Here is a 71,903-nt window from a genome sequence, read left to right as displayed (position 1 = left end):
CACGGGGATGGAGCCCTCGCGCGCCGCCGCGCCTCCATCCCCCCCGCCCCAAGAGGGACACGGGGATGGAGCCCTCGCGCGCCGCCACGCCTTCAAACCCCCCCACACCGCCCCAAGAGGGACACGGGGATGGAGCCCTCGCGCGCCACCGCGCCTCCACCCGCCTCCCCGGCCCCAAGCAGGACACGGAGCCCGCACGCGCCGCCTTCCCTCCCCACTGCCCCAAGCGGGACACGGGCACGGAGCCCTCGCCCCCCCCCCAGCAGGACACAGGGCTCTGCCACCGCCCCCGTCCTGAGCGCTTTTTGGCCCACCCCCCCCGGGACTCCTGCCCCATCCAATCCCCCGCGTTCCTTGATGCCCCCCCGGGACTCCTCCCCATCCACCCCCTTCCCTGTCCCCTGACTGCCCTCTGCTTCCCCATCCAACTCCTCTCCTGATTCCGCATCCAACCACCCCTTCTCCCTGTCCCCTGACCACCCTTGGAACCCCTGCCCCTAACTGCCTCCCACCGCCCCATCCAACCCCTGCTCCTTCCTGACTGCCCCCCGGGACCCTTGCCCCCATTCAATCCCCCTGTTCCCTGCCATCTGACCGCCCCGACCTCTATCCAGCCCCCCCCACCCCCCTGAACTCCCCTGCCCTCTATCCAGCACCCCGTTCCTGCTCCCTTACCGCGCTGCCTGGAGGTGGCTGGCGGCGCTACAGCCACGCCGCTCGGCTGGAGCTGGGCCACGCTGCCACCGCGCAGTGCTTGGAGCACTAGGTCAGTCTGAGCTTGCAGCCCCCCCGCTTCTCGCCAGTCAGCTGTTCGCGCAGGAAGCCTGGGAGGGCTGAGAAGCAAGTGGCAGCTTTGCGCTCAGGCCCAGGGAGGCAGAGCGGAGGTGAGTTGGGGCCGGGGAGCGGGGCGGAGAGCTGGAGCACCCATGGGGTCGGCTCCTAAGGCGCCACTTTTGGATAATGTGCTCAGGGGGAGCAGCCGCTCCCTCTGCTGCCCCCCAGCTACGGTCCTGGTCACTTCAACTTACCGGTTGTTAAATTTAGAAGCCCTTTTAGAACCGGTCCCGCGCAGGACAACTGGTTCTAAAAGGGCTTCTAAATTTAACAACCGGTTCCCGCGAACCGGCTCCCGCTCACCACTGGAGACTCCCCTTGCCGCTCTCCCCCTAGGAGCCAGAGACCTCCCAGAAGGGCTGGTGAGTGCGGCCAGGGAAGGGGGAAGGGTGTGGTGGAGTGAGTGTCTGGGAGGTGTGCGGGGGGTGCTGGGCTGTGAGGGTGTGGAGGGCGCTGGGCAGTTGGGGAGGTTTGTGTGTTTTGGGGTGCTAGGCAGTGGGGGCCTGTTGGGGGGTGCTGGGCAGTGAGGGAGATCTGTGTGTGTCAGGGCACTGGGGGTCTGTGTGGGACATTGTTTAGTTGTGATGGTGGGGCTGTGGGGAAGGGCACTGGGAGGGAGGGAGGGAGGGAGGGAGGGAGGGAGGAGAAATCTGTGTGTATTGGGAAACTAGCGAGTGGGGTGCTGATGTGTATTAAGATGTGCTGATGTGATGTGGGGTGCTGATGTGTATTAAGAGTTACCAGCTGGATTGAGGACTGATAGATTTGGACAGAGTTTATATTGAATGGGCAAATGAAAAAGATCGCAGGGGAAAACAGTAAGGTTAGTTTAGCAGTCTTTGACATTTCGACCAATAAAGAAATTAAAATGCATTTGTAATTACATATCTTATTCTTGGCTGATAATCATTTATTGATATTTTTTAGGAAAATTTTCCATTTAAAACACAAACTTTTGTTTTTCGTTTTTTACTTATGATGTCTCTATCTGAAAACCCATATAAATTGACACAAATTGCAAATTAAAACTTTTTAAATGTATAAGCGTTTTATTCACTTGGGCGCATTTGCCTCATGGCACACAAATTTGAACTCTGCTTCAAAAATTTGCACAGAAGAAATTTTTCTTTTCGTTTAATTATACTATCTTAGGAGCCCGCTATAACATAGTACCAAGGTTCAATACAAAGTCATATAAAAGTTATACAAAAATGCATAATGCAGAGATTTATCTACAACTGCATTGATTGACTGCTGCGTGCAGTAATATAGTGACCCCTGGACCTACAGGCTTCCACACACCGTCAGTGCCTTGCTAGTGTGCCATGCGCCGTGAGATCTCTCTTCTCTTTGTGTGTGACTGTGAGTGTTTCCCTTGTGTGTGAATTTATTCAACAAAATCTTGAGCTTCATAATGGATACCATGAGTAAAAGAAAAAGAGAAAAAGAGAATCAGAGCACAGAGTTTTCAACACTGAATGGACGAATAAATACTTAAGTACTATTTCCAAAGACAAAATACTGTGCCTCGTGTGTCGCGAAACATTAGCCGTTCCGAAAGAATACAACCTTCGGTGGCACTTTGAAACTAAGCATCCCAATCTCGCCAAATTGAGCCCAAATGAAAAAATAATTAAAGCAGCCAGTTTAGCGAAAAACCTTAGGAGAGAACAGCACATTTTCAAGGCACTGACGGTGTGTGGAAGCCTGTAGGTCCAGGGGTCACTATATTACTGCACGCAGCAGTCAATCAATGCAGTTGTAGATAAATCTCTGCATTATGCATTTTTGTATAACTTTTATATGACTTTGTATTGAACCTTGGTACTATGTTATAGTTTGCAATCTTTTTCATTTGCCCATTCAATATAAACTCTGTCCAAATCTATCAGTCCTCAATCCAGCTGGTAACTCTTAATACACATCAGCACCCCACATAGAACCCCCCACTCGCTAGTTTCCCAATACACACAGATTTCTCTTCCCTCCCTCCCTCCCAGTGCCCTTCCCCACAGCCCCACCACCACAACTAAACAATGCCCCACACAGACCCCCAGTGTCCTGACACACACAGATCTTTGAGTGGGAGTTCCATTGGAGGAGAAGGTACCTGTATTTGCGTCTGTCTTTGTATTGCTTGTATGTGTAGAGGCCTGTAGGGGCAGCGTGCTGGGCGGGCAGCTGAGCCCTGATTGGGGGCGGAGCTTGGCTGAGGAGAGGGCCTATAAAAGCGGTCTATAGCACACCCCAAGGCTGGATATGGACAGAGAACTCATTAACGTTTTTAGAGAAGTAAATACTAATAGGAACTGTGTAATCATGGGAGACTTTAACTTCCCAGATATAGATTGGGGAACAAATGCTAGTAACAATAATAGGGCTCAGATTTTCCTAGACGTAATAGTTGATGAATTCCTTCATCAAGTACTTGCTGAACCGATGAGGGGGGATGCCATTTTAGATTTGGTGCTGGTGAGTAGTGAGGACCTCGTTGAGGAAATGGTTGTAGGGGACAACCTTGGCTCAAGTGATCATGAGCTAATTCCATTTAAACAAAATGGAAAGATTAACAAAATTAAATCGGAGACTAAGGTTTACGATTTCAAAAGGGCTAACTTTAATAAATTAAAGAGACTGGTTAGGGAAGTGGATTGGACTAACATATTTAGGGATCTAAAGGCGGAAGGCGCCTGGGATTATTTCAAGTTGAAGTTGCAGGAGCTGTCAGAGGGTTGTATCCCAAGAAAGGGAAAACGGTTCGTAGGCAGGAGATTTAGACCGAGCTGGATGAGCAAGCATCTCAGAGGGGTCATTAAGAAAAAACAGAAAGCGTACAGGGAGTGGAGGGGGGGGGGGGTCAGCAAAGAAACCTACCTTATTGAGGTCAGAGCATGTAGAGATGGAGTGAGAAAAGCCAAAAGCCGAGTAGAGTTGGACCTTGTGAGGGGAATTAAAACCAATAGTAAGAACTTTTATAGCCATATAAATAGGAAGAAAACAAAGAAAGAAGAAGTGGGACCGCTTAAGACTGTAGATGGAGTGGAGATTAAGGATAATCTAGGCATGGCACAATATCTAAATGAATATTTTGCATCGGTATTTAATGAGGCTAATGAAAGGCTGAGGAATAGTAGAAGTGAGACGGATGGGAATAAAGGAGTGGGGATTGACATTACCGTATCCGAGGTAGAAGCCAAACTCGAACAGCTTAACGGGACTAAATCGGGCGGACCGGATGATCTTCATCCGAGAACATTAAAAGAACTGGCGCGGGAAATTGCAAGCCCGTTAACGATAATTTTTAATGAATCCATAAACTCGGGGGTGGTACCGTTTGACTGGAGAATAGCTAATGTGGTTCCTATTTTCAAGAAGGGGAAAAAAAAGTAACCCGGGTAACTACAGGCCTGTTAGTCTAACATCTGTAATATGCAAGGTCTTGGAAAAAATTTTGAAGGAGAAAGTAGTTAAGGACCTTGAGGTCAATGGCAATTGGGACAAATTACAACGCGGTTTTAAGAAAGGTAGATCATGCCAAACCAACCTGATCTCCTTCTTTGAGGAAGTAACAGATTTTTTAGATAAAGGAAATGCGGTGGATCTAATATACCTCGATTTCAGTAAATCATTTGATACGGTACCGCATGAGGAATTATTGGCTAAATTGGAAAAGATGGGGATCGATATGAAAATCCATAGGTGGGTAAGGAACTGGTTAAAGGGGAGACTGCAGCGGGTCGTACTAAAAGGTGAACTGTCAGGTTGGAGAGAGGTTACCAGTGGAGTTCCTCAAGGTTCGGTTTTCGGTCCGATTTTATCTAATCTATTCATTACTGACCTCGGAACCAAATGTAGGAGTGGGCTGATAAAGTTTGCGGATGACACAAAGTTGGGAGGTATTGCCAATTTGGAGAAGGATCGGGATATCCTGCAGGGAGATTTGGATGACCTTGTAAACTGGAGTAATAGTAATAAGATGAAATTTAATAGTGAGAAGTGTAAGGTTATGCATTTAGGGATAACTAACAAGAATTTTAGTTATAAACTGGGGACGCATCAGTTGGATGTAACGGAAGAGGAGAAGGACCTGGGAGTCGTGGTTGATCGCAGGATGACTATGAGTCGGCAATGTGACGTGGCCGTGAAAAAAGCGAATGCGGTCTTGGGATGCATTAGGCGAGGTATTTCTAGTAGGGATAAGGAGGTGCTGGTTCCATTATACAAGGCACTGGTGAGACCTCATTTGGAGTACTGTGTGCAGTTGTGGTCTCCCATGTTTAAAAAGGATGAAATCAAACTGGAACGGGTACAGAGAAGGGCCACTAGGATGATCCGAGGAATGGAAAATCTGCCGTATGAAAGGAGACTCGAGGAGCTCGGTTTGTTTACCTTAACCAAAAGAAGGCTGAGGGGGGATATGATTGCTCTCTTTAAATATATCAGAGGGATAAATACCAGGGAGGGAGAGGAATTATTTCAGCTCAGTACTAATGTGGACACTAGAACGAATGGATATAAACTGGCCGTCGGGAAGTTTAGGCTTGAAATTAGACGAAGGTTTCTAACCATCAGAGGGGTGAAGTTTTGGAACAGCCTTCCAAGGGAAACAGAGGGGGCGAAAGACCTCTCTGGCTTTAAGATTAAGCTTGATAAGTTTATGGAGGGGATGGTTTGATGGGATACAGTGATTTTAGTCAATAGGTCAATAACAATGGTCAATGATGGGATATTAAAAGTTACTACAGAGAACTTTTCCAGGCGGTCTGGCTAGAGAATCTTGCCCGCATGCTCGGGGTTCAGCTGATGGCCATATTTGGGGTCGGGAAGGAATTTTCCTCCAGGGTAGATTGGCAGAGGCCCTGGAGGTTTTTCGCCTTCCTCCGCAGCATGGGGCAGGGTCGCTTGCTGGAGGATTCTCAGCGACTTGAAGTCTTTAAATAATGATTTGGGGAGTTCAACAGCTAAGTCAAGGGAGAGAATTCTTCCAGGAGTGGGTGGGTCAGGTTTTGTGGCCCGCATCATGCGGGAGGTCAGACTAGATGATCATAATGGTCCCTTCTGACCTTAGAGTCTATGAGATCTCCCTCACTGCCCAGCACCCCCCAACTGGCCCCACTGCCTAGCACCCCACAACACACAAACCTCCCCCACTGCCCAGCGCCCTCCACACCCTCACAGCCCAGCACCCCCCGCACACCTCCCAGACACTCACTCCACCACACCCTTCCCCCTTCCCTGGCCGCACTCACCAGCCCTGCTGGGAGGTCTCTGGCTCCTAGGGTGAGAGCGGCAAGGGGAGTCTCCAGTGGTGAGCGGGAGCCGGTTCGTGGGAACCGGTTGTTAAATTTAGAAGCCCTTTTAGAACCAGTTGTCCTGCGCGGGACCGGTTCTAAAAGGGCTTCTAAATTTAACAACCGGTAAGTTGAAGTGACCAGGACCGTAGCTGGGGGGGAGCAGAGGGAGCGGCTGCTCCCCCTGAGCACATTATCCAAAAGTGGTGCCTTAAGAGCCGACCCCATGGGTGCTCCAGCTCTCCGCCCCGCTCCCCGGCCCCAGCTCACCTCCGCTCCGCCTCCGCCTCTGATAGGGTTACCATACATCCTCTTTTTCCCGGACATGTCCGGCTTTTCGGCAGTCAAACCCCCGTCCAGGGGGAATTGCCAAAAAGCCGAACATGTCTGGGAAAATGGCAGCTCTGCTCCTCCCCGACTCTTCGGCTCTGTTTAAGAGCCGGGCTGCCCGAGTGCTACCGGCTTCGGGCAGCCCCCGTGCCTCCAGACCCTGCGCCCCCAGCCGGGCACTTCCCCTCCCGGGCTTCGGCGGCGCAGGGTCCGGAGGCACGGGGGCTGCCCGAAGCCGGTAGCGCTCGGGCAGCCCAGCTCTTAAACAGAGCCGAAGAGGAGCAGAGCCTCCAGCCCCGGCGGCTCTGCGTAACTTACACTGTGTCAGTTACACAGAGCCGAAGAGGAGCAGAGCCGCGCGGCTGGAGGCTCTGCTCCTCTTCGGCTCTGTTTAAGAGCCGGGCTGCCCGAGCGCTACCGGCTTCGGGCAGCCCCCGTGCCTCCGGACCCTGCGCCGCTGGAGCCCGGGAGGGGAAGTGCCCAGCTGGGGGTGCAGGGTCCGGAGGCATAGGGGCTGCCCAAAGCGCGAGCGCTACCGGCTTCACGGTTTGCCGGGCAGCCTCCAGACTCTGTGCCCCCGGCTGGGCACTTCCCCTCCCGGGCTCCAGCTGCGCTGGGGAAGCGCCAGCTGGGGACGCAGGGTCTGGGGGCTGCCCGGCAAACCCTGAAGTCGGTAGCGCTGGGGCAGCCCTTTCCCCCTGGCTGGGAGTCGGAGGGAGGAGGGGGCGGAGTTAGGGTGGGGAAGGGGCGGAGTTGGGGCGGGGCTAGGGGTGGGGAAATGGGCGGGGCCAGGGCCCATGGAGGGTCCTCTTTTTTTATTTATGAGATATGGTAACCCTAGCCTCTGAACACTCCTCCCCGCTTCTCCCCCTCTCCCCCGCTTCCCGCGAATCAGCTGTTCGTGCGGGAAGCCTGAGAGGGCAGAGAAGCAAGCGGTGGCTTCGCGCTCAAGCCCAGGGAGGCGGAGACGGAGCGGAGGTGAGCTGGGGTGGGAGGAGCCGTCCGCGCCACAGCAGGTAACCCGGGGGGAGGGGCGCGCAGGGGAACCACTCCCCGCCCCAGCTCACCTCCGCTCCGCCTCCGCCTCCGAACACTCCTCCCCGCTTCTCCCCCTCCCCCCCTGCTTCCCGCGAACAGCTGATTGGCGGGAAGCGGGGGGGCTGCAAGCTCAGACTGACTCGGTGCTCCAGGCACTGCGCTGTGGCAGCGTGGCCCGGCTCCAGCCGAGCAGCGCAGCTGTAGTGCCGCCAGCCACCTCCAGGTAGCGCGGTAAGGGAGCAGGCAGGGGGTGCTGGATAGAGGGCAGGGGAGTTCAGGGGGGTGGTGGGGGGCTGGATAGGGGTCGGGGCAGTCAGATGGCAGGGAACAGGGGGATTGAATGCAGGCAAGGGTCCCGGGGGGCAGTCAGGAAGGAGCAGGGGTTGGATGGGGCGGTGGGAGGCAGTCAGGGGCAGGGGTTCCAAGGGTGGTCAGGGGACAGGGAGAAGGGGTGGTTGGATGGGGAATCAGGAGAGGAGTTGGATGGGGCGGCGGAGGGCAGTCAGGGGACAGGGAAGGGGGTGGATGGGGCAGGGGTCCCGGGGGGGGCATCAAGGAACGCGGGGGGTTGGATGGGGCAGGAGTCCCGGGGGCGGGAGGTGGGCCAAAAAGTGCTCAGGACGGGGGCGGTGGCTGAGCCCTGTGTCCCGCTGGGGGGGGGGAGGCGGGCAAGGGATCCGTGCCCGTGTCCCGCTTGGGGCAGTGGGGAGGGGCAGCGGCGCGCGTGGGCTCCGTGTCCCCCTTGGGGCCGGGGGGGGGCGTGGAGGCGCGGCGCCGCGCTTGTGCTCCGTGTCCCGCTTGGGGCGGGGGTCGTGGAGGCGCGGCGGCACGCGAGGGCTCCATCCCCATGTCCTGCATTGCTGGCTCCTATCGGCGGGCAGGCACGCCACCAGGAGCTGCCCCAGGAAGCGCCGCCACGCCAGCCTCGGGACTTTGTGTGCGTGGGGTTTAGAATCCCCCCACGGGCCGCACAGTGAGCCCACACGGGCCGCATGCGGCCCACGGGCCGTATGTTGTGCAGGCCTGGTCGTGTGGCATACTCTCCACATGTCTGAAAAGCATAAGACGCCATCTGCGGACAATGGCCCCAGTAGTCTGTAGACCGGAGCGACCATAAACATCTGCTTTACAAATGAAGTCGTTCCACTCTATGCCCAATATACAACGTTGGCATTTTATGTGGAAAGCCTCCAGCTTTGCCCACTCTGAGTGGCGCAGTCCCAATGTTTCGCAGCCGTACAGCAGTACAGAGAGGATACAGCTCGATTAGATCCTGAACTTGGTTGTCGTGCCGAGATGATGTTGATTCCGTCTTCATTGTAAACGACCCATGACACAGGCTGCAATGCCACACTCAGGCACCTAAATAAATGGCCTGACCTTTCTCAAATGCTGAATACCAAGAACTCCTCACTCGAATCTGCCGAAGCCGTGGCTGTTCAGCTCCTCTGAAAATCAATCCACTCGTTGAGATGCCTGAATATGAATGTTAGTGCCAGACTTTGGACAGTGACATAGGAAGACATTGGCCTGAGCCTATGCATGGACTCTCATCCTACAATCCAGCCCCTCAACAGATACATCCCAGCTTCTGACTGTGAGCCATTCAGCTACAATGGGGAGGCCTAGATGCTGTAAGTGAATTAACATGTAATGATAGATAGATAGATAGATAGTAGAAGCTATTCTTTCTACCATCTGCCGTACGGATTTGCTCTGTAGAGCTTGCTGTCCCTGTTACTCATGGGTATTTATGTTCCAGAGCCCCACAAGAGAGGGAAGGATTTCAGGCCCAAGGCCCAAGTGGGGAAGGAAGAAGCACACGCTCACCTCAGTTGCCTTCTTTGCTGAGGTAAGTTTTGTTGACTTGTTGAACTGAGATTGCAGAGCGTTGCTCAGTCCCATATTCTCACAACTGGCAGTGCCCCATATGTATGTCTGGGGCACCTTGCATCCTCATTTCTTGACCTGTAGGTGGGGTGGCCTGGGGTTTATGTAAAAGGCAGGGATTGTGTTGAAACCATAATCATCCAGATACTTCTGAGGAAATCCCTCTGGAACACTGGAAATAGCGTAGCATTCGGCCATCAGTCCCTCGGTAATTTCCCAGATTGTGACTGCGTTTGATTTCCCGTGAGACGTCTTGAAAACTGCTCTCTTTGTTGAGAGGCTGAACCTCTGAAAGTTCACCCTGGAGAATGTAAGCATTGACAGGAGAGCCGTTGTGTTGATTCCCTAGGGCGCACTGTCCAGCATGCCGGCAGACAGACCCAGATCAGGAGGCCTGGACTTGGTACGTGAACGTAAGTAATATCCTTAGGTTAGTGCAGTGAGGAAGCAGAGGTCCCAGGGTGTGGGTCAAGGAGATGGCAATGGGGACGCAGAGGCCCTGTCATGGCACCAATGGGGTCTAATTTGTACTGTGTGCTTTGGTCATCCACTGTGTGATGATCCTCTTCTGTAATGGGCGCCATCGGCCTGTTGTAATGGCTCCAACACCACCCTCCTCCCAGCCTCAGGAGAGGGAGGTGTTCCCAAGGGAGAGGGGGCATGGCTGCGGCATCCCCGAGGCTTCTCTGCTTTATGCTGGGGGCTGGCCCAGTGGCCAGATGGCCTCCAAGTTGGTGGGGGTGGCGCACAAAAGCGGCTTTCAGGCACATTCCCACGCAGCTGCCAGGATCTGCACTGAGCCTAGGATCTGCAGAACCATATCACAGGCTGGGCCTCAAGGCTGGCAGGTTGGCAGATGCTGCACTGAGCAGCAGAGTTACTCTGTGTCCTGAGTCAGGAAGCTTTTCTGCTGCTTCGCTGATCAGCGGAGCCTGGTAGTTAAATGAGGCAGGAAGATACACCTGGTTAATGCAAAGACACAGATGGAGCCCTGGAAGCCCGTATTTCCTGGGGTTTAGTCAAAGAAGATCAGGCCTGGGCAATATGACTTGACAGTCCTCAGCAAGGACTCATCAGAGAGACCCTCAGATGTAAAGAGGGAGGAGGTGGGGGATATTGGGTACAAACTCCCCAGATCCAGTTCCTTAGTCCGGGATCTGAGTGAGGGTGAGACCAGCCCGTCAGTCAAAGGAAATAGTGGACAGTGAGATGGTTATAGGCTAAGCCTAGTGATGCAGGAATGAGTCCAACCCCTCTTTGTTCAAGGTGGCCTGATCCAAACAAAGCTCACAGAAGTCAGTCTCTCTGTTGTCTTTAATGGGCTTTGGCCAAGGCCCATGGAGACGGGAATGTGTTCTTTGAGCCCTACAAAGGACAGAGCAGAGACCATTTCCATCATTAATAGTGTGATGATTGAGCTGGAATAAAGCTAATCCAGGGTTCCCCTTTCTCTGCTGTTGCTAAACTTCTTCTTTCCTTGTTGAGCCCCCAACACACGAACTGCTGGGCACCGCCAAAGTCCACAAAGAGGAGAAAAGAGGGAGGAGCAGCATCCGCCTGCTAAAATTCATGGCTGAGGACGGACCAAGTAACCTTTGACCCTGGCTAGCTCATTCTGCGTTCCACAGGGGACCCTTATTACATAACAGTACAGTGATTGGCCAGCCCCAGGCTGGCAGGATAAACCCAGAGCACAGCAACCTCTGTCCTCATGACTGAAATGGGCTAGTGCCACTAGACTGGGCCATGCCTCCTTCACCTCTATTACGCAGCAGTAAGGGTGTGAATCGCAGCAAGGATATCAAAGCTCTGTAGAGCTAGAGACAAGCTCTCTCCTCGCCACCTTTCATATGGCAATTCTCACCCCTCCCCCCCCCACCCTCCCCCCCACACACACATTTACAGAGGAGACTCTAGACAAAATACAGCAAAGGGCAAAATAACTGGTCCCTGGACTGTGGGAGGAGAGTTATGGGCAGGGAGTGAGGGAGCTGATGGCAAGGGGAAGGCTCCGGGCGAGTGTGGTCCCGGTGATCAGTGAGCCTATGGGAGTTATTCACATTCTCAGGAGGCCGGGACAATTGCTTAAAACTAAGACAGGAAAGCTGGAGGCAAGACCACGTTAACCATGAAAGCAGCCTGTCGGTTTGCCTGGGACGGGGACAGTCCAGCTCGCAGCGTAGTTCTCCTACAGTCGCTCTGGACTGACTCTGGCTCTTGTCCCCACTGAGTCTCCCACTCCAGCCACCATGCGCACATGAGCCCAGGGCGATTCTCAGGAGACCCCTATTTTCTGAACAACGGCTTCAGGAAGGACCTGGCTGGCTGGGAAAGCGCAGAGCACTACAGAGCCGGCTGGGCCCTTCATGTTTTTCAGCCTGTCGGCATATTGGATTCAGACTAATTCTCAGGCTGAACTCTATTTAGAACAGGTACCTTTGTTCCTTCCTGTGCTAACGTCACTCCGCTTTGGGGGAGAATAAGGACAAAGGCCTATTAGAGATCTGTAGAAAGCCCATCTGGGAGACAGATTCTTCCACAGCTGCTACTGTGAGATTCTGACAGCTTCCTCTGAACCATCGGGTGCTGGCTGCTGTCAGAGAAGGGGTCCTGGACTGGATGGGACTCAAGTTTTGATTCAGGCTGCTAATGCCTATAGCGAGTCCTTCACTAGTCAGTACCAGACGCCAAGAACCAGCTCCTCGGATGGTGCAAATTGGCTTAGCGCTATGGACGGCAATGGAGCTCTGCAAATTCCCACCAGCTGAGGGTCTCTAGCCCTGCAGCATCAGTGACTCAGGACACTGAGTGTGGTGGCCGAGGCTTTGAAATGATCATGGCAGTGAGAGATGGGCTCAGACTGGAAACCCCAAACCCAGCACTGGTGGACTTGGGGACGCTGAGATCTGGATCCGGAGCCAGAGCTGAACGATGTGGCTTGGGGCAGTCGCTGATTACAATAACCCCTGGTGTGTAGCTGGGCTGTGTGCACTGCACGCTGGGCTCCCAACTGCAGGATTTGACTAGTAGCCTTTTAAAAAAAAAGGTTTTGAGGTGCAGAAGGACAAGGAAAAATGTGACACCCTGTCCCAGACCCTGAGCTATTTCTGTGGTACAGGGGTCCCTTTACGAACACAGCAGCCATCTCCATACAGCAGCTAACAACAAAAAAAAAGCTTCCATGATCCTTAAATCCTGACCCTGTCCCTCTTCCATCCTGCGCTGTCCTTTATTACACAAAGGCCTTGTCTACACTGACGTCAGCACGTAGGGTGCGTGTAGCTCCACGTGAAAGGCTGTGGTAGGGAGGGCAGCCAGGCTCAGCTCGGGGAGCTGCCGGTGCCATTCCGCACTGCCTCCCCCCACCAGAGCCTTTCCCCACTGGAATCTTTCACTGCCGTGGGGAAAGGCTCTGGCAGCGGGGAAGGGGCAGGACTCTACCCTACTAAATATAGCAGCGTAGACACGGGAGGCCCTGCATGGGCATGTAGGGTGCATAGCCATAGGGTTCAAGCGGCCCTTTACTTGCCTTAGCCAGGCCTCACCATCTACACTGCTGTTACACCCGTGCTAGCAGGGTCGAAATAGCCCCAAGTGTAGACCTACCCAAAGAAACCACCTCTGTTCCTGGAATCCTAATTGACTGCGCTTGAAGAGGCTTGGGGATTGCAAAGGAAGGCAGGGTCCAAGTTAACACCCTAGCCCAGCAGCAGCCCCTCTGGTGGGAATTCGTCCTGGGCTCACTGCAAGGAAACAGTTCCCCCTTAGTTAGGACTTTGTATTGTTCTTCCAAAGAAGTAAGGCAGAAACTAGTCATGTAAGCCACTCACCACAGGGTGGCGCTGATGCTCTGCCTCCCCTACGTTTTTCTCCTCTTAGGTCCCTTTGCAGCGAATCAGATTATGTCCCGTCTCTGTGCCCATTGATGCAGTCTGAGTAGCAGGAGCCCTTCAGCCCCACGGTGACATGGGCTGTTATGTGTTTGAATGATTAATCCTTCCTCTTCCTCTTCCAGGCCAGAAGGGCTGAGGTGCTGTTTCGCGAGGAGCTGTTCCAGGACTAGCGAGGTAAGCACAGACACGGGCCGTGCACCACAGCTCTAGGTACACCCAGGAGCGCTGCCAGAGTTTTTGCCGCCCTAGATGGCGGAAGGTCCCGCCCCCGAAATGCCGCCCCCGACAGGCGGCAGAAGGTCCCGCCCCCGAAATACCGACGACAACGGGGGCAGCCGAAGATCCGGCCGCCGCGGTCGCCGCCCCCCAAATGTTAGCGCCCAAGGCAACCGCCTAGATTGCCTAATGGGTTGTGCCGGCCCTGGGTACACCCCTGTAACCCTAGAGGGGCAGGAAACGTGGTCCTTTCAGGTGGAAACGATGGTCGTTTTAATATGAGTGTAGAGTGTTTAGATGCAAGCTGGATGGCTAGAAACAGAGAGTTTGGAAGATCAATATGTAGCTGAAGATCATTGTTTTTATTGTGTTTTTTTCCCCTCTCATAGGAGCCTTTCCAAGCGTCACAGAAGGACGGGCCAGAGTTAACATGGCATCGAGTTGTTTGTTGCATAATAAAGCTTCTGCTGATTTCCAAGTGTGTGCGGCCAACTTTCCTCACTGTGCACTAGGCCGCATGTAGCCATGTGACTGAGATGTCGGCCTTCTCTTTTCTGGGCACTGCACCTTTAATAGTAGAGGAATCTTGCTGGCTGCCAGCATCCTGGCTAGGGTTGCCAGGTGTCCGGTTTTCGACCGGAACACCCGCTCGAAAAGGGACCCTGGCGGCTCTGGTCAGCACTGCTGACTGGGCTGTCAAAAGTCCGGTTGGCGTGGGGCTGGCAGGCTCCCTACCTGGCTCCGCGCGTCTTCCCGCAAGCAGCGACATGTCCCTCGGCTCCGAGATGGAGGGACGGCCGCAGCCCCATGCACAGCCCCCACCCCGAGCGCTGGCTCCGCATCTCCCATTGCCTGGGTGCCGCGGCCAATGGGAGCTGCAGGGGTGGCACCTGAGGGTGGAGACAGCGGGCAGAGCTTCCTGACTGCGCCTCCGCCTAGGAGCCAAGGGACATGTCGCCCTTTCCCTGGAACCGGCTGAGGTAAACACCACCTGGAGCCCGCACTCCAAATCCCCTCCTGCACCCCAACCCCCTGACCCAGCTCTGAGCCCCGTCCTGCACCCAAGCTTGGGGATTGGTCCTGCTTTGAGCAGGGGGTTGGACTAGATACCTCCTGAGGTCTCTTCCAACCCTGATATTCTATGAATCTGATTCCCTCCCAGAGTCTGCACCCCCCCAACACCCTACCCTGCACCCCAAGCCCCTCATCCCCAGCCCCACCCCAGAGCCCGCACCCCTAGCCGGAGCCCTCACCTCTCCCACCCGTCATCCCCAGCCCCACCCCAGAGCCCACACCCCCAGCTGGAGCCCTAACCTCCTCCCGCACCCCAACCCCCTGCCCCAGCCCTGAACCCCACCCCGCTCCCAAACTCTTTCCTGAAACCCACGCCCCAGCCCCCTGCTGCAACTTGGACCCTCCTCCTGCACTCCAAACTCCTCGTCACCAGCCCGGAGCCCACACCCCCAGCTGGAGCCCTCACCCTCACACCCCAACTTCCAGCCCCAGCCTGGATCCACCTCCCACACCCTGAACCCCTCATTTCTGGCCCCAGTCCAGAACCTGCACCCCCACCCCATTTCCCCTCCAACCCCCTGCCTCAGCCCAGACCCCTCCCACACTCCAAACCTCTCATCCCTGGCCCCACCCCAGAGCCCACAACCCCAGCTGGAGCCCTCACCCCCTCCCACTCCCCAACCACCTGCCCCAGCCCGGTGAAAATGAGGGAGTGGAGTGAGGGTGGGGGAGAGCGAGCGACAGAGGGCGGGGGGAATGGAGTGAGCGGGGGTGGGGCCTCGGAGACAGGGCGGGGCAGGGCCTCGGTGATGGGGTGGCAATGGAAGGGGCCTTGGAGAAGGTTTAGGGCAGGGGTGTTCGGTTTTGTGTGATTAGAAAGTCAGCAGCCCTAACGCTGACTTTCAGGGGCAGGGGGCAAAGCCGGGGGGCCTGCTGTAGTCTGATCAATGGCTGGAGTTCCAAGTGGTGCCTGTTGGCTCACAGTGGAGCAAGTTCAGCCTTTCCTTTCGAAAACTCAGCCGGGCATTTTGAAGGAGAATCTCAGCTTTCTTCTTCCTTTCTTTCAAGTGAGTCGCTCTAGATTTTATGGCTGTGGGTAAATACTTGAAAATGTGAACTCCAAAGGCTCAAAAACCAGAGAGCAAATCATTTATTGATTTATTAACCTCATGATTTGGGGGGACATGACATGATTTTTGAACATGGGGTGTTGGCCCTACTGCCTCTGTGTCTAACCCTTGGCAGGAGGAAAGGTACTTCCTCCTCGTGGGTTGCCAGTTTAGGTTGGACGTATTCCTGAAAGTTTCATAAGATGACATAATCCTTAATTAAAGATTAATCTTGAATTCATGGAGACACCAAGCCAATCCTGGAGGCTTGGCAACCCTACCTGCAGCACAAGCTGCCTTCTCTCAAGAAAAAACATCTACAAGCAACGTCCCCCAGCTCTGCCCACTCTCTGTTTTCTTGCTCCATTTTATCATTCTGTCTTCATCACAAATCACCCTTTCCCCTGCCCTGTGGGTCATTCTATCTGTTCCTCTTCCTTGCCTGTCTCTCTCCCTCCATCTTTGTTCCTCGTTCTCTGGTCCCACCTGTTTCCTCCCTCCCTTGTTCTCTACCTCATCTTCTGCTTTGCCCACCCTTGATTCATCTCCTACCTAGAAATTTAGCCAGGAGAGTGGGGGTAACCCCCCAATTCTGGCAAAAAGTGGTGTGGGATCTTCAGCAACGATCCCTGATTGGGATCTCAGTTTTACGGCTCCTCCGGCAGGTGGTCCAGCAGCAGAGCGCCCCCTAGCCCCACTGGCTCAGTATTGACACAAGGGACCTCCAGCTCCTGCATTCCAAGCAGTGCAGGCTGGAAGATTCATAGTTGGCCAGGGGGAAATCAGACCAAATCTGAGTGACATTTGATGAGGAGGTAAACAATCATGAGTTAAAAGGTCTTGCAAAAACAAATCCTCAGGTGCCCGCAGATGCTCCTACATATTGGCATTCTCTGACATCACGGCCTGCTCCTGTTCCTCCTCCTGGTCATGTGTAGATAAAAGCCTGAAACACTTGGAGAGCTTTAATTTTCTCTGCCCCATGCAGAGGTAACAGGATAAATGATCCACACCTCTGCTTACTTCTCTGTGGGGAAAACACACTTGTTCTGCATTGCTCGAGCCACAGGGTGACTCATGGGAATGCAAACGTTCTCACTGGCCTTCCGAGAGCCACATCAAACACGGAGCCGTGGCAGGAAACAAACCTACCAGACTGTAGGCCACGGCAAGTTCGGCTCTGGACTGTATTTCACCTGCAAACTGTTAACAATACAGGCAGCTCCAGAGGGAGTGCCACCAAAACACCCCTGGTTCAGTTTTGTGTTGACAAGAGCAGCTAAGGACACGGACACGTTTGCTAGCTGAAATGGTGGCACTTCCAAAGATTATTTAGTCTTTTGTGATTTACCCATTTAACCACTGAGTCTTACTCGCAGGATGATGTAATGATCATTTAAAAGGGGTGACCCTTCTCTAGAGTTATTAATAGACTGTTTCTAAATTGCACCTAATACAGGAAGGGAGGGAGGCGTTTCATGGCTCACCGTGAGATACTTTCTTCCCTTGTTCCTTCTAAAGAAGTCCAGAGTTTTCCACGGTGCTGGTCACAACTCACCGATTGTTCTTTTGGTGGAACGGGCAGAACATCAGGAGATGTGAGTTCCAGTCCCGGCTCTGCCTGCGTGACCTATGGCACGACTTCTCAGCGCCTCCATTTCCACATGTGTAAAATGGGTGTAAGGACCAATGGGGGACTATTTCCATTGCTTTGTCCTGTAGATTTGTGACTCAAGCAATATGGCTTCCACCACTTCCTTTGAGAGACTCAGTCTACAGTCAAGAGAAGGATGGGGTAGCGGTCTAAGCATAGGACCGAGAGTCAGAAACACCTGGCACTAGGTGATGCTTTCAGAAGAGCCCAAGGTTAAGGCTGTGTTGTTTGACATTAAAGAAGCCAAGGCACTTCTGGTATGAGAAATGGTTTGTCCTGGTATAACTGGCCAAAACTACATCCTTGTTTCACTTCACCACCCTATAGTACTATTGTACAATATGCTGTGTGCCCGTTATTCACCAAAGAATTGCACGCATCCTGTTGTTTTTGTCAGCCTGTTTTTCCCAGCATACCACTGAACCCCATTTTTGCCTCATCCACCTAACAGTACAGTACCTTGTTTGTTAGACTGTGAGCTCTTTGGGGCAGGGCCTCTCCTTTTCTCTATGTTTGTACAGTGCCTGTACTATGGGACCCAGCCCAGATTGTGGCCTTTAAGCACTAAATGTGAATAATAATAGGGTTACCATACGTCCAGTTTTTCCCAGACATGTCCGGCTTTTTGGTAATCAAACCCCCGTCCGGGGGGAATTGCCAAAAAGCCAAACATTTAAGGAAGGGGTGGGGGAATGGGCGGAGTTAGGGTGGGAATGGGTGGAGTTGGGGCGGGACAGGGTGGGAAAGGGGCGGGGCCAGGGCCCCCTGGAGTGTCTTTTTTTATTTTTTAAATATGGTAACCCTAAATAATAACACCTGCTGACCCTCCACCCCAGAGGTGGCTGCATTCAGTGCTGCCGTCTGCATAGCAAAGCCTTTGGGATCGATCAGGGTGAAAGACTTTCTGTAATCCTCAGTTATTGATTGTTACCTGGGGTTCTTTCAACCCAAAGCTCTTGGTAACTTTTACTCTGTGCGAGGCGGTGTCAGGAAATAAATCAGGGGAGACATGGCTGTCCGACCGATAGATGGCTGGCACAAACAGGACAGCAGAAGAGTGCTTTCACTTAAAGCTAAACTTGACTCAGTCTCAAGCACTTACACACGTCCACAACAGGTCAGTAGAACACCCCCAACCCTCGCTAATTACCGAAGCGGAGTGTGGCTCTCAAGTGGCACAGTGGCAGCCCGTCTGCTGGTGGGGACTGCAAGACGGATCCAGAGGGAGAGTCCAGAAGAGTCCAACTACCTCCAACTTTCCCCCTTTATTTATACATTAGTAATAGAATGACATGTCCCTTAAAGAAAACTTGTTAAGCAAGCAGTTCCAATGGGGAAGCAAAAGGCTTCCTTGATTATTGATTAACCAGGTTTGGGTTTTTCCCAGGAGCGGCGCCAGGGTTTTTGGAGCCCTAGGCGAGGTCCTTCTGCGCTCCCGGTCGTCGTCGGCAATTCTGCGGTGGGGGGTCCTTCCACGCTCCCGGTCTTCGGGGCACTTCGGCAGCGGGTCCCGGAGCGAGTGAAGGACCCGCCGCAGAATTGCCACCGAAGATCCGGAGCGCGGAAGAACCCCCCGCCGCCGAATTGCCGCCAATCGCGGCAAAATACTGCCCCCCAAATCCTGGCGCCCTAGGCGACTGCCTAGGTCGCCTAAATGGAAGTGCCGGCCCTGGTTTTTCCCAGAGTTTGCAGCCTTGAGACCTTGTTAGACACATTCCTGAGGGCACATCCTGCTCTTCTCAGATCCACGTATCAGCAACTTCAACACAATTTTTATCAGGAAGGACGCGGGGTCAAGCTGCCCTTTCTGTGGCACCCAAAACCCCTCCCCTCCTGCCTTGGGTAAGCTGAGGCTGCGACATGGCCAATTTACAGCCTGCTGATTTGGCTGCTTTTAGCAATAAGCCATAGTGGTTTCAGGCACTTTCCTGGTTTGTTGACATCTCCCCGTACAGTTGTGTCTTTCTGCAAGTCATGCAAAAACAAAACAAAACAAAACATTTTGAAATTCCAAGGAAAATATAGAATAAAACATGGAATTCAGTCAACTCAAATGAAGTCATTTTAAATTTGATTGCTCAGCACAACTTAGCATCTTCCCTCTGTGACAGAACATACCCCTGTGTCTACACCCTATACACTATCATAATAATCTTTGTTCAAAATATGCCCTGTAAAGTATCATTTGAAAACTCAGAATTTGCTGGTCAGTATTGTCCTGGTCAAATATGTGTGGTGACTTTGTATGTGAAGTTATAAGATTCCCCGGTGTGATGTTATTAACACATGTTCCAAACCCCACAGTCCTGCCGAGGCAGAAGTGAGGTCTGAAACTCCACAACATGAAGAAAAGGAAGCAAAACTTAACAGTGACATCTACTTCCTGAGCAAATGCATTAAACAAAACATCATCCCCCGAGGTCTCACCATCTATAATGCGCTGACCAGCTTAACCAGTCTGTTACACCTCACATTTTGCTGTGATGCTGGGAGTTCCTTTTACAGATCTGAAGAAGAGCTCTGTGTAGGGTGACCAGATGTCCCGATTTTATAGGGACAGTCACGGTATTTGGAGCTTTATCTTATGCAGGCACCTATTACCTGTCCACCCACCCACCAACGTCCTGATCATTCACACTTGCTTTCTGGTCACCCTAGCTCTCTGTGGCTCAAAAGCTTGTCTCCCTCACAAACAGAAGTTAGTCCAATAAAAGATATGACTCACCCACTGTGTCTCTCTAAACAAAGGAAGGAATGTGTATGCCTTAATTTGCTTTTAAGCAGTAAATAGAGTTGTCAACCAAAGAGAGAAAACAAAGGAAGTTCAAACAGGTGAAAAAACAGCAGGGAACATCCTTCCACATAGACTCTTTTTCTCCTGGGGATCAGCTGGAAATGTGTTTCAAGAGGGGGACTGAAACTACAAAAAGGAGTGACAGACACCCACCCACCCCAATCTCTCCCTGCTCACCTCATTCTCTGCACCTGAGAAGACAAGAGGACACAGCCTTTGGACTCTGGGGGAGAGGGCCTGACCTATAGTAACCTTGCTGGAAACATGTGGTGAGAAAGTTTCCTTCAAAACTGTTAGTTTCTTAAATAGATACTGGTAAGCATTTTATCTTTATTTTTCTTGTAACCATCTCTGACTTGTCTGCCTCATTACTTGTACTCAAAATCTCTCTCTTTGTAGTTAATAAACCTAATCCAGTGTGTTTAATTTGGAGTGTCTGGATACTCTATTTAAAATAGTAAAGTGGCATATTATTCCCTTACAGGAATAAGGGACTTAATATATTTGTACTGTCCAGGAGAGGGCTGGGCAGTACAGGACATAATTTCTGGGGGGAGATCCAGGACTGGGGGCGTGGGGGGTGTAGTATAACCGAGGCTGCTGAGAGAGGGGGTACCTGTCAGGCTGCAGTTACACACAGACACTCAGGGTGTGACCTGCAGGCTGGAAGGCTGTTTGTGAGCAGCCCAGGTGGGAGCTACCATAGCAAGGCATTGTAAGGCAGCCAAGGTTGCAGGGCAGCAGTGACACAGCCCCCCACTAGTCTGGATTGTACCCCTGGAATGTCACACCCTCACTCTGTTATCTACTGTACTGACCTGGATGAGAGGTGGGGCACTGACCTCGGAGCCAGGAGACGTTCGTTCTGTTGTGGCCCTGGCACAGATCTGCTGGGTGACTTTGGGCAAGTCCGTTCAGCTCTGCATGCCTCAGTTTCCCCTCGTCCTTTGCCTATTTACATGGTAAGGTCGTTGGGGCAGAGACTGGCTCTCACTGTGCACAGTGCCTAGCACAACAGGGTCCCAGTCATGGTGGGGACGCAGGGGTGGGCAAGCAGAGGAGCTTTGGACTGCTGTGCCACTTGGGGTATTTCCCCCCCTCTCTACTGAGTTGCCAGAAGGATGCCAAAAATGTTTGCTGCCCTGGCCAGCAGAACAGCTAGGACTGCCCTTGTTGGGACTGCTAGATGCTATCGTAATATCGATAATAATAAAGTTGAAAAGGGGCGTGTTCTCACACTGCCTTTGCAAACAAACCGCGAGAAGCAACGCAGCAGAGCTGCATATTTTACATGGAGGCACCGGATTGTTCACCCTGGGCCAGATCCTTAGTTGGTGCAAATCAGCATGGCTCTGCTGAAGTCAGTGGAGCTATGGGATTTACACCTGTTGAGAAGCTGGTGAAATCTGAATATGAACACACAGCTGATGTCAAAGGCCCAAACTTTTCCTTCCCTGTAACAACAGGGTGACCACTAGAATGTGGATTGTCCTGGGTAAGGAAGATGCAGTGGGTGGCAAACTACCAATCTCGAGTCTTTACAGTCACAGATTCCAGATCTCAAAATCTTGGGGTTTGGGTCTCAGGGTTTGGTTTGGTTTTATGGGGAGAGAGTGGGGTGGGGTTTGCTGGCTGGGAACAATATGCAAAGGTTGCTCTTGGGTTTTAAAAGAAAGAGGACAACCCTTTCGCACCCCCTAGCCACTGGTTATGGAGCGACGGTGCAGTATTTGAGTGCATTCTCTGAACAACCAAGTTCAGAAATCATGGTTGTTGCTATGAAGGGTATTGTATGCCCCAGAACTTTGTTAATCAGAGATCAGGTTGCCCTGTGGTATCTCGTGCCCTTCCAAAATGTGGAGTGGTTAAAAGTAAACTTCTGAAAGTCAGGAAATAGGAAGTTAAGATGCATTCCACCTCCACAATGCAACCTTAGCTCAGTCCTCTTTGAGCAATGCCCCAGCACTCCAGTAACGCACATACTGGAGTCTCCACTTCCAGACGCTGTAGAATACTTGGGCATTCAGCACCATGGGCACTGTAGGACAAAGTCTAACACCTTCTCTTCGCAAAGGCAGAGCTCGGGCTTAGGGCAGGTGTCACACACAGAAGCTACCTACACTCAACCCCAAGCCTACGCCACACAAACACCCCAGCCTTGCTAAATGCCACCACCCTGTGACATGGTCATATAAACCCTGCAGTAGCATGGAAGGGGTTAAGGAGCTGATTTGGGCTGGAGTGGTCCCGCCCCGCCATACCGGCAAATCATGCCAGGACTGGAGGAGGAGTTAAAAGCAGGGAACTCCGCTGAGATGGGGGTAACATTGTGGAGCTTCTCCAGCCCTGGAGAAGGCGGGTGCAGAACCCCTGAGCTGAAGGGGGGGAAAGGACTGAGACGTGCACAGGAATCCCCGGGGGGCTCTGAAGTGGACAGTGGTACGCAGATGGCCCCCTCTGAAGTAAGAGAGGCCCATAACCTGGAGGGAGCTGCTTACAGGTTTTTCTTTACTTTTGCTTAGCCCTGCTTGCTGACTGTGGGCTGTTCTGTGATTTCAGCTGGGACCCTGAGAGGGGATGAGAAAGCTGAGAGGCCTCAGCTGGAGAATTAAGCACCGGCCTGATAGAAAGACACCCTGCAACACCTGCAGGGATGAGAGATTCATTGGACTCGTGTGCACGCTTCCCATGTTGCCCAAAGGGGGCGCTCTACCACAAATGATTCATGACACACCTCTTCACCTTGCCCTGGGGATTCCTTCTGAAGCATTGCCTTCGCCTACCCCTCACTAAGTCCCGGAGACCACCGTCATGTCTGCCACCAGGCTGCTGACAATCCCCATGGCAAGAAGATACCCTGGTAGATCTCTACATACACAACATACAGAATGAGGCATACTTGATCTTTCAAGGTACACATGCACCTCTCAGTCGCAGTCACATCTGTGTCCAGCTGCTCCAAGTAATCCCTCCACCATTCAGCACAGCTACTCTTCACACGGCCAACATAGCCGGAGTGTATGCAAACAAATGCTAGAATTCAAATCTGTAGAACACCACAAACCACGGCATGTTCTCTTAGTCCTTCCTCATTTCTACATGTAGTAGAGTCAGGGATCTTCTGTATATCGCAGGCCAAAGAATTTCACCCAGGTTCTCCCATATTGAGCCTAATAACTTATTATGATTAAAGCATCTTCCAGAAAGGCATCTGGTCTTGATTTGAAGACATCAAGAGAGACAAGAATCCACCACTTCCCTTGGTAGTTTAAGTTTTGCATCCCTCTTACTGAACCATTCCCAGTGGCTATTGCGAGCTCCAGGGGGCAGAGTTAAGGTTACATTGCAAGGGTGGCATACACCTTAACTTTGTATTTCCTGGTTTTCAGACGTTTTTAAGTTTACTCACTCTCCACATTTTGGAAGGGCACAAGCCACCACTGCGCAACCTGAGCTCTGCACAAACAAAATTTGAGGGCATTTTCTATGGCTGCAGCTGGAGTTGAATGGCTACAGCATGTCTCCTTGAGTCGCCCAGTTACTATGACAACAGAGTTCCTGGAAACCCTCTTGCTGCACATGCACATTTGACTCCGTTTGGTTCACACCGACCGAGAGTGACAAACTTTACCCTTAATAACTTTTTCACTATGGCTTCTCCAAGGGAACTGTGGGGGACCATGCAGTAGTTAAAGTACACCCTGAATGACTGAGATCAATGTGGGAAGGATCAAAGCTGTAGCTAGAGCCCCAGGTGTGTGCAAAACACAAAACAAAATGTTTAAGAATTAGATGATTTTGTAAAATGCTGTTTTGTTGCAGGGGCTGCACCTCAGGAACCCCTCGCTCAAATGACCCCAAATTTGGATCACTAACCCTAGCCAGCACCCCAATGAGGCATAGCAAATTTCAAGACACTCCACTTCAGCATGTGGCTTGTAGAGCACTTAGAATAGTCCACCTTTAAGAAGGTAGCAAACCTCAACCTTAACTGCAACAGAGCTGGTACTCTGATATAGTATGGTAGGGATGAGGAGGATTGGAATGGAAGTGTGAATCATAGAGACTAACTCATTTATTTGAGCATAAGCTTTCGTGGGCTACAGCCCACTTCTTCGGATGCATAGAATGGAACATCTATTGAGGAGATATATATATATATATATATATATATATATATACACACATACAGAGAGCATGAAAAGGTGGGAGTTGTCTTACCAACTCTGAGAGGCAAATTAAGTAAGAGAAAAAAAACTTTTGAAGTGATAATCAAGATAGCCCAGTACAGACAGTTCGATAAGAAGTGTGAGAATACTTAGATTCAATGATGGATTCAACATTGAATCTATCTCCCCATGTAAGTATTCTCACACTTCTTATCAAACTTCTTATCAAACTGTCTGTACTGGGCTATCTTGATTATCACTTCAGAAGTTTTTTTTCTCTTACTTAATTGGCCTTTTCATCATTCGAAAGCTCATAATTTGCTGAACATTATTGTCCTGGTAAATATGTATGGCAACATTGTATGTAAAGTTATAAAGATTCTACAGTATGACTTTACTGAGACATGCTCCAAGTTTAGAAAAGCAGGCACAAGCCAGTTCCTCACAGACAAAAGGCAAACTGATGCCTCAGCCAGGTATCAGCATAATCAAATGGACTATCACCTGGGTAAGTGTCCATTCTGTGGCAGGAAGAAGGATGTGAGCAAGAAATTTACATCTTGGCAATGGAACAGCTGGAGATTCCCATGCAAACAGGCTGTCTGCCACCAGAACCCCAACTGGAGATGATTCTCAGAGGAGGAAGAGGCATAAAAATGAGGAACGAAGGCCCCAAATAACCCCTCTCCTCCCTTTCTCTCTACCCATGACACCCATGACTAATGAAAAAGAAAAGGAATGGAACAATGGATTGGGGGAGGGGTCCAACACATGCAAAAGAACATGTGGCCAGAGACTTTTGTTTTGAATTCACTTTGCTTGTTAAGTTAGGTATTTGTTCGTGTTTTATCTTTTATTTATTTGTAACCAATTCTGATTTTTTATGTCTCATTACTTGTAATCACTTAAAATATTTCTTTCTGTAGTTATTAACATTATTTTATCTAAACATGTGTGTGTTTGAAGTATGTGGGAAGCTCCATTTGAGATACCAAGGTATGTGCATATTGTTTTCTAGTGATGAAATGATGGATTTTCTATGAGCTTGTTCAGGAAGATACGGGGCAGTACAAGCAGCACATTTCTGAGGACAAATTTAGGACTGGGAATGTTTTGGTGTCACTCTGAAATATAATTCAGGAGTGGCTGGCTAAAAGTACTCATATAACTCAGCTAGAATAATTTACATGCTAGAGGCTGGGTGTGAAAGTCAGGAGTGGTTGTTCTCACAGCAAAGCAGTATAAATGGCACCCCAGGTTGTAGAATTGAGGGGACATCACTGTCCATCAGTTCAGATTGTACCCTGGGGAATGTCACAGCAATGACTATCATAGGATGAATGAAGGTAGGAGTTGACATCTGTGATGAATGAGAAATGATACATAGGGTGAGGATAGGCCTTGAAAGTGAAGACAAGTAGCTTATGTTTGATAGGCAAGGAGGAGCTTGTTGAGGGTGACGGGGCACTTCCTTAAAAGTCTTCTACAGACAATCCCAAAGAAAACTATAGCAGCCTTAACCTGCATGCACTAGCTTCACACTAAAAATACACATGCTGTTAAAGATGACTGCAAAGGAGATTGGAGGGGACCATGTTTTTTTTTTTTTTTAATGCAGTTGGGGGGTGAGGGGCTGCTTTTTTCTTGTTACTTTAGGAATATCAAATCATGACTTGCACATGCCCTTGCAGGGCCATAAGAACTGGGGTGTCAGCTCTTGCAGCCACTAATTGATTTACGTGGGTGTTGAATCAAGATCTTTCCTTCCAGCTATGTGTCAGGTTGAGTTAAACAGTCTGAATAACAATCACTCCCCCGCTTCGTTAACCAGGTTTCATTTGTATGGCAGCCGATACCGATCTAGGCACTTAGGCGGCCCTTATCACCGTAATACCTGAGTGTAGAGCCCTGCAAATCTGCCGATATCTGCATCCCATGTTTGCGGATTGTGGATTGGATGTGGATACAAATTTTGTATCCATGCAGGGCTCTATCTGAGCACCTCACAGTCATCAATAGATTTTATCCTCACAACACCCCTGTGAGGTAGGAAAGTATTATCCTCACTGCACAGACGGGGAACTGAGAATGGAGAGGCTAAGGGGGGATATTTGCAAAGGCCTGAATCAGGTATGTACCCAACTCCCAGTGACTTTCAATGGGCATTCGGTGCCTAACTGTCCTCTGTGCCTTTGGAAATCTCTCCCAAGTAAGCACAAAGAAAGTATGTGGCTGACCCAAACGCACATCTCTTGAGTCGCAGTCCTGTGCCGAGTCCACTAGACAACACTTCCTCCCATTTTTTGATTTCAGGATTTGGATAATCTTGTCACTTTCCCAGTTGTCCAAGTCTTCCGGGCCGGGAGAGATCTAAGGTCCCCATCCTCCAAGGGTCCACTACATGGACAGAGCAGTGTGATTGTATGGAGACCCAGTAGAGTCATGGGAGTTCTGCACTGCGGTCCACCTGAGCAGAGGTTATTGCAAGATGAGGACCCAGGCATTGTAAATGCCAGAAGGGAATTCACTAAAAGAAATAGTTTAATGAGGTTATTAATAAATAACTACTTGGTTCCATTCCATTACACACTCCTGGTATCCTCCTTCTTGGGGAAGACGACAACCTGGGGAACTATAGACCAGTCAGCCTAATTTCCATACCTGGAAAGATACTCGAACCATCAATATTAAATGGCCAATTTGTAAGCACCTAAATGATCATTTGGGGGCGAGGAATAGCTCAGTGGTTTGAGCATTGGCCTGCTAGACCTAGGGTTGTGAGTTCAATCCTTGAGGGGGCCACCCAGGAATCTGGGGCAAAATCAGTACTTGGTCCTGCTAGTGAAGGCAGGGGGCTGGACTCAATGACCTTTCAAGCTCCCTTCCAGTTCTAGGAGATGGATATCGCCATTAATTTAATTTTAATTTTTTTTAATCATAGGGTTCTAAGGAATAGCCAGCATGGATTTTTCAAGAACAAACCATGCCAACCAACCTAATTTCCTTCTTTGACAGGGTTACAAGCCTAGCAGCTAGGAAGGAAGAAGTAGACGTGATATATGGTTATTTTAGTAAGGCTTCTGAGACAGTCCCTTGTGACATTCTCATAAGCAAACTAGGGAAATGTGGTGTAGATGAAATAATATAACATGGGTGCACAGCTGATTGAAAGACTGAACTCAGAGAGTAGTTCTTAAGGGTTCACTGTGAAACCAGAGCATATCTAGTGGGATCCCACAGGGGTCACTCCTGGGTCCAGTATTAGTCAATATTTTCATTATGGACTTGGATAATGGACTGGAAAGCATGCTTATAAAATCTGAGAATGACACCAAGCTGAGAGGGACAGAAGCACTTTGGAGGACAGGATTAGAATTCAAAATGACCCTGACAAATTAAAGAATTAGTCTGACCAGTCAGACCAATCAGCTTAATTTTCTTACCGGGAAAGATAATGGAGCAAATAATCAAAAAATCAATTTGTAAGCACCTAGAAGATAGGTGATAAGTAACAGTCAACATGGATTAATCAAAGAACAAATCATGTTAAACCAACTTAATATCCTTCTTTGAAAGGATAACAAGCCTTGTAATATAACTCGCCTTTAGTCCAAGGCTTTTGATACCATCTCACATGACCTGCTCACAAACAAACTAGGGAACTATCGCTTAGATGAACCTACTATAAGGTGGGTGCATAACTGGTTGGAAAAGCCTACTCAAAGAGCCATTATCAACGCTTCACAGTCAAGCTGGAAGGGGATATTAAGTGGGGTCCCACAGGAATCTGTCCACGTCTACTCAATATCTTCATAAATGATTTGTATAATGGCATGGAGAATACACTTATAAATCTGCGGAGGATACCAAGCTGGGAGGGGTTGCAAGCACTTTAGAAGACAGGATTAGAATTCAAAATGATCTTGACAAACTGGTAAAATGGTCTGAAATAAATGCAATGAAATTCAGTAAGGACAAATGCAAAGTACTACACTTAGGAAGGAATAATCAGTTGCACAAATACATAGTGGGAAATAACCGCCTAGGCAGGAGTACTGCAGAAATGGATCTGGCTGTTAGCATGAATCACAAACTAGACATGAGTCACACGGCCCTTCCTGTTTTAATTTCAAACTTACTTCTCCGGGGAAGCTCAGCTCAGACACAGCATCTAGTTTGTCAATGAAATTCCTGGGCTTTATCCCCATTTATGCTATGACCCCTTCACACTGCTTTGGCAGTATAGTGGGGACTAAGTGTCAGTAAATTACACCTGCACCCACTTCAAAGCATTGTACCACCACCAAAATGGTGTAAAGGGGGTTTAGTGTAAAGGAAAATTAAACCCCTTTTGGTTTTTTTGCCCTGTTTTGTATGTCATTTGATCATTAAGACAAAGAGATCGAGGTGGCCAAGATCAGTGTCAGAATGCAATGTATACTTAAAGACACATTTCAGAGTGGTAGCCACGTTAGTCTGTATCAGCAAAAACAATGAGGAGTCCTTGTGGCACCTTAGAGACTAAATTTATTTGGATATAAGCTTTCGTGGTCTAAAACCCACTTCATCAGATGCATGGAGTGGAAAATACATTAGGCAAGTATATATACACAGTACATGAAAAGACGGGAGTTGCCTTACCAAGTGGGGGGTCAGTGCTAACGAGAATTCAATTAAAGTGGTATGCCAACATCTTTATGGCTGACTTAGAACAATGCTTCCTCAGCTCTCGTCCCCTAACGCCCCTACTCTACTTGCACTACATGGATGACATCTTCATCATCTGGACCCATGGAAAAGAAGCCCTTGAGGAATTCCACCAGGATTTCAACAATTTCCACCACACCATCCTCCTCAGCCTGGACCAGTCCACACAAGAGATCCACTTCCTGGACACTACAGTGCAAATAAGCGATGGTCACAACCACCACCCAATACCGGAAACCTACTGACCGCTATACTTACCTACATGCCTCCAGCTTTCATCCAGACCACATCACACGATCCGTTGTCTACAGCCAAGCTCTAAGATACAACCGCATTTGCGCCAATCCCTCAGACAGAGGCAAACACCTACAGAAACTGTATCAAGCATTCTTAAAACTACAATACCTACCTGCTGAAGTGAAGAAACAGTTGACAGAGCCAGAAGGGTACCCAGAAGTCACCTACTACAAGACAGGCCCAACAAAGAAAGTAACAGAACACCACTAGCCGTCACCTTCAGCCCCCAACTAAAACCTCTCCAGCGCATCAACAAGGATCTGCAACCTATCCTGAAGGATGATCCCTCACTCTCACAGACCTTGGGAGACAATCCAGTCCTCGCTTACAGACAGCCCCCAACCTGAAGCAAATACTCACCAGCAACTACACACCACACAACAGAAAACACGAACCCAGGAACCTATCCCTGCAACAAACCCTGTTGCCAACTTTGTCCACATAGCTATTCAAGGGACACCATCATAGGACCTAACCACATCAGCCACAACATCAGGGGCTCGTTCACCTGCACATCAACCGAGGTGATGCCCCTCTGCCATGTACATTGGCCAAATCGTAGAGTCTCTACACAAAAGAATAAATGGACACAAATCAGAGGTCAAGAATTATAACATTCAAAAACCAGTCGGAGAGCACTTCAATCTTCCTGGACACTCACTAACAGACGTAAAAGTGGCAATTCTTCAACCAAAAAAACCTTCAAAAACAGACTCCAATGAAAAACTGCAGAAATGGAATTAATTTGCAAACTGGACACCATCAAATTAGGCCTGAACAAAGACTGGGAGTGGATGGGTCACTACAAAAACTAATTTCCCCCTACTGTTACTTATACCTTCTTGTCAACTGTTTGAAAAGGGCCACCCTGATTACATTGGCCTTGTTACCACTACAAAAGTGATTTTTCCTCCCTTGGTATCCTACTGTTGAGAATAGCCCACTTCCACTTTAATTGAATTGTCTTGTTAGAACTGACCCCCCACTTGGTAAGGCAACTCCCATCCTTTCATGTTCTGTGTATATATTCTGCCTACTGTATTTTCCACTCCATGCATCTGATGAAGAGGGTTTTAGCCCATGAAAGCTCATGCCCAAATAAATTTGTTAGTCTCTAAGGTGTCACAAGTACTCCTCGTTGTTTTTTTTAAAGATATACTTAAAGACACAGCAGCTCATTTTTACAAAAGCAAGAAATGTTTCAAATGCGAGAAGTACAGTTTGTTACACGCATTTAATGGCTGATAGGAAGATGGAACAAGCAAGCTGGATTTCTAGTAACACCACGAAAGCACCAAAGAAATAGTCACATTTCCACAGGTAAGTGAGGCACTCGGAGCCCTTTATCCGATAGATTCCTCATGGGAAGTTAGGGAGCACTGAAACACTTCTTCAAAAGCATCCAGAAAAGGCTCAGTGATTTCATCAACTGTGACATGTCTCTGGAGTTCTTCGCTCAGCGAGGTGACACCCGTCCCTTCGAGTCCACAAGGAACAATGTGATCAAACCACGTAAGATCCGTGCAGCAGTTCAGCGCCAGCCCATGAGAGGTTATATGCCTTCCACAATGGACACCTGAAAAGCAAAACATACAGGTCACCTCGTTCAGTGCTATGTACCACACACCACCCCTCCCCCAAAGTCATCTTAAATGTCAGATCCCAAGGCCAGAAGGGACCATCGTGATCATCTAGCCTGATCTGTATAACACAAGCTACAGAACTTCCCCCAAATAACCCCTAGAGCAGATCTTTCAGAAAAACATCCAATCCTGATTGAAAAATTACCAGTGATGGACAATCCGCTACAGCCCTTGGCAAGTTGTTCCAATGGTTAAATATCCCCGTCACACTAAGACTCCTATCCACCTTACCACATAAGTTGCCCAGCTGATGCGGCACCAATGCTGTAGTGCTTATCAGCAGCGAGGGCGCTGAGACCATAGCTTATCACGTTCACCAATACGGTCTCAATGTTTCCTTGTACTCCCCCACCACCTGTTATCTCATCTTACACTTCAACTGTAAGTTCTTTGGGGGCAGAGACCTGCCTGTCTGCACTGTATTTGTGACTGGGGTTCCCAAGCTCTATAACAATACAAATCTAGTCCAGGGCACTGGGTTCATTGTTATTGCAGAGACATGCAGGCATGGTGTGCAGTCCCTCATGAGGAAGTGAAATTCTTGTAAATATCTGCTTGTTAACCGGGCAAATCCTGCCTATTAGCAGGATTGGCTCTGGTAGCGAATGAGGGCAGAGGACAGCATGATGTGCATGTTGACAGTCAAACATAGTAGATCCCTGATTTTCCTGCTTTGCACTGCACAACAGGAGAGCTGGGATTCTACACTACTCTACTGTGACCATTGTTTTTAGAGAATCATAGAGCTTTTCAGTAGCAGAAAATTTCCAGGAATTATTAAGGCCCACGTCCTGAAAGATTTACACATGTGCACAATTTTAGTCAGAGGAGTAATCCAATGAGATTACACACACGAGTAATGGTACACACGTGCAGAAATCTTTCCAGGACTGAGGCATAAAAACGTAGTTCCTAGTGATTTACAAGTAACCTCTAAGATTATTAGAATTGAGATTAGCGTGCGGGGGGATCTCTATTATTTCAGTATGTGGACTGCCGTTAGCCACACTCCATGTATAATCGGGTCACTCTACCTGCTATTTTCCATGGATCTTTCACACAGCAGCACATGAAAGGAGAAGCAGTTTAATAAAGGCTACGCTACGGCCTTGTCTCTGCTAGAAAAGGATCTGCCAGTGTAACTATACAGGCAAACCATCTTAGTGGAGGTGCCGTTTATATCAGGAAGAGTGCATTTGCTGGTATCATTTATATCAGTTCCCTAAATGAAATAAACGATATCAGCAAAAGCATGGTTTTGCTTGTATAACTGCATCTACATTTGTGCTTTTGCCACCACCATCAGGTCAGTTATGGGGTGTGATTTTTTCCACGCTTGATAACGTAGCTACACTGGCAAAAATTTTAAGGGTAGATCAGGTCTATACTGTCAAAAACCTCTAGTGTGGACATATTTATATTAGTATAAAAGTGCTTATTGGATTTCCCTGACCAGGATAAACGATACCAGTATAAACACCGTTATAACTGTGTCTACACTACCGCTTTACTGGCATATCTATGTTAGTAAAAATCACACCCCAAACCAACACAGCAATGCCAGTAAGACTCATTAGAGCAGGGGTCTCAAACACGCGGCCCGGGGGCCGCATGCGGCCCATGGGGTTATTTTCTGCGGCCCGCGAGCTCCTCGCAGCCCCCCCCCCACTCTCCCCCAGCATTTACCTAGAGCGGCTCCGGCCCAACGCGGACTGGGGGCAGGGCAGGCTCCCTGCCTGCCCGCCTTGCCCCCGCGCCGCTCCGGGAAGCGGACGGAACCTGGGGAAGGAGGGGCGCAGGGGTGTGTGTGGCCTGGAAACCCTTCTGGTCACAATCCTACTCAAGCCCATGGAGCAGAGTTTTGGCTACTCTGTCTAGCAGTTTCTTCAAGCGTCAATTAAGGAATCCCCAACACTAATTTAATTGGCTTGATTTTTAGACTTTTTCCTCAAAGGATTCACATGTCTTAAAAGCGTGCTCAATGGGAATGTGGTTATTAATTTTTACCTAATACTTTAGGAGGAGACTGCAGAGTGGTGCCAACTGAACATTACCCCACATTCACTCCCTGATGAATCATTCACTTTAGCCCTGTCATAACTATAAAGGGAAGGGTAACAGCTCTCCTGTGTACAGTATTCTAAAATCCTTCCTGGCCAGAGACTCCAAGATCCTTTTCCCTGTAAAGGGTTAAGAAGCTCAGGTAACCTGGCTGACACCTGACCCAAAGGACCAATAAGGGGACAAGATACTTTCAAATCTTGGGCGGGGGAAGGCTTTTGTTTGTGCTCTTTGTTTGGGAAGTTGTTCGCTCTTGGGACTGAGAGGGACCAGACATCAATCCAGGTTCTCCCCGTCTTTCTAAACAAGTCTCTCATATTTCAAACTTGTAAGTAAACAGCCAGGCAAGGCGTGTTAGTTTTACTTTGTTTTCTCAACTTGTAAATGTACCTTTTACTAGAGTGTTTATCTCTGTTTGCTGTACTTTGAACCTGAGGCTAGAGGGGGGTCCTCTGAGCTCTTTAAGTTTGATTACCCTGTAAAGTTATTTTCCATATTGATTTTACAGAGATGATTTTTACCTTTCTTCTTTAATTAAAAGCCTTCTTTTTAAGAACCTGATTGATTTTTTCCTTGTTTTTAGATCCAAGGGGGGTGGATCTTGATCCACCAGGAGTGGGTGGGAGGAAGGAAGGGGGATGGTTAATTTCTCCTTGCTTTAAGATCCAAGGGGTTTGGATCTGTATTCACCAGGGAATTGGTGAAGAGTTTCTCAAGGCTTCCCAGGGAAGGGAACTAGCTTTGGGAATGGTGGCAGCGGACCAGATTTAAGCTGGTAGTTAAGCTTAGAAGTTTTCATGCAGGCCCCCACATTTGTACCCTAAAGTTCAGAGTGGGGAAGCAGCCTTGACAAGCCCCCTGCGTGATGTCTTTCTACAGGGTCAAGATGCCCCGGTCAGCCCGTGCTCCACTCCAGATGTTCTACACGTGTTGTTTGCTTTCAAGTGGACATATTTGCTGATGCAAAGATCCGTATTCATCATACATGCAGCATGGAGCCAGTCAGTTTCACTTCTGCCATCTGCCTGATGTTAAGAAAAGGATTCTTCTCCCAGAATCCTCTTTCACAGTTCAGTCATGTCAAGCCATGTTGTCACCGTTCATTCAGTACGGTCACACCAGTATGGCACCATCCCAACACTCAATACTGTACTGTACACAATATTCAAAAAATATACACACACAAGTGTATTTTGTAAGAGCAGAGTCTTACATTATTAATCCCACAGCTTGTGTTATTATAGCTTCACTGAGAAGTGGAGTGAGACCACCAGGTTTTTGGTGTTTTTTTAAAGAGATGTGTATTAAATAAATTCTACTGTGCTCAGTTTTTCAGGTGTGCAGTGGCTCACTTCTAAAGGTTCAGTTCTTAGATCCATAAGACAAACAGGAACCAGCAATCAGCATACTCATTGAAAATTAAGATTTGTGTGGCATGGATTTAACACCGCAGACCGCGAGTGCATGAAGTAAAGGAAAAAACTGACACACCCTATTTCAAAGACACTGTATTGTGCAGGAAAGCTTTCAGCATCACTGCACCATTACGCTTCCCACTGAGAGTAACTTTAGCACTGGCTGAAAATGAATATAGGGCTCAGGAAAGATGTAGGGGATTAGTAAAACTATGTAGCATTCCATTATATTTCTGGGGTACAAGTAAACCTTAACTCAGACTGAACACACAGCTGAGAGATGCTTGGATGAGAACCAAACCCTTTGTACAACAGACCTTTTTCTATAACCACCTTTATTAAGTTGATTTATTTTAAGTTAGAGAATAGCTTTTACTGAACTAACCAAAAGCACAGAGGATGTTGCTACTTAGAATCATGCTCTTCAGGCTACAGAAACCAAGCATTGTAGAAACAGACACAGGCATGAATTCAGACCAAATTCAATTAAAATAAAATAGAAGGGTCAGAAGAGAATAGTTAAAATAAATCAAATACAGCTGTAGACTGACATGCCTCCTCTTGACAGCTGCCAGAATTACTATGACAGGAGGCTTTACTGAAACCCTTTAAGGTGAAAAAACCTAGGTTGTTTTGATATAAAATAGCAGTTGCTCCTCAATGATTTTTAAATTTTCCTTGTTTATAAAACAGATGCTCCGGGACGCTCTAGCATCCTTAAAGGCCCCAACAGAGCAACCTTCCTTCTGCTAAGGACTTGGATTCAGCTATTTGAAGAGTTTGTGCTGTTCAGTCGGTTGTCTAAACATTGTTGGGGATAAGGGGTCTTGTTCAAAGGCAGTGCAAATATGACACCCCCCCCCCAAAGCAAATGAGCATGCTGCCCTCAGCACTCCCACACCCTGCCTGGTCAGCAGAGATCAAATCCCTGCACGGGATCAAGTGTTCCCCTCCCAATGAGTTTTGTGCTCCATTCCCTCTGATAAGTAATTCTTTCTGTCCAGGTTTGCAGTTAGACTAAAGGTTTGGATTAATGGAGAAGCCACCTAGCATTCTATTACATAGTTATTTTAACCCTACTGTTAAGATTCGTTTCAAAACCTACTATGAGGTATATAAAACCAACAATATTTATCTATAAAAGCACAAATTAGTAATAAAAATTCCTACCATTTTCACCTTGTAGGTATTCTCAGTAAGCCCTCCAAACAAGATCTCAGAAAGCTAAATAAAAAAACCTTTTAAGAATATTCTTTGGAAACTGAAGGGAAATCCCATTTGGAAGAAAAGAGGAATAAGACTGAATTGTTAGGTAGATATAATCAATAGTATCATAAAAGCTACTGGGAACTGTTAGTCTTGAACCAACAAAACTACAGCAAAATGTAATACATTTATCTAACACCACACAGCACCACAGGAGCCAACAAACATGATTTCCTCTCTAAGCAACACCAAGTTTGAATATTGTTCCTGCCAACGTATTTACATTGACTTATATGCCAATGCCTCTGTCCTATAATCGTCTGCTTTCACTGCTGCACTGAACTAGCTGAACTCACCCCCCCCCCCTTTTTTTTTTAATCAAAGAGGCTCTCGTCTCAAATTGTTTTCTAAACCAGATTTGAGCGTTTAATTGGACAAAACCAGATAAGGTGTCTTAAACCCATTTTAACTAAACCTAATTTTAATTGAATTTAACATTCCATTCAGTTTGCATGGCACTTTCTAGTTCAAATGACGTTACTGGTCTTATCAAACACTGACAGATTTCATATTAAAGACAAAATAGTCGTTCCAAGAGCAGGGATTCGGAGAGTAAAAGCAAAGACAATAATTCAACCATTGTTAGAATCTACAAAGTTTTACCCCTTCCAAAACAATTTTCAGGTCTACTGACATCAGGATCCTTTGCAAATTTCATCAGATTCTCTCCCCGAGGTTTGCAAATTGAGGATTCTGGCCTTTTACTCCACCCCACTGACTAAGCAATAGTGTTTTTAATAGCTCATTTCACGTGGACTCGGCTAAGGACGCTGAGAAAAATCTTCCAACGTCAACTCCGGAAAGAGAAGCATTTTGCATCGTCACCAAGTTTGCTACTTGACAGTGTGAAGAAGGCGGCAGAAGTTTCTTCTCAACAGACCATGATTAATTTCAGGTCTGATGTAAACAGAAGAGCGCAGGGGAATGAATTAGCACATGAAATGGAAAAAAACAAACAAAAAAACAAACATGGGGCGGGAGGATCAGTGACAGGATACAACCTTGTCCCTGGATTTGAAGAAGGTATCACAAAAAGAAAGATGTGCATTACCTGAAAGTGTTCTCTATGTAGGAAGATATTAAATCCTCTGTACCCTCTACACATCCAGATTTTGTCCAGGGAAGTTAGAACATTTGCAGACCGTATACTGCTCTCGACTGACATGCTGAAGCCCTATTCCAAGACTAATGATCAGGAGGAGCAGACTTACTGTTTTCATTCTTCAATACAAAATTACTTTTGCTTACGTTGTAGGTATTGTGGAACTAATTTGGAAGTGTGACTCTACAATTGACAGTAGATGTATAGATCCCTTCTCCCTCCTCACACACGTAGCAGGTTTAAATGCCCACTTATGAAACCCCCCCAAGCAGTCACATATTCCATGGCAAAACCACAGAACCCTGAGACATTCCCGGGTTGGAAATTCTGTGACATCTTCAACTAGATTAACAAATTAAGATTTTACTGACTATCAAATTGAATAGCACAATCAGAATATACCCTCAGTTGAATTCAGTTTTCTGCTACTCCATTTTTTAATTTTCAATGTGCTGCACAATTTGTACTGAAGACCAGGGCCGGCTCCAAGGTTTTGGCCGCCCCAAGCAGCCAAAATACACACACACACACAAAGCCGCAATTGCGATCTGCGGCGGCAATTCAGTGGGAGGTCCTTTGCTCCCAGCGGGAGTGAGGGACCGTCCGCCGAATACCCGGACGTGCCGCCCCTCTCAGAAGCAGCCGCCCCAAGCACCTGCTTGAGAAGCTGGTGCCTGGAGCCAGCCCTGCTGAAGACAAATCGATGAAGTATAAAAATCAGGGGAAACCTGAAGGTCTTGGAAGCAGAGGAGACAGTTGGGACTTTTGGCACCTGAGAAGGTGAGTGATGCCAACATTATCAGCAGTGAAAGTTGCATTTTTAACTGCCATAATTAGGTTTCAAAACAAACACTCACTGAGATAATAGGACAATTCACACCTCAGAACTATTGTTCCTATCGTTCTGCAAACACTGCATTAGATACACTGTTCGCATTTATGTTTTCTTCCCATCCATAAAGGACTAGAAGCTTTTTGTTTTTTAAATAAATAAAAAAATACTCATTCTAGAACACAATTCTACAATAAATTCCACAGCCACAGAATTTCAGAGTACATAAATCCATGGCCACCAGCCTATACAAAACTTACAATTCCTGCTACGAGGGTAGAGCCAATTCCTGCAATTATTGCAGGTCAATGGATGTTTTATTAACGTTTTCAAATGGAAGCAGGATCAGCCCCTAAAAATCCAATATGACTGTAGTATGGAAAGTATTTTCTCAATGTTCCTGAGCGACAGGGAATTTAAAATTTTCTGTGACACAACTAATTAATCTCTAACATATAGTTTAAAGCATTATCACCCTGATAGTACCACTTGTACCACGCTCTTGATTTTTAAATTCTATTGTAGAAAAAAAATCCAAAGACCTGTTTATTCTTTATTAATCATCTCAACTTACTAGCATTTGCACCTGCACAATAATACAAGACCTAAGGTTAGGTTTTTAGCCTACTGAAGTTTTGTTTAAAACAGCTTATCTCATGAATGCAAAATGCACTGTTCTTTCTGCTTCCTCAGCGAATGAAAACAAAATGACTTTGTGCATTTCCCAAAACTCATTGTTTTTGTCCCCATGGTCAGGATGACCCCCAGTGATTCCGTTCCTGGTGCGCTGACTTTAAGTTTAACAAATTTATTAGAGCATAAGCTTTCGTGGACTACAGCCCACTTCTTCGGATGCATATAGAATGGAACATATATTGAGGAGATATATCTACACACATACAGAGAGCATAAACAGGTGGGAGTTGTCTTACCAACTCTGAGAGGCCAATTAATTAAGAGAGAAAAAACAAACCTTAACTAATTGGCCTCTCAGAGTTGGTAAGACAACTCCCACCTGTTCATGCTCTCTGTATGTGTGTATATATATCTCCGCAATATATGTTCCATTCTATATGCATCCGAAGAAGTGGGCTGTAGTCCACGAAAGCTTATGCTCTAATAAATTTGTTAGTCTCTAAGGTGCCACAAGTACTCCTGTTCTTCTTTTTGCGGATACAGACTAACACGGCTGCTACTCTGAACCTGACTTTAAGTTGTTTTCACATCCTCCTGTTGACACCATATACAAAACAGAGCTTCCAATGCTTAATCTACACATGAATCAAGGCCGATAGCTGAATCTACATCCATTTGTCTGGCAAAACCTGTTTGCCCGCAGATTTTAAAGCTTTTTTCGAGTACATACACACCACTCAAATATCCCATGTATACGAGAATCAGTAGGACAAATTTTTATTAGATGCCTCACACTTTACCTTCTTTGGATAAATACTATGAGAGCAATATGTCGGGTGTAGTGAGTTTGTCAGATGTCCCAGAAGGTACTGTTACAGAACAATGAATCCTTTACCAGATTTCAGAGTAGCAGCCGTGTTAGTCTGTATCCGCAAAAAGAACAGGAGTACTTGTGGCACCTTAGAGACTAACAAATTTATTAGAGCATAAGCTTTCGTGGACTACAGCCCACTTCTTCGGATGCATATAGCCTATGCATTCTATGTTTACATGTTAGTTTTCTAGATTCAGAAAGTCAAGACAAATAAAAAAAGTTACAATGGCCTCACATAATTCAGTGTAAATATACTTTAGGAACATGGATAATTACCAGTATATTGTTTTAAACTCCTTTAATGTCAATACAAGGTATTCTTCACTTCTTGTCCCAAGCAGCTGTGCATGTGCTATTAAGCAGTTGCTAGGTTTCAGGTGACTACATTCAGTACTAGCCAAAATATTCTCTTTACAAAGAGTTTTTACAATCAATGAAATTTATAAGAGCTTTGATATCCTAAAACGAGCCAAATCCTACAAAAGCTTATCACATGTATGCAATTTTGGCTTCAGCAGGAGACAGGTCTTTGCAGGATAACACGGCTGCTACTCTGAAACCTAACAATGGAACTCTCATATCAAAACAAATTAATAAGCCATCTAGTCTGTTATCAGGGACAACAGCCAATACTCAGTGCTTCAGATGAAAGCCTTCCAACACCATAATGCATCTAATTATGTAATACCATTGGATACTCTGGCTCATTGACTCCAGCTGGTGGTGAGCTTGTGCCATGAAGTATTATAGCCTTTATTTTTTTTAGGCTGGACAGAGTAAGTGTAAATGCTATCCCTATTTATATAGATGCCTAATCCTTTTTAGGATTTACAACACTATATTCTACGGCAGTGTATTCCTTTAGGTTAGTTACACATTGCATTAAAAATATGTTTGCCCATTTAAATTTTTTGCCTTTTTCATATTGAATTCCCCCCTCAGAACCTGTCAAATCACCACAAAGAGTTTCTTATGTTGTCCTTCTACATTAGGACCAGATTAATTCTCTCTGGGATTTATCTGAAAAAAGAAACCATTGAAGTGTTCGCTTCGCCACATAAAGCAATGCATTCAGTAATTTATCTGCCAATCATCAACATCCCCCTTAATATCTTCTTATAGGCTGCATTATGTGCTAAACAGATTACAACAGAACATAGTGTTTACTCCCATCTGTGATTCCAGGATCTTCATATGCCACATTCCTCCCCCCGATATATTTTTCAAATGACTGCTCTCACCCTTCTCCCTTGTTGCATGAGAGCTCAGCTCATCACTACCTGATCAGTCAGACAACCTCATAAAAGGAGCATCAGTTACTGGGCAAGGGGGAAGGAGAACTGGAATGAGATGTCACGAGACCAGATCTGACACTTATTGGCAAAAAACAAGAGAGATGAGGAGGATAAACACATTACCAAGGGCAAAGCCAACTAATGCCAAATTAATGTGTCCGCAGAGGGAACAAAGACACCCACACAGAGTGGTCATGTTTGTTTTTTAAATGTCTCAAGACAGCAGTATCCAGTGGTGACTAAAATACACTTTGTTAAGGAACAGCAAAGTGCACCTTAGTGGGATACAATCTGCAAAGGGTGGGGGAATGTAACTCCCATCGGAGAGCTATCGGCCAATGATGGGATAACCAGTGATCTGAGAACACGGCATGATGCCCTTTGGCGCAATCCAGTCACTCCAAAGGCAGACACGCTGCCTCTAGCGCATCATAAGTCTCCCCCCTGCGGGCGGGTCACACTCGGGTCTAATTCCGGGGGGCTGGGTTTAGTGCGGGGCGGGGCGGGGGGGAGGGGGCAATCTGTGGCTTTTGATTTACAGAGGCTCAGACGAGAGGATCTGGTGCTGCCTTCTGGCATGAAGCCCCCCCTCCCCCCCCCAGCCACGCGCGCACCTCCGGCAGCCCCCCCCAGCCACGCGCGAACCCCCGGCAGCCCCCTCCCCCCCAGCCACGCGCGCACCCCCGGCAGCTACCCCCCAGCCACGCGCGCAACCCCCGGCAGCCCCCCCCCAGCCACGCGCGCAACCCCCGGCAGCCACGCGCGAACCCCCGGCAGCCCCCCCCAGCCACGCGCGCAACCCCCGGCAGCCCCCCCCCAGCCACGCGCGCGGCCCCCTGGCAGCCCCCCCCCAGCCACGCGCGCACCCCCGGCAGCCCCCCCCCCCAGCCACGCGCGCACCCCCGGTAGCCCCCCCAGCAACCCCCCAGCCACGCTCACCCCCCTGGCAGCCACCCAGCCACGCGCGCGCCCCCCCCAGCCACGCGCGCCCCCAGCCACGCGCGCACCCGCGGCAGCCCCCCCCAGCCACGCGCCCACCCCCGGCAGCCCCCCCCGACACGCGCACCCCCCGGCTCAGCCCCGGGCGCTCCCGGGCAGGGCACACGCCCGCAGACCCCCCCGCCCATCGGGTCCCCACCTTGTCCCAGCTGAGCCATTGCCCCGACCGCCCTGTCGCCTCAGAGTAACGGTCCCTCCGCTGCGCCCCCCGCGCGAGCCGAGCACCAGCAACACCACCAGCCGCAGCCCCGCCCCTTCGCCGGCCCCGCCCCCAACAGCAGCCGCAGCCGCGTTCCAGGCCACGCCCACCCAGAGCCAGCGGCACCATCCCGGCACGCGCGCTCCTGGCCCCGCGCCCCGCCCGCCTCCGACTCCGGCCGGCGCTGCTGCGTGCCCATCCCTGTACGGCCCCTCTCGCGGTGCCCCACGGGAAACGTAGTTCTCCCTCCCCCCGCGGGTCGAGCTGTGGGAGGAGACTCGGGAGAGTGAGGGACTCCAGTTCCCGGCAGTCTCTGCGCTCTCTCCCGGAGTTGGACGCCGCCAGTGTTTAGGCGGCTCGGGCTGACCCACTGTGGGTGCCCACCAAGTGTTCCCCTCTTGGTCAGAGACCATCTCACGCAGCCATGGCCTTCTCCGGCTCCCAGTGACGCCAATGGCAAACCCCACCTTGATGGCAGCAGGATGGGGACTAGTGAATCATGGAATCTCAGGGGTGGAAGGGACCTCAGGAGCCAGCTAGTCCAACCCCTGCTCAGAGCAGGACCAATCCCAACTAAATCAAGTGCACACACCAGCAATGATGTGCAGCCACCTCTGGGGCAGGGAGCAGCTGCTGAGCACTAGCCAAGCGTTTAGGACAGGAAGTGCAGGTCCCAGAGCAGCTGAGTGGGCTCAGCGCTTGGCAGGCAGGATTCCAAGAGCCCATCCCATTTAAGAAGGAAAGCAGAAGGGTTTGCCATAAGTAAAGCATAGCTGTTCTTCTCACAAGCATGCCTGCCCAGCAGGTGCCCTGAGCCTGGGTATCGAGGTGTGTGCCTGGGGGGGATATAATAGAGGTCTATGAAATCACAAATGATGTTGAGAAAGTGAATAGGAAAGTTATTTACCCCTTGACATAACACAAGAACCAGGGGTTACCCAATGAAGTTAATAGGCAGCAGGTTTAAAACTAACATAAGGAAGTACTTCATACAATGCACAGTCCAAATGTGGAACTCATGAGGGGAGGTTGTGAAAGCCAAAAGAATAGTGAATAGTGAATCAGGTTCAAAAAAGAATTAGATAAATTTCTGGAGAATAGAGCCTTCAATGGCTATCAGCCAAAATAGTCAGGGATGTAACCCCACGCTGTGGGTGTTCCTAAACCTTCAACTGTCAGAAGCTGGGACTGGACAATGGGTTGGCTCACTTGATAAATTGCCCTGTTCTGTTCATTACTTTTGGACCATCCGGCACCAGCAACTGTTGGAAGACAGGATACAGGACCATGGGTTTGACCCAGTAGGCCATTCTTATGTCCGGAAAAGCCACATCTATGAGCAAAGAAAATCCTCTCCAGTTGCTTCATCATTCCTTCCTTTTATGTTGGCTCAGAACACTTAGTAGCCAGTTGCTAGCTAAGGAAAATGAGCATTTATTGCCAGTTACACTGTCATCTGTTCTACTTGCAAATCCCTAGAACAGCTCTGTGATCCAAATAGACTGAATGGCCTAGTGAAGGTAGATCAGGAACTCCTTTCCCCTATCTCCATAACACAAGGACAAGGGGACATTCAACGAAATTAAAAGATGGGAAATCGAAAGCTGATAAAAGGAAACACTTTTGCACACACTGTGTAATTAGACTCTGGAACTCCTTGGCACAGGAAGTCATTGAGGCCAAGAACTTAACAGGATTCAAAAAAGGATTGGACATTTATATGGAGAACAAGAATAGCCAGAGTTATCTTGATTAATAATAATTTTTGGAGGGGATAGCAAACTTCACGATTCAGGGTTTAAAGCAATCTCTATTAGAGACCAAGACCAGGCCTAATTTGAGTAGGGCCCTACCAAATTCACAGGCCATTATTGTCGATTTCATGGTCATAGGATTTTAAAAATTGTAAATTTCATTATTTCAGCTATTTAAATCTGAAATTTCATGGGGTTATAATTGTACAGGTCCTGACCCCAAAAGGATTTGTTTGGGGCGGGGGGGAGGCTTGCAAGGTTATTGTAGTGGGACTGTGGTACTGCTACTCTTATTTCTGCACTGCTGCTGGCGGCGGCGTTGCCTTCAGAGCTGGGCAGCTGGAGAGCAGCGGCTGCTGGCCACGAGCCTAGCTCTGAAGGCAGAGCTGCTGCCAGCAGCAGCACAGAAGAAAGTGTGGCATGGTATGGTATTGCCACCCTTACTTCTGTGCTGCTGCTGTCAGAGGCACTACCTTCAGAGCTGGGCACCTGGCCAACAGCCGCCGCTCTCCATACACCCAGCTCTAAAGGCAGCACAGAAGCAAGGGTGGCAATACCACGACCCCTCTAAATTAACCTTGTGACCCCTCTGCAACTCTCTTTTTGGCAGGACCCCCAATTTGAGAAACGCTGGTCTTCCCCCATGGAAACTGTAGACAACTGTAAAAAAACTCAATAATAATGGGGAATTTCAACTATCCCATATTGACTGGGTACATGACACCTCAGGACTGGATGCAGAGAGAAAGTTTCTTGACACTTTAAATGACTGCTTCTTGGAGCAGCTAGTCCTGGCACCCAGAAGAGGAGAGGCAATTCTTGATTTAGTCCTAAGTGGAGCACAGGACCTGGTCCAAGAGGTGAATATAGCCATTGCGGAGAAACTAAATGAATTCTTTGCATCGGTCTTCACGGCTGAGGATGTGAGGGAGATTCCCAATCCTGAGCCATTCTTTTTAGGTGACAAATCTGAGGAACTGTCCCAGATTGAGGTGTCATTAGAGGAGGTTTTGGAACAAATTGATAAATTAAACAGTAATAAGTCACCAGGACCAGATGGGATTCACCCAAGAGTTCTGAAGGAACTCAAATGTGAATTTTCAGAACTACTAACTTTAGTCTGTAACCTAGCATTTAAATCAGCTTCTGTACCAGATGACTGGAGGATAGCTAATGGACGCCAATTTTTAAAAAGGGCTTCAGAGGTGATCCCGGCAATTAGAGGCCAGGAAGCCTGACTTCAGTACTTGGCAAACTGGTTGAAACTCTAACAAAGAACAGAATTGTCAGACACACAGATGAACATAATTTGTTGGGGAAGAGTCAACATGATTTTGGAGTCTTTCCAGTTACTTCAATGGGCTTTGAATCAGGCCCTCCAAGGCTCTTGCAGAGTAATTTACTACTTAATGTAGTAAATTCATGTGACAGATGTAGTAGAGGGTGGCATAATTGGGCTCTTTGTGAGGATAGGAGATGATGAAAGCCCTGATATGAGCAGAAAATGATACACACGGAAAATACATATGAAACAGAAATAAAATAATAATAATGGGCCACATCTTCAGCTTCAATGGAGCAGCACTGATCTGAAGGTATGAGTCATAATCTCCTAGGCAGGAGCATGCCTTTTTTGCAGGTGTTTGTACAGTGTCTGGTACATTGAGGGGGCTACTAGACATGTCATGTCAGACATACCCATATACCTGAGTGTTGTGCCTTTCCAGCCACACACAGCAGCTGTAAACTGGTTTAACCAGCCACTTGAGGGTTCTTCATGTGTAGGGGAACACTTGGGTCATGCAGATGGACCATGGTGGCTCCTAGTCCTATGGTCGGTGTACTGGAATAGGCTGCCTCACTAAGAACCACCCCCCGCTGGGTGAACAGGCTGATCCTCCCACAGCAGGTTTGACAGACCCTAAGTTTGTTGACTTTCCAGGCACACTGCAAGCCCCATCTGTTTTCCATTGCAGACTTATTTGCTGGAAGTGATGGTGATCAGAGGAAAGGATCTTTATGGTGAGTGCAGATTTTATTGAGACATTTACTGGATTTTTAGATCAGTCCTTTAACTAACATTGCATCAATTTGTTATTTGCTACTTTAGCTAACGTGTTTCAGTTTTGTACTCTCAAAAGTCTGAGTGCCTTTGATCAACCTATATAAATAAACAAAAGGACAGGACGTTGGGATGAATTCATCGCAACAAAGGAAAAATGGATATTATTAATATTGTTCCACCATCTGTGTGTCTGGCACTTTCTAGAGTTGGAGTGCTGATTTAAAGGGCCATCCAGACAAGCTGGCATCATAACCAGTTCATCCAAGACAAAGTATCAGCCAACATCAAGAAACATGAGGGCAGGCACCTCATGGATAATGGACATCGGCCTGGGAGACTTCAAAAAAACAGCAAGAATGCGTGGCAGGGAAAAGGATGAGAAGCAAGGGCCATGACTGATGAGAAATATTAATCTTGACCATTAACATGACTCCACCTGAGATCTGGGAGGATGGGTCTGAGCAAGGAGTTAAAAATATGAAACAATTGCACTTAGCTAAGATCTGCACTCTCAGCCAAAGACAAATAAAACTGCGAGGAGGAGACCAGTTGTGCCGCCCTTACTCACAGAGATAGTGTCGTACTAAACAAGTATCAGAGGGTAGCCGTTTTAGTCTGTATCCACAAAAACGATGAGGAGTCCGGTGGCACCTTAAAGACTAACAGATTTATTTTATTTTTAACCACAAAAGCTTATGCCCAAATAAATCTGTTAGTCTTTAAGGTGCCATCAGACTCCTCATTGTTTTTGTACTAAACAAGTTGTCTTGTTGAAACAAGTGGGACTCTGCGTAGTGAGGTACAATCCAGAGACTCCATGATGTCTTCTAGGGACTCTGCAGTTGCTATTGATTTTACATGAAAGCTACTCAGATACTATGGTGATGGGCAGTAGTGTAAAACCAATAGTTAGCTAGATAATCAGCGTGAGTGAGGGTTATACAATTAGACCATAGTTAAGGCCAAACTTTCCTTACAGCGGATGCTGGAAACTTCTGGTGGAAAATGAAAGATCAGATTTAAAACCAAACAATTGGCCTGAAGACCAGTTAGGATTTTCACTACTAAGCTCCCCCCTGAATCGCCCCTCTGATATACGGCCTGTATTGCCATATATCTCCAGAGATGTGTGGAGGGTCTTCTATATTTTCAAGGAAAACCCAGCTATATAGAGATGCTTAACACTGAGTCCATTAACTTATCAGTTATATCAAAGATGAATAGAGCTGTTTATGTTTGTATGCGGCACTCATACAGCACACATGCATCTGTTATATAATAAATATTATATAAAGATACAATCTAGTATTGCAATAACTTTGCTTGATGTCCTGTGTTGTTTTCTCTCTGTCTTTTGTAATAATGATCTTATTTAGTTCTATGTGATATCTGTTTTTATAGAAGCTGTGATGAGATGTGTAACGTTCCCATGGTGTTATCTGGACCGGTGATTTGCTAGGTCACTCCAATCCTCAACTCTGGGAACCAGCCTTACCATGCTTTGCTGTGAGAACCCCCACTCCTGGACTGTTCACGCACAACATCTAGCATGTAACCTGCTCCCAGCTACATGAGTGAGCACTTTTAGCAAGCTGGTGCTTGGATCGTGCAACCGAATGACACTAGCCAATATCTCCAGCCCCAGACCCAACCCTAGGAACCTCTGTCTTGCAATTTCCAGTTATGCCCACTGGACGCTGCAAGCTTATATGAGTTCATCAATTTAACAAAGAAATTGATATGTACCAGGTGTGACAAAGTTCCTCCTCTATCTTGGTGGGTCCTGCCCTTATTGGTGGATTTTCTTGCCTCAGAGATTCACCATGTGGGTTGGGGAACAGCCCAGAGACCTTCCCCTCTGGAAGAACCCACAGTCCAGGTCAATTGGGAGGTTTGGGGGGAACCCGGGCCCGCCCTCTACTCCGGGTTCCAGCCCAGGGCCCTGTGGACTGCAGCTGTCTATAGTGCCTCCTGTAACAGCTGCATGACAGCTACAACTCCCTGGGCTACTTCCCCATGGCCTCCTCCAAACACCTGCCTTATTCTCACCACAGGACCTTCCTCCTGGTGTCTGATAATGCTTGTGCTCCTCAGTCCTCCAGCAGCACACCCTCTCACTCTCAGCTCCTTGTGCCTTTTGCTCCCAGCTCCTCACACTCACACCACAAACTGAAGTGAGCTCCTTTTAAAACCCAGGTGCCCTGATTAGCCTGCCTTAATTGATTCTAGCAGCTTCTTCTTAATTGGCTCCAGGTGTCCTAATTAGCCTGCCTGCCTTAACTGGTTCTAGCAGGTTCCTGATTACTCTAGTGCAGCCCCTTCTCTGGTCACTCAGGGAACAGAAAACTACTCATCCAGTGACCAGTGTATTTGCCCTCTACCAGACTCCTGTACCCCACTGGTCTGGGTCTGTCACACAGGCTTGTCTCTGACACACTTCAAACCAAACGCACTGCTTCAGGTAGAACAAACAAATGTATTAACTACAAAAGAGATTGTGAGTGATTATAAGTCAAAACACAACAAGTCACATTTGGTCAAATGAAATAAAAGCAAAATGCATTCTATGCTGATCTTAACACTTTCTGTGCCCTTACAAACTTAGATGCTTTTCACCACAGGCTGGCTGGTTGCCCTTCAGCCAGGCTCTCCGCTTTGATCAGCGCTTCAGTTGCTTGGTGGTGGTGTCTGTAGATAGAGGTGGAAGAGAGAGAGCATGGCAAACATCTCTCTCTTTTATCATGTTCTTTTTTCCCTCATAAATGATCTGGAGAAAGGGGTAAACAGTGAGGTGGCAAAGTTTGCAGATGATACTAAACTGCTAAAGATAGTTAAGTCCAAAGCAGATTGTGAAGAACTTCAAAAAGATCTCACAAAACTAAATGATTGGACAACAAAATGGCAAATGAAATTTAATGTGGATAAATGTAAAGTAATGTACATTGGAAAAAATAACCCCAACTATACATACAATATGATGGGGGCTAATTTAACTACAACAAGTCAGGAAAAAGATCTTGGAGTCATCGTGGATAGTTCTCTGAAAATGTCCACGCAGTGTGCAGAGGCGGTCAAAAAAGCAAACAGGATGTTAGGAATCATTAAAAAGGGGATAGAGAATAAGACTGAGAATATATTATTGCCCTTATATAAATCGATGGTACGCCCTCATCTCGAATACTGCGTACAGATGTGGTTTCCTCATCTCAAAAAAGATATACTGGCACTAGAAAAGGTTCAGAGAAGGGCAACTAAAATGATTAGGGGTTTGAAACGGGTCCCATATGAGGAAAGATTAAAGAGGCTAGGACTCTTCAGCTTGGAAAAGAGGAGACTAAGGCGGGATATGATAGAGGTATATAAAATCATGAGTGATGTGGAGAAAGTGGATAAGGAAAAGTTATTTACTTATTCTCATAATACAAGAACTAGGGGTCATCAAATGAAATTAATAGGCAGCAGGTTTAAAACAAATAAAAGGAAGTTCTTCTTCACGCAGTGCACAGTCAACTTGTGGAACTCCTTACCTGAGAAGGTTGTGAAGGCTAGGACTATAACAGAGTTTAAAAGAGAACTGGATAAATTAATGGTGGTTAAGTCCATTAATGGCTATTAGCCAGGACGGGTAAGGAATGGTGTCCCTAACCTCTGTCTGTTAGAGGATGGAGATGGATGGCAGGAGAGAGATCACTTGATCATTGCCTGTTAGGTTCACTCCCTCTGGGGCACCTGGCATTGGCCACTGTCGGTAGACAGGATACTGGGCTAGATGGACCTTTGGTCTGACCCGGTATGGCCTTTCTTATGTTCTTATGTTATGTTCTTATGTTCTCTTGGCTTTGCCCCCCACCCCTTCAGAGTCAGGTGAGCATTACCTCATCGTAGTCCCAAACTGACCAAGGGAATGGGGGTGACTTACTCGAGAATCCAACAGATCCTTTGTTGCTGCTTAGGCCAGTGTCCTTCTTCCTGTGAGGCTGGGCTGGGTTTGTATCATACATGCCCTGATGAGGTGTGAACTGCCCCTCTGCTCTTGGAGAGTTTTTGTTTGGGCCTCTGCTCCTGGAGGGTTTTGCCTGGGCTTTTTTTAAGCCACGAGGACACATTTCCAGCCTCATAACTATATACATGAAATTACAACCTATAACATTACTATAACAACAATGCTCCGTGGATCATGAGCCTTCTGAAAACACCCAACGTGACAAACCTTGCATTGGATACCACACAATCATATTATAAGGATGAACATGGGGGTGCAGGGTGTTCCCCAAGGTATAGAGCGTCATAGGGTGTCTGTCCCCTACAGGGCCTGAAGGGGTAAATTAGGCCAATTAACCGATAGGCCACATCTGGAGGAGAGTCAGGGAGTGCTGCGGCCTAATTTGCTGACAAAGTCCAGCTGGGGGAGGAGCTGGTCCAGGTTTATAAAGCCAGGAAATTGGCAGCAGAATAAGGCTACAGGGAAGGAATCCCTGGGAATAGGGAGGTCTGTCACAGGGTTCAGTAGTCTGTAGTTACTCCCTGGGAGGAGGGAGTTTGAGCTGTTACACCCACAGTGGGAGGAACCAGAAACTGTAGAAAGGAGTCCAGGGGAGGAGCAACGCGGTCTGAGGGAAAGCAGACCGCAGTTGCCCCGTGCAAGGTTCCTGGACTGGAACCTGGAGTAGTGGGCAGGCCTGGGTTCCCCTGCTAGCCACGGGGGAAGTGGCACCCTCAGGGGAGTGCCAGAGAAGACTGCCTGAGACCGTTCATGTGGAAGAACTTTGGTACCCTGTAGGGGAAAACTGCTGAGTGACCTGGCTGGAGTGCTAAGTCACCAAGAGCAGGCTGCAGCTTGTGGAACTAGAGGGGGGCTAGAGAGGCGGAGAGACCGCATGTAACCGCGGAAAGGGGCATTGACCTCGTGAAGCTAATCCCCAGAAAGGCCAGAGGAGGTGCCATTCTAGTGGTGAGTCGAGCTCCCCATCACAGAAGCATTGAAAGTGACTGGCCGATCGGATTATTTCTGAGAAGTCCTGACTGAGCTGCTCCTGGAGATGGGTTCTCTCCACTCGCTCCTTTGGAAGGTAATAAATAATACACGAATAACATAAATACTCTTTTGAACTTCTATAGCAACTTCCGCCTGTGGGTTTACAAATCAGCATGGAATGCAGCCGAATAGCGCCTCATGTGACATAGCAAAGTATTATCCCTAAGTCACAGACGGGGCATCTAAGGCACAGAGACACTTTGTGACTTACCTACGGTCTCCTAGCAAATGTGAGGCAGACTCAGGAATAGAAGCTGCATCTCCTAACTCCTGCACATGCTTTGCCATAAAACCAGCCCTATCCCAGGGAGGTTTTTTAGTGGTCTTTGGTCAAAAGTTGAGCTCAGCTCTTTGGCCAGGCCAGAGAAATCCAGCCGATATAGCCTGTGGGCACAGAGTGATATTACTGTAAGGTGAAACGCTCTGTTGCACCAGGGGTGTGCCTGGTGCCACCTTCCAGCTTGTAGTGCCACCTAGAGGTACTCTATGGAGCTGAGCTTCTGAAAGACAAAAGCTGAAGCCTGAGATTCTCTGCAAACAGAATTTTGCATCTATCGGGAAATACTGCCTTTGGGCTGCTTTAATATTTCATTTGATCACTACAGACCAGACTGTAGCCCACCCTTACACGGCTATGCAGGGATGTACTGAGAAGCAAGACCCTGGTCACACGCCCACTCCGCTCTGCTGCCTCTCCACATTGCAGGTGCAGGCATGGGAGAAGGAGAAGAGTTGCACACCTGGCATTTCACCTCCACCCTCAGCCCATGCAGGTGGATGGGAGGGGGTGGAGAGGGGTAGGAAATGGGTGGAATCTTGGCTTTGCTCTTCCTCCCCCCAATACAACATGCTTAATTATTTTCTCCATTTATCTTTCTGGGTACTGAACTTAAGATGGCCTCTGCAGTCTGTACAGGAGAGATTAGGGTTACACTTTTTTTCTGAGCAAAGCTTGTACTCCACCATGTCTTCAAGAGAAGTTTGCAGCTCCATCAAACGCACAAGCAGACATCTTGGAGTCCAATTTACAAGCATTTAACTCTTCTAAGACGTGGGTTGTCACAGATGCAGCCAATGTGTCTTCTATAACCTGAACATCTAGAAATGCATCTGCTGGCCTACCCCTGACATCAAGATAAGACACGCAATGACTTAATACTCGATGCCCATTTGCACTGGTGCATTCATCAGACATAGATGCACATTTTTTGGAATGTGGTGAGAGAGTTCTTCATTTTTTCAACTGCTGAGTCCTTCAATGTTGCACCGCATGCTTCTAACCAGTCCATTGAGTTTCTTGCAGAAAGATACGCTTTCGTGGGCTAAACCCCACTTCATCGGATGCACGCAGTGGAAAATACAGTAGGAATATATATATACACAGAGGACATGAAAAAATGGGTGTTGCCATACTAACTATAATGAGAGTAATCCGTTAAGGTGGGCTTGTTATAGTTAGTATGGCAACACCCATTTTTTCATGTCCCCTGTGTATACCGGTATATATATTCCTACTGTATTTTCCACTGCATGCATCCGATGAAGTGGGTTTTAGCCCCCGAAAGCTTATGCTCAAATAAATTTGTTAGTCTCTAAGGTGCCACAAGGACTCCTCGTTCTTTTTGCTGATACAGACTAACAAGGCTACCACTCTGAAACCTTGCAGAAAGATAGTGAGCATTTGCTGGTCTTGGTTGGAACCAGTGTCCAACTTCAGGGTTAACAAGTATGCACTTAACATTGGCCTCCAGTTTGTAGGATGTGGTATCTTTTGCTTAAATAGAAAGTATGATACGACAGCCATGTTTGTTTGCATAAACTGTGTTGTGTCTCCAGCATTCTTAACAGCCTCATGAAGTACTTCTGGCAGTGACTGGCTTATAAGGCTTTCAGCAGGCTTGGTGTTTTGCAGCCTTTTCATGTAGTTTGTCAGCTCTGGCTTTGCTGATCGGTCCGGCAAACCAAGCTCCTCCAGTTTTACCAATTGTAACAGTGGGAAGCTTTCCTTCTTCGTAAGCTTATTTGCAAGAGGTGCACCAGCAGCCATGTTTTGTAACTTCAATAAATGGGACAAGTTTGACCGACAAACATCGGGAATTGCCTTTAGATTGTGGAGACTTTCTTCAGTAGGTAGCTGTATTTGTGCTTCGGGCTGTTTGGATGTTTTGAACCTGCAGAGGACATGTTGGTATATTCCTGGTTCTTGGTATGTTCTTCAGCTTGGTTGTGTTGACCCCTGGGAGGGTGATGGGGGAGTTTTTTTGGGGGGTGGGGTGTAGGGAAATTCCTGGTGTGGCTGGAGAGGATGTGGAAACCGCAGGAGGGCATTGATATTTATGCTTCCTAGTGAGAGCAGCTACAGAACTGTGCCGTTTCGACACTGACGGAGTAATGCTGGATTCTACGAGGAAAAGGCATTATCGATGATGTGACTCCAGGGGACCCAGATTCTCTGAGTTTGGTGCATCCAGCTATCATAGAATCGTAGAAGATCAGGGTTGGAAGAGAACTCAGGAGGTCATCTAGTCCATGAAGCTAAGAAGCTATCTGTTACCATGCCGGGAGTCTGGGTAGCTGAGGTACAACCTGTCCTGCCTGGCGAAGGCGGAAGATCAACTCAGCACTTACAACAACTAGCAGAGTGTGTGGGTCAACTAGCTGCACCAGCAGATGCTGCTTCAATTCCCCAGCAACCACAAAGAGGGTGGGGAAAAAAAGTTTCTTGCTACATATGGTCACAGATGGGCCATTTATTACAATATGAACGCAGGGCTAAGAATAATGCCTGGAAGCCATCAGGAAATTAGGGGTGAGGGCTGGGCTTGATACGGTGAATCAGAATAGACTAGGGACTAACTGAAGCAGAGCAAAGGCCATTTACTGAAGTAGCATTACCTCTGTTGCTGGTGTTGTATGGGTCACTGTGAATCAGACAGCTGCTGCCTGGTTTAGTGGCTATGGGAGCTGCTGTTTCTCTAGTGACTTGAGAACTTTGAGCAAATATCCCCCTGACCTATCCTCATCTGCTTCCTGTCCACGGAACTGAGGGCCAAGAATTGTCAGTTAAAGGCAAGGCAGATCTCACTGTACATATTGGTGCCTCAGCAGGGGAGACCCCTTTGTGGTCACTGATATGGTCCAGTTTGGGAGTAGATTTTTGTAGACTGGAATCCGATGGCGATTCCATGTGCGTAATCAAACATCAGGGTGAGATCGTGCTGAATTACACACTAACACCAATGTATCAATTTCATCTTCTGTGACTGATACAACAGTGCCCTTGGAGGATGTGAATATCCTTTTGTCCAGTTACAAAGGCATCTTAATTATAGGACTTACCGCCAAGCTGGGATGGGCTCATTTGACAGCACTATATCGATACATCGAGATGTACACCCCATAAACAGAGACCCTCTTGCACAGCTGTGCCAAGACAGTAGAAAACCTGTTACAGGTCAAAAAGAGAGTGATTTGGCCATCTCATGGACATCACCAGTTTTTCTAGTCACAAGGGAAGATAAAGTACACTGCTTTTGTGGGGTTGTTAGACAGCTAAATACTGTTACAAAAAACATACACCGCCAATCCTACAGATTGATGATGTTCTGGACCAATTTGGGGGTGCTCAGGAATCCATTACTCTGGATTTGCCCAGTGGATATTGCCAGGTTCTCTTACGGAAGTTCTGCATAAAGATAACCTTCACTATTGGGCTGCGTCATTATAGTTCAGTTCAGCTTTTTGGGATGACCCAGGGGCCTGCTGCCTCTCAGAGATTAATGACTTAAGCAGATGTTTCTTCTACTTGGATGGTATCATTGTGTACACCATCCAGCTGGATGGAGCATCCGCAATGTCTATGAGCAGCATAGGAATGTCGACAGTTAGAACCAATGAGGCCACCATCTTCAGGGGAAGTTCTGAGTGGCAGTTGGGCCCAGAGTTTTGCAGGTATTTATGTGCCTAACTCCCTGACTGAGTAAAGGTCAGAGTAAAGGTTAATCCATACTGGTTAACCACCTGCTCATATGGAAAAGCAGGAATTTATGCCCCATTTTAGACAAAAACTTAACCTTAACTGGAGTCGCCACCGGGCACCTCCATAATACTTGATGTCCCTTATATGGTTAACAACCCTTGGTCCTTCCTTTATTACCCACCCGTGTTCATGGCAACAATGACATAAGTGCTGCAGTGTGACCTCACAATGCTGTGATTTGAACACTGGCAGTTGGCCCTCAGTGTCAGTTGCTTTTACTTGGACAGAAGGAGAGGCTGGGTATTGTGCTGGCTAAAGTCGATTTCAGATCCAAGATCGAATCTATTACTGAGGGGAAAAAAGTAAGTGGGCTTTCTTACTCTCCATGGCTGTCCTACCTCTGACCAACAGAGACCCACTTTGCTTAAATTCTGTTTGAAAAGGGTCGCCAAATTAAATTCGGGTTTTTTTGGCCCAGAACCTCAAAGGTATTTAGGCACTTAACTCCCACTGAAATCCATGGGAGTTAGGAGCCTAAATACCTTTGAGAATCTGGGCCTTTGTTCCATTTGATGTCTCTCTCGCTCTGGCATGAAAAGTGCCATCCTAACAGAATCCAGGAGGGAATCCAGCTGTCTGATCAGGGGCTACTTGTGCCCTACCTCTCTCTTACACTCAATTCTTTAGTTCAGCTGTAAAAATTGTGGCAGATAGGGAATAACTCCAGAGTTGATAAGGCTGCCTGGTAAGGTTATATTTCATTAACCCAGCAAAGACTTCCGGAGATCACTGAGATCCCTAGAAAGACTTGGCCCCTCTGGGAGTCTCTTCCGCTGATCCCTCTCTGGGACCCTGTTCTAGGATCTCACACAGGGCCCTTGTCCCTGAAGTGGGGAATGAAAGGAAGTGGGTTCTGTTCCAGGCCTCCATTCGTCTGTAGACGAGCTCCATACGCACAGACCCCAGAGGACACAATCAGGGGAGTCGCCCACTAACTTCAATGGGCTTGGATCAGGCCCAGATATAGGCCCAATAAAAAGATGGCTCCTGCTGTCCCTGCAGCAGAGTGTGGAAAGGAGAGGCTCTTTGCTGTGGCATTATTTCCTCCAGGTGCAGAATGGACAGTAGGGGATTTCCACTTCAGTTCCTGGAGATTTAGGGAAGCTGATCCCCATTCTGTGGCCTCACCCTCACAGCTGGCATGAGAGGCAGCAAATGGGCTCAAGACATGGCCCTTCAAATCTGCCTTCAAGTTGATTCTCCATAATTCTCCATCTTGGATGAAGAATAACATTTCCTTTCCCCACTATGGCAGATCATTTTGGTTTTGCGCTGCCCATTTCAATGTTTAACATTTTCCAGGATTAGGAAGGAATGAGGAGATACAGATACATGCTCTTTAATGCTTTTGGGGGTGCAATTCTCCCCCGGGCTGAGGGTCAGCAAAAAGTCATGTACCTCTTACATCCCACTAAAATCTAGAGCCTTGGAGAGTGCAATGAAATTTTGCAATGAATGTGAAGAGCTGTAATTTTTCCTGCAGACTGATTTCAGTCCAAGGTGGCGGGGTTCGGGCTTCAGCTTGAGTCCCGGGCAGTGGTAAGGTGGCCGGGTGCCCGGTTTTCGACCAGAAATTCTGGTTGAAAAGGGGATCTGATAGTGTCCGGTCAGATCTACTGATGGACACCCAAAGTCCAGTTACTGCGGGTGAGGGAGGTGGGGAGGTGCCAGGTTATCACCCGCACCAGCCCCTACTCAACCGGGGCCGCCACCTACCCACATCATGCGGCTGCAGCTCCCAGCAGGCAAATTGCTCCTGACCTGGGCGGGGAAGAGGGGAAGAGCAGTGAGCAACAGTGGAAGGGGAGAAGAGGACCAAATGGGGGGCAGGGCCTCGGGGGGAAGAGGCAGGGCAGAAGAGGTCCAGCACTCCTGCATGAGTGTCCGGTTTTTAAATATTACAAAGTTGGCAAACCTAGGCATTGGGCTTGGCTTGGGTTTCAGCTTCTGCATGTATCTTAGATTTGCGGGGGCCCTGCTTGCCACCCCCAATGGCGACCCTAAACTTGTGACCCCCCTAAACCCATCCCATGACCCCCCTGGGGGTTGCCACCCCCAGATTGAGAAACACTGATATAGTAGATAGAGCAGTATAAAGCAGTCATTGTCTGTATGAAATGTTAGTTTGGACTAACTTTGCTTTTTATGTAGCCTGTTGTAAAACTCAGCAAATATCTAGATGAGTTGATGTACCCCCTGTGCCCCCAGGGACGGCAAGTTATATGGGCCCATGGTGCCCGGGCTTGAGAAAATTCAGGGCCCAGGGGACCCGGCTCCACCAATGTTCAGGGCCGGGTCTCTCTCCCAGCCCCGCCTGCCGCCCCGACGCACCTCCCCCGGCCCCGGCCGCCACCCCCGCGCGCCTCCCCCAAGCGCCCCCTGCAGCTCCGCACTGTGCTCCCTCGCCTGCCACCCCCACGCACCTCCCCCGGCCCCGGCTGCCACCCCCGCGCGCCTCCCCCAAGCGCCCCCTGCAGCTCCGCCCTGTGCTCCCTCGCCTGCCGCCCCCACGCACCTCCCCCGGTCCCGGCTGCCACCCCCGCGCGCCTCCCCCAAGCGCCCCCTGCAGCTCCGCACTGTGCTCCCTCGCCTGCCGCCCCCACGCACCTCCCCCGGCCCCGGCTGCCACCCCCGCGCGCCTCCCCCAAGCGCCCCCTGCCGCTCCGCACTGTGCTCCCTCGCCTGCCGCCCCCATGCACCTCCCCCGGCCCCGGCTGCCACCCCCGCGCGCCTCCCCCAAGCGCCCCCTGCAGCTCCGCACTGTGCTCCCTCGCCAGCCGCCCCCACGCACCTCCCCTGGCCCCGGCTGCCACCCCCGCGCGCCTCCCCCAAGCGCCCCCTGCAGCTCCGCCCTGTGCTCCCTCGCCTGCCGCCCCCACGCACCTCCCCCGGCCCCGGCTGCCACCCCCGCGCGCCTCCCCCAAGCGCCCCCTGCCGCTCCGCACTGTGCTCCCTCGCCTGCCGCCCCCATGCACCTCCCCCGGCCCCGGCTGCCACCCCCGCGCGCCTCCCCCAAGCGCCCCCTGCAGCTCCGCACTGTGCTCCCTCGCCTGCCGCCCCCACGCACCTCCCCCGGCCCCGGCTGCCACCCCCGCGCGCCTCCCCCAAGCGCCCCCTGCAGCTCCGCACTGTGCTCCCTCGCCTGCCGCCCCCACACACCTCCCCTGGCCCCGGCTGCCACCCCCGCGCGCCTCCCCCAAGCGCCCCCTGCAGCTCCGCACTGTGCTCCCTCGCCTGCCGCCCCCACGCACCTCCCCCGGCCCCGGCTGCCACCCCCGCGCGCCTCCCCCAAGCGCCCCCTACAGCTCCGCACTGTGCTCCCTCGCCAGCCGCCCCCACGCACCTCCCCCGGCCCCGGCTGCCACCCCCGCGCGCCTCCCCCAAGCGCCCCCTGCAGCTCCGCACTGTGCTCCCTCGCCAGCCGCTGCCGCAGCCGGCTACAAGGAAGCGGCGCCGGGGGCAGGCTGAGGTGGCTGCTGCGCCTGCGGAGGGAGGAGGGGAGGAGCGCATGGCAGCCCTCCCCCCCGCCCCCCGGCAGGAGACTCCGAGTCGACTCGGGGAAGGGGAGGGGGAGGCTTATCCTGGCTGGACCTCCTGAGCAGCAGCCTGGGGGGGCTTGGATGAGTGTCGTGTTGGGGGTCGGTGAGGAGGCCCCCCCTTCCTCTCCCCCAGAGCTCGCTGCCGCCAGCAGGGAGAGGGCTGGGGGGAGTCCTCCTCTCTGGCCCCCTGCCCCAGCCCAGGGTCAGCCTGCCTGCTGCACCCCAAACCCCCTCCTGCACCCAGACTCCCTCCCAGAGCCTGCACTGAAACTTCTTCCCAGAGCCTGCACCCCAAACCCCCTCCTGCACCCAGACTCCCTCCCAGAGCCTGCACTGAAACTTCCTCCCAGAGCCTGCACCCCAAACCCCCTCCCGCACCCAGACTCCCTCCCAGAGCCTGCACTGAAACTTCTTCCCAGAGCCTGCACCCCAAACCCCCTCCTGCACCCAGACTCCCTCCCAGAGCCTGCACTGAAACTTCTTCCCAGAGCCTGCACCCCAAACCCCCTCCCGCACCCAGACTCCCTCCCAGAGCCTGCACTGAAACTTCTTCCCAGAGCCTGCACCCCAAACCCCCTCCTGCACCAAGACTCCCTCCCAGAGCCTGCACTGAAACTTCCTCCCAGAGCCTGCACCCCAAACCCCCTCCCGCACCCAGACTCCCTCCCAGAGCCTGCACTGAAACTTCTTCCCAGAGCCTGCACCCCAAACCCCCTCCTGCACCCAGACTCCCTCCCAGAGCCTGCACTGAAACTTCTTCCCAGAGCCTGCACCCCAAACCCCCTCCCGCACCCAGACTCCCTCCCAGAGCCTGCACTGAAACTTCCTCCCAGAGCCTGCACCCCAAACCCCCTCCCGCACCCAGACTCCCTCCCAGAGCCCGTACTCAAACTTCCTCCCAGAGCCTGCACCCCAAACCCCCTCCCGCACCCAGACTCCCTCCCAGAGCCTGCACTGAAACTTCCTCCCAGAGCCTGCACCCCAAACCCCCTCCCGCACCCAGACTCCCTCCCAGAGCCTTAGGCAGGTGTAGGGGGAGGCGGGACTTGGACCCATTCTGGGCAATGCCAAAAATTATACAAACCTGCCGCCCCTGTGTGTACCCCCAGGGGTATGTGTATCCCTGATTGAGAACCACTGCTCTAGCAGATGGGTTCCCAACCTGGGGGGCACAGCCACCCTGCCCTTTCCTTATTGCCAAATGGGACAGGGTCTTGGCTAGTTTGGAAGGGGACTCTGGGAGGGTCCTAGTATAGGAAAGGGAGTGTCCATATGAGGAAGGTTGAACGCCTACTGCTCTAGTACTTTGGGTCGTTAGAAGCTGTCACAACGAGGTCTATACTATATAGGCTTGATCCAAAACCTATTGAAGCCAATGGAAGTCTTTCCATTGATTTCAATGGTCTTTGGGTCAGGCTGCAAGCCAGGAAGTAGGGTGATGGTGTCGTAATCAGGACTTGGGTGCTGTATTTCTGCTGGGATGTGTTGTAGGAGGGTATCACATACAGTCACAGTCAAAGACCGAGTACTGTAACAGTCATTACTAATATTACTACATGGATCCCGCAACTGCTGATCTTTTAATGGTGACCCTTGCACCTCGGATGCCTGAGAAGTAGGTGTCTGACACCACTAAATGCACATCCTGACGTGCACGGCAGCACTCCTAGGTTGGCCACTGTAATGGTTTAACTAGTCCTCTTGCCTCACTGTGAGTGATATGGTTTCGCAGCAGAAGCCTCATCAGCCACTGGGGCCTTTAATAGAAAGGAGTAAAACAGAGCCCCTGAGAAGCTGGAGAGGACCTGCAAACCCCAGACAGGGCTTTCTCTGGGCTCCAGTAGTTATCAGCCCCCCGTGGAATCAGGACGAGGCCTTTTGTAAATTACACTTTTCCCTGTATGCTTCAGCTCTTTGGAGTCTATTTCAACCCAAGAGAGAGGACAGATTTCATTCTGACTGTTATGGATGGCCTGACGAATCACTGCAACAATAACTGCCAGCCAACTGCAGAGGGATTGCTGTCTGCCATGGTGAACAGCGGTGGGACTAAGGTGGAGAAGGTATGGGGCGCTGCTGCTGAGATGGACGGAAACTAGAATTCCCAGTGCTGGGAACAGTCATACGTTCAGAGAGTTTAAGGCCAGAAGGAACCATCAGATCTTCTAGTCTGATTCCTGTATATTGGAAAACATAATCCCAACTATACATACAAACGGAGGGGGTCTAAATCAGCTGTTACCACTCAAGGGTGGAGTCATCATGGACAATTCTCTGAAAACATCCACTCAGTGTGCAATGGCAGTCAAAAAGGCTACCAGAATGTTAGGAAGCATTAGGAAAGGGATAGATAATAAGACAGAAAATATCATATTGCTTCTGTATAAATCCATGGGATGCCCACACCTATAAATTCATGAATGGTGTGGAGAAAGTAAATAGGGAAGTTTTATTTATCCTTACACACACACACACACACAAACCTGGCTTAATACAAACCTAAGGAAATATTTCTTCACACAACACAACTCGTAACTCATTGCCAGGGGATGTCGTGAAGGCCAAAAGTATAACCAGGTTCAAAAAAGAATTAGAGAAGTTCCTGGAGGACAGGTCCATCAATGTCTATTAGCCAAGGTGGTCAGGGGTGCAACACCTTGCACAGGGTGTCCCTACGCCTTCTGATTGAAACTGGGACTGGTTGACAGGAGATGGATCACTCGATAAATTGCCCTGTTCTGTTCATTTCTTCTGAAGCATCTGGCACCAGCAGAAGACAGGATACTGGGCTAGATGGACAATTGGTCTGACCCAGTACGGCCATTCTCATGTTACCCCTGTATTGTGCCTAGATAGGACTCATCTCCTTTGAGCCATTGATATGTGGTCTTTGCGACAATGCACCTTGTAAGGCTCTGAAATGAGCCCTGCCAATAATATAGGAAATTGTGACTTTTAGGCAAAACCTAGAGGCTAACTCTGATTCTCCAGGGATGCTGAGGTTCCCTCTTGCCCCAGCTGCAGGTTGGGATGAGAGTCTTGTCCGGTCTCATCTGGTTCCCTCTCTCTCAGGCAGCAGACCTTGTGGCTGGGGTTTGCAGCCGGTTGGATTCAGTCCAGCAGCCCAGCTCCAGGACCCTGATGAAGAAGTTAGTGGCCCTGCTGGCTGGCGAGGCGGAGCATCTGGACACAGTGATCTCATGCCTTCTGGACTACTCCTTCCCTACAGACAGGTACGAAATGCCTCCACTCTTCAGGCCTTGCGTGATCCTTCGAGGCCCTATATGAGAACCTCTCCACTGAGCACATTGTTTGGTCTTACTAAGGCAAAGTATAAAGCACTGACTGAGGACTGAATCTCCCCCCTCTACATGGGGCAAATTACCTGCCCTCTCCTCCTCTTTCTCTTTTCAGCCACAAACCACAGCGAGCGAAATCCACCTGTCAGAGATTCCTTTCCCCCATTCCCTGAATGTGTCTCCCCATGTGCAAGGCAGGAGCTCTCATTCCCAGTCCCCCTCTCCCGGCCCCTGGGACTTGTTAGAGATCTGCCTGTGGGAGGGGTTCTCAAAAGCACAGTCCCCCGCACCTACGGTCAGTGCTCATGGGTCCTGGAGCAGGGGGTGGATTTAAGTCTGTGTTCTTGAGTTCACTATCCCTTTGCTACTCTGGCTGGCAAGCGCAGAGCTCATTCCGCCGTTCTCCTTCATCTGAACGTACAGATAGTGAGCCTAGGTGGAACGTTTGCTGTCTGAAGCACATTTGTGTTTGGGCAGGAAAAGTTAAGCAACAGTGATTACGCAAAGCGTGGTTTTATGATGGATGATCCCAAGCGGTGAGTTCCAAAAACAATCCATATCAGCAGGGCCGGCTCCAGGCACCAGCAAAACAAGCAGGTGCTTGGGGCGGCACATTTGTAAGGGCGGCATTCTGGAACCGGCCATCATAGGTGCTGACTCCGGGGCATGGGGAAAAAGTGCCCCCGCCACGCCAGCTCGCCGCCCCAGCTCACCTCCGCTCCGCCTCCACCTGCTTCCCTGAGCGCGCCACCGCCGCTCCGCTTCTCCCCCCTCCCTCCCAGGCTTGCTGCGCGCGAAACAGCTGTTTTGCGCAGCAAGTCTGGGAGGGAGGAGAAGCCGAGCAGCAGGGCGCTCGGGGGAGGCGGCGGTGGTGGAGTGGAGGTGAGCTGGAGTGGGGAGCGGTTCCTCTACCCCCCGTTACTTCCTGAGCCCCCCCCACCCTAGCTCACCTCCGCTCCGCCTGCTCCCCTGAATGCGCCGCCGCTCTGCTTCTCCCTCCTCCCTCCCAGGCTTGCCACGCGCGAAACAGCTGTTTTGTGCAGCAAGGCTGGGAGGGAGGGAGGAGAAGCTGAGCGGGGGGCGCTCAGGGGAGGCGGAGGTGAGCTGGAGCGGGGAGTGGTTCCTCTACCCCCCGTTACTTCCTGTGCCCCCCGACCCTAGCTCACCTCCGCTCCGCCTGCTCCCCTGAACGCGCCGCTGCTCCGCTTCTCCCCCTTCCTTCCCCTGAGAGGGAGGGGGGAGAAGCAGAGCGGCAGCGCACCCGGGGGAGCAGGCGGAGCGGAGGTGAGTAGGGCGGGAGGTCGCGGGGGCCCCCAGGAAGCAATGGGGGGGGGAAATGTGGCACGCCCGGGGGAGGAGGCGGGGCTGGGGATTTGGGGAAGGAGTTTGGAAGGGGTGGAGTTGGGGCGGGGCCGGGGGAGGGGGGCACGAAAAAAAAGTGGGGCGGCCAAAATTTTTTTTGCTTGGGGCGGCAAAAATCCTAGAGCCAGCCCTGCATATCAGAGGACTCCACTGAAACCCTCCCTCACACAGTTGTTGGCTGAGCGCTGCGGAGATCTGAGCCACGCTGCTGCATGCCCGCTCCCTTTTTTTTTAAAGGGAATTTAATGCTGGTGAAAGGTGCCCCATTGACACCCTTGGACAATGAAGACCTCAGCTGCAGCCCAGGAAGTGACGATGAAGCTTCCTCCACACTGCCCCTAACAACACTCTGAGCTCATAGCTGGAGGGGCTGCCGACTAGGCAAGAAAGGCTCATTCAGCCTCCATGTCCCGTTCAATCCCTGAACCTACCAACAAGGGCCAAGTATGGTGGTTGACTCTGTAATGTGGACAGCGTGCACTGGGCACTGGTCCGAGACCCTTAGTTCATTTCATATAGGACATCTGCTGCCAGAGAAGCTGTATTAGCCATTAGCCATCAGCCTCTTGGTATTAGCCATCAGCCAGTAACAGGTCGTGACCAACTGAGGCCAGATTCACACTGGCAGCCTTGAGCTGAAATGCTCCATATCCTGTGTCAGTGATTCTCAATCTGAGGTCCATGGAGTCCTTGTTCATGCTCCACATTGAATTGCACAAGCTCTGGGGACTGGACTGCTGGGCAGGGCGTTGGCTCCACAGGAGGATTTCTCTTACAAAGAGGTTACATTGGTGAAGAGGTTTAATAGCTTTTCTCCTAAGCCATCCAGTCCCTCACGTTGCCGTATTTCTGAATTTCTAGCAATGTGGCCGAGCTGTGGCAGTTCCTGTCTGCTGACCCGGCCCTCGGAGGACAGGTGATGGAGAACCTGGTTGTGAAGCTGCAGAGTCACCACAGCTCTGAGCACCAAGCCTCTCACACGTCTGCTGCCGTAAGTCACTGTTCGAACATCCATAGCCCCATACAGTTAAATCTATCCTATGTCTCGGTCACAGGGCACACTCACCGCCAATGCGCCTCCTCATGCCAGGACATGATGTTGCAGGGCTTATTCCACACTGGTGTCCCCTTGTCCAGCCTCCTGGTTCTGCAACACTCCACAGGTTCCATGGTCTGGCCCTCTGGCCACGTCACCTCTTCCAGGGTTAACAGAAAAGTCCAATATGGGAAAACCCAACGTGTAGTGGCCTCTGTGCCAGGCCCTCAGCCCCCATCTGAGCCTCATCATTCTTGGTCTCTTAGGCCTGAGGTCGGTACTTTGCCTCTTGCTGGGGAACCCAGACCTGACCTCTGCTCTGGGTTCCAGCCCACGGACCCCATGATAGGCTGCTAAGGACTGTTCCTTCAATCCCTCACCACTTCCCTGAGCTGTTCCTCCCTTTTTCCTGCTTGTTAGCAACTCCCATGGGTCTGCAGCTTCTGCTTTTCCTGCCCTGGATTTGTGGCTCCTTGTGACTTCTTCCCACCCCAACTTCTGAGGAGCTTCCTCAAAGCTGTTCCCAGCCTCCCTGGCAGCAGCTGGGCTGTGTTTCAAACAGTCCTTCTGGTTTCCCTCCATAAGACAGGATTCCCCACCCCCTAGCCTTCCTCCTGGAGGTGGCATTTACTTCAGGCAGTCCCTCCACCTCTCCTGCAGGCAGGACTCCCCCAGTGTCCTCCTTTATGCTGGATTGTAAGTTAGCCAACTGTGGGGCCTTAGCCAGATTCTCCTGGTGGCCCTTTTTCCCCAGTCAGTCCTCAGGCTCAGAGGGTTCAGGCATAGGTGCTGGAACTGGGGGAACAGGGGTGCTGTAGCATCCCCTGGCTTGAAGCAGTTTCCATCATATACAGGGTTTACAGTTTGGTTCAATGGCTCTCAGCACCCCCACTACACAACGTGTTCCAGCACCCCTGGGTTCAGCCTTCTCCTGCTGGTGTTTTCTCTGCTAGGAAGTCCTGAGAACTGACACAGGAGGGAGTAGGATTTCCAAGTAAGCTTGTGTCTGTCTTGTTCCCTCTTCAGGCCACATGCGCCCTCTATGAGATGATCTCGGTGAGCAAGTCCAGAGATGCCACAACCCGCCTCTATCCTCAGCTGCTAATGGCTCTTCTTGTCGAAATCCATTTCAGCCTGGGACAGAGCATAGCAGGGGATAAAGTCTCTGGAAGGGAAAGCAGCCGGCAGAGCCTCCACACCAGGTACTGCGCCTACTGGAAAGTCAACGGTCTAATTACATGGACAGTCATAGAGAAGTCATAGTTCTCTTCTCCAGCTCTCATGTGGCCCCTGCAGGTTTTCCATAACTCTCTAATTCTGAGGGAGTTAGCAGGCAGGGCTTAGGTTGCAAGGGTGTCTCTCAGTGGTAAATGACATACCGACCAATGCACTGCAGAGGAAGTAGAAAGACTATCCCAGCAGCTATGGGGAGAAATTAGTGGGAGCCAATTTCCCAGTGTGTCAAAGGAATGTGGGTCCGACACTAAAGGGCTGAAGTTTTCCTGTTCTGTGGCATTGACATACCCTAGTGCTGATATGCAATTGTCTGTAGGATTTGCTCAGAACTCTTTCTCTTTCTTCATATTATTAAATTGTATTACTATAGTGCCTAGGAACCCCAGTCACGAACCTGTGCCTTCCTAAGCTCTATTTAAACCATTGGTGTGTCTTTCCACACACAAGTGAATCCGTCACTCCCTGACAGACCTACCATGAGGGGGCTCCTGGCACTCAGTCACGCTGGTGTGTTGTTTGAATCTAGCTCTGCAGTGGAGGCTATAAAGATGCTGCTTCTCTGTGTTGGCTGCCGTTCCGAGCTGACTGTTATGGAGAAGGAGCAAGGCTGGATCCTCCTACAAAGCCCCCAAGATCACCTCCGTGGGGTGAGCCTGCTGGCCAGGTAATACACAAGCGTTTTCCATGCAGTCAGTCCTGCTAGTGGGGGCAATTCCAGAATGAAACAGTCCTCACTTCTGGGCTGCCATGTGGCCCCAAGCTGACCCCTCACCCCCTTGTTGCAGAATGTGCTTCTTCCCTTACTAACAAAGGTATTTCTGCTTTGTGTCACAGAGCCGTGGTGCACTGTGCTTGCCCTGAGACCACAAGGATGCTGCTGGACCTAGTGATCCCGCTCCTCGACAGAGGTGATAAGAAACACAGGCTGACCATGATGGCCTTCTTTGTAGAAGTAAGTTTCATTAGCTGATGAGAGCAATTGGGTCTTGTGTCCTAGATGAGTGAGCAACTCCTTAAATCAAGCCTTTGAGACTCATTATTGCGCTACATAAACGATGAGCTTTATTGGTCATGTCCACATTGCCAGGTGTCCATGCAGCACTGTCTAGGCTCCCCCAGTCCTGTCCCAGCACGCTCAGTGTAAAATCTGAGATGGATCCTTTAGGGGATCATTGGTTGCTCCAAAGTTGTAATCAGGAGCCTGATGGGAATATCCAAGAAACTAAGGTTCTGTAGAACAGCATCAGCCTGGACTCTCCCGAAGGGCAGCTGGGTCTCCTGTCGGCATCAGCCTTTCTGCAGGTCCATGAAAGGTTCCTCCCTGCGAAGTCACTAAGGAAAAGCAAAGAGGGGCATTGAGAGTGGGTATGGAGGAGAGAGGATCATGGTAAAAGCTCCCCCAGATGCAGGATCATTAGCTCTGAATGTGGTGAGCAATCTTTAACCTTCTCTATTGGATGGGTTAGTTAGAGGCACATCACCAGGAATGAGGTGGCTCTATAGTCCATCGCTAGGTTGTCCTCCCCATTTCCACGGTTTCTGTCTGGCTAGTTCCTATTGACAGTTTTCAGGGATTGTCTCCTCATCTAACTCATTAAGGGATGGGGTTTAATTCTCTCCTCACCAGGAGTCCAATCCTGGGCCCATTGCGATCAATGGCAAAACTTCCACTGACTTCAGTGGGGTCAGGATTTCAACTCAGGGGTTTAATTTCTCAGCCCCAGCTTTCGCGTTATCTCAGAGCGGCTTGTTCTGCTTCACAGGGTCACCACGAGGGATTCGGCTGCTCTTGGCAAACCCCCAGATGCACAAGAGTCCGCCATACAAACGGTCACTGAACAGTTTGTTGCCCTACATGTTCTCCTGGAGGGTAGAGCAGCTCTGCTAACGCCTATGGCTGAGTCTAGTGCTAACGGCCAGTCAAAGCCCCAGGAAGTCAGGGGGAGGACTGGGTGTCACACACAAAGTGGGGCTGATGTATAGCAATGGACGGTACAACATGGAGGTTATGATGCCTCTCCACAGAACCGACACACAAAGTTTTCCGGTAAGCACCCTGTTGCTGATTCGCTCTGTGTTGTTTTCAGCTTCTGCGTTACAAAGAGGCCAAGAAGCTCCCACATCCAGACACTTTGGACCGTCTCGAGGAGTGGACAAAACACCCCAGCCCAGTTTTCCGTTCACTTGGTCTAAGAGGACTCGGCATCCTGGCAACCCAACCAGGGAAGGTGAGAGCCCAGGCTTGGTTAACTGGAAAACGAACGGGGTGGCTGTGACCCAGTGGACTGAGTTCTGGGCAGGCAGTGAGGCACAGTGTTCTGAGCCCACCTCTGCTGCTGACTTGCTGACCCTCTCGGTGCCTCCATTTCCCCAGCAGGAACGGGGATCACAACGGCCCCTCAATGCAGATCTTTCCTCGGAGAGTATTTTAGATGGGATTTTACTGCTTGGATTTCAGGTGGACGTTATCATTCTCCTAGGGCTACCACACTCCGGGTTTCCCCGGACATGTCCGGCTTTTCGCTCTTTAAATAGCCGTCCGGGGGGGATTTCTAAAAATCTAAAACTGTCCGGGATTTCCCCCCAGTCGGCTATTTATCGACCGAAAAGCGGCTGACAGGGCGGCCGAGCGCCGCTCGCATTGGGGCCTCGGCAGCCAAAGCCCCTCCCCCGCTTCCCCCCCCCCCCAGCCTCAGCACGCCGCTCGGCAGCACTCGGGCGGGGCGCACCTTGGGGCGTGGTGCCAGACACCTGCTCTAAGCCGAGTGGCACGGTAAGGGGGCCGGGGAGTTGGAGAAGGGGGGCAGTCAGGGGACAGGGAGCAGGGGGGTTAGATGGGTCGGAGGTTCTGGGGGGGCTGTCAGGGGGCGAGAAGTGGGAGGGAGTGGCTGGGGGTGGGGCTTACCCCCCCCCAATGGAGTGTCCTCTCTTTGAAAGTTCAGATATGGTAACCCTAATTCTCCCCCATGCAAATTACCCCAGCAGCATTCCTGTTCCTTCTTGGAGAGACCAATCCTGGTGCTGTCACAAAGGAAGACCTTGATTGGTCTAAAGACCTTAGCGAGCACACAAGGCCCTGTCTCATCGCCCCCTCCAGTGGCAAGACCCAACATTGCAGCACTGCCTCAGTTTTCCCCTCCTCGGCTTGACTTCACAAATACCTCGTTCAATAACACCCTTAGTCAGGCTCATTTATTAAGACAAACAAGCCTTTGAAGGCCAAAGATAAAACCCTCAGAATCAAACCTGACAATGTCCAACAGACTAAAAATCAGAAACAGGATCTTCTGCCATTACCACATCTCCTCTTCTGAGCTCACTCAACAAAGGTTCCACCCTGTCCTTAGAAAACATAAGGACAGCTCTCACCTAGGACTCCCTGTGGGCCAGGTTTGATTTTTTCCCCAAGTTTCACCATTTGGGGGATTGTCTGCATGGGACAAGAAGGTGGCTAGAAGTTTTCGTTTGTTTGTTTGTAAGTGGAAAAACTGCCCTACAGCTCAGAGACGCAATCTCCCCAGGAAAAAATCACAATTGACTGGGGAGACAGCATGGAACATTTCCATCCAAAAAGGGAATGTTTTTAGGAGCGTATCAAAAGGAGCAACTAGAATGGAAACTGTGTACCAGCCTTAACTATGGAGATTGCTACCAGCATCTGCTATAATAATAATGAGTAGTACATAAAAAAGAGAGAAAAGCCCCGAAGCAAACCACAGTTTTGCCCACCCTACACCAGAACGACCCGGGACAGGGTTAGGATTCACTGATTGCCTCGTCAGGCATCCCCATCGATTCTAAAGCACCACGCCTCCGACTGTGGAGACGGAGCTTCTCTCTGACTTGGTGCCACGGGGTAGAATAAACACAGCCCTGGCACTGTGGCTTGTACTCACTGGAGGGCTGGGAGATCTGATGAGCCCCCCCATGTGTGTGTGTGTGTGTAGGTGGAACAAGTCAAGGCCCTGCTGCCTGCCATCCTTTGGAGCTCCGATGAGATGGATGATGGGAATATTCTGGAGGCCATCTCAGCTGTTCAGAACCTTCTGCAGAGCCTGGATGGGAGTGAGCGCACCAGCGTGGCCAGGAAGCTAATCCCCTTACTTGATGCTGTAAGTCAGGGGCTCTTGACCTGCCCATCCCCAGCCAGGCCGTGTTGTGACTCTGGAGTCGTAGTGGTGGCATATCTAACCTGATCAGTTCCGAGCCATTGCCTGGGCCTCAGGCATTGGTGACACCTTGGTCTCTCGTGTTCTCTGTGTGTGGCATGCAACCGTTTGGTCTCCTGAGGACTGATATGCTTTAATCTAACTCAAGTTAACATGCTCAATGTAGTGGTCATGGGGTGAAATGTAATGTCCTGTGCTTTGGAGTCTAGATGAATGAATGGCCCTTAAATGCTATGAAACTATGAAACCCTCCAAAGAGCCCTTCACTGTGGATGGAGTCAGCACTTACAGGAGGCCTCCAGGGAAATTTAGGAACCACTGTCCTAACCTGTGTTGTCTGCCCCTCCACCCAAACCTTTCTGCAAATGGGTGCCCTCTTGGTGGGCAGACCATGGAGTTATTAGTCAGACTGGCCCCTATCTGTGGTTTGCATTGTGCCGAGCTCACCCTGTAAGGAGAGTGTGAAGCTCCCTCGGTGAGATCCCCTCATGGTTGTGTGTCCATCACAGGTGAGACCCCAGGTGCGCTCTGCTGCCATCATGCTCTTTACAGAGTTGCTTAACACAGTGAAGAGGAGGCAGAAGCCCCTGCTGCAGGAGGAAGTGACCCGCAGCCTGGTCCCACTGCTCCTTCACTTACAGGACGAGGACCCTGACGTGGGCAAGGTGAGTCCCGCTGCCATGTGCTCCCTGGTGCAGCAGGCCCTGACTGCTCCAGCTCTCCTGCTAGGTCTGTCTCCAGAGCCGCCTCCCAAAAGTGAAAAATCTCAGCCCTCCCCGCTTACCCAAGCAAGTTCCCTGGCCTTCAATGGACACACAAGTGGAGATGTTTTATGGCTCCCAGCAGCCACTTCCTAAGTCACTGAACTGCAGCCACCATGAAGATCAAACTCCAGGAGCCTCCACTAATAGGAACAAAGAGACACCAAGGGTCAGCAGGATACCATGTGACCCCCACATTCCTTTCCCTCATTGATCATTTCAGCTGGCTTTTCACTGCAGAGTGACCACAGATTCCAGCTCTTCTCATGATGCAAACTCTCCTTGTCCCATCTTGTGTTGCAGAGGTGTCAGAAAGCCTTGGCTGGGTGTTTTCAGCTCCTGGGATGGTCTTGTCCTAAGAAGATTAACAGCAAGAAGGCTTGGCACACCCATCCCCAGGTGGTGGAGAAGATCTGCCAGCACTCTGTAAGTGAACAATCAGTGAGTGCTGCTTCTAGATGTGGGACCGGAAACGTGTTCCCTCACTCACTGCTCTGATTGCATGTCTAGTACTAGCATACTGCACTCTGGCTTCCTCTTAGAAGCACCCAGCTCCCCCACTCCTCCCAGTGCCTGTCAGATCTGAACAGCCAGACCTGGCCAGGAGTTCAGTACGGAGGTGAAAGCTCAGAACATAAAGAATCAGTTGATGGCAAAAATGCCTTCCGAATCCTGCAGGAAACTGGATGTCCCCATTTTTCACCTTACCCCAGCCCATTGGCCACTTCTGCACCGTATTTCCTATGCTCTGCACCCTCTCTAATGTCTTCCCCAGATGAAGCCCATACAACCGGGCTTCAGTTTTCTCTAGTGCCAGGCTCCAGCCCTGCAGTGCCAGCAGCTCAGACACCAGCAATGTGTCTGGTGACACTTTGAAATGGTCATTTAATGACTGCCTGGCATGTAGATGGTTGCCCCCAGGATACATGGAGATGGGAGCTGCATTCTTCCCACCCCTCCAAGTCAAGCAGATGAAATCTCTCTTCTCGTCACCCTGCGGCCCCAGCAACAAGAAGCTTCTTTGGTTTCTATTCCTAGGTGCTGAAGCTCAAGAACGTATCTGACATCTTGCTCCAATGTCTGGATCACCTCCAAAGCCCCCAGGCTCCAATACGACGGGCAGCAGCCATCTTTATCGGTAACCACTACTTTTCTTAAGCAACTTCTATCTGAGAGGTTGTCCCGTGTTCTGCTTGGAGGGCACTAGCTGCAAGAATTAACCCCCTGGGATCCTAGTGTCTAGATTTCCTGCCCTTGAGGCAGTTGGGCTGGGGATTATATCAAAAGGCCTGGAGCAAATTACAACCCTACCCTCCAGCTCCACCGACTGGAATCCCTGTGGGACTGCAGCAATACCATAGCCATTGGCAATCAGGCTCTCTGTATCTTCCAAGACATGAGCCTCTTTGTCTTGGAGCTTGTGGACTTGTCTGATTATCCCAGGGACCACTTGAAAGCTGTTTTGCTTGTTGGAAAGACTGACATTTTTTAAAAGGTAGCCCCAGGGGAGGTGAAAACTCCTGCAAGATACATTTCCATTGTACATTCCAGGTTGCACTGTTCAAAGCTCAGAGCCCGCCATGGTCAGGCAAGAGAAGGAGCTGATACTTCAGTGTAAGTAGTTGCCACATGGCTGTGTTTGCATGTGGAAGGAGAGCTCATGCTCCTTGTAGGATATCAGGGTTGGAAGGGACCTCAGGAGATCATCTAATCCAACCCCCTGCTCAAAGCAGCACCAATCCCCAGATAGTGTTTGTTTGTTTTTTAAACCCCAGTTCCCTAAATGGCCTCCGTAAGGATTGAACTCACAATCCTGGGTTTAGCAGGCCAATGCTCGAACCACTGAGCTATCCCTCCCACTTGTGAACCAGTCTAGGAAAAAGTGCAACTCCCCCGCCATGCTACTGCATTGAGTTCAATTTAGACGTGGCCAGAGGTAGCTGTTGAGAGAGCCTGGACATCAGTCCCAGCTTTGTTTTCTCTGATGTCAGGCGTCACTTCCATCTCCAGGTGCCAGAAGGTTTTACAAGGAGAAAGTAAATGCCAGGCA

At 49.8% G+C, this 71,903-nt stretch overlaps 2 long non-coding RNA genes across 2 annotated transcripts; one reads left to right on the top strand and one right to left on the bottom strand.

The window, feature by feature from the left end:
- Positions 1 to 30,451: 30,451 nt before the first annotated feature.
- LOC135983717 (uncharacterized) lies at positions 30,452 to 41,673 on the bottom strand. The gene is made up of 2 exons (XR_010601472.1): positions 41,499 to 41,673; positions 30,452 to 30,812 (listed from the first exon to the last, which is right to left on the bottom strand). It is a non-coding gene; the product is annotated as an uncharacterized LOC135983717 (long non-coding RNA).
- On the top strand, positions 32,868 to 34,270 carry LOC135983720 (uncharacterized). Its single transcript, XR_010601474.1, has 2 exons — positions 32,868 to 33,268; positions 33,820 to 34,270. It is a non-coding gene; the product is annotated as an uncharacterized LOC135983720 (long non-coding RNA).
- Positions 41,674 to 71,903: the final 30,230 nt, after the last annotated feature.

Source organism: Chrysemys picta, chromosome 1, assembly GCF_011386835.1.
Source record: "Chrysemys picta bellii isolate R12L10 chromosome 1, ASM1138683v2, whole genome shotgun sequence".
Taxonomy (NCBI): domain Eukaryota; kingdom Metazoa; phylum Chordata; order Testudines; family Emydidae; genus Chrysemys; species Chrysemys picta.
This window is presented reverse-complemented; position numbering and strand designations above follow the sequence as displayed.